The 61,845-nt window shown below is 33.4% G+C and overlaps 4 protein-coding genes across 8 annotated transcripts; 1 reads left to right on the top strand and 3 right to left on the bottom strand.

Moving 5' to 3' along the window:
* The first annotated feature begins 4,344 nt into the window (after positions 1-4,344).
* Positions 4,345-4,806, top strand: LOC118344698. The gene has a single exon (XM_035685812.1). The coding sequence runs from the start codon at positions 4,345-4,347 to the stop codon at positions 4,804-4,806; it is 462 nt and encodes a 153-aa protein (XP_035541705.1).
* Positions 4,807-5,291: 485 nt separating this feature from the next.
* Positions 5,292-10,316, bottom strand: LOC108980966 (putative disease resistance RPP13-like protein 1). 2 transcript variants are annotated; one of them, XR_004798475.1, is made up of 3 exons: positions 6,198-7,001; positions 5,956-6,020; positions 5,292-5,511 (listed from the first exon to the last, which is right to left on the bottom strand). XR_004798475.1 is itself a non-coding variant. In XM_035686032.1 (3 exons), exons 1-3 carry the CDS (start codon positions 10,235-10,237, stop codon positions 5,355-5,357), a joined length of 531 nt encoding a protein of 176 aa, XP_035541925.1. In that variant the 5' UTR covers positions 10,238-10,316; the 3' UTR covers positions 5,292-5,354. The 2 variants fall into 2 exon arrangements, 1 of the variants encoding a protein (XP_035541925.1); XM_035686032.1 differs by lacking the exon at positions 6,198-7,001 and adding an exon at positions 9,929-10,316.
* Positions 10,317-18,187: 7,871 nt separating this feature from the next.
* LOC108980962 (probable serine/threonine-protein kinase SIS8) lies at positions 18,188-30,359 on the bottom strand. 4 transcript variants are annotated; one of them, XM_018952027.2, is made up of 13 exons: positions 29,137-30,357; positions 27,569-28,006; positions 25,731-25,834; positions 24,107-25,365; positions 23,950-23,990; positions 22,570-22,638; positions 21,894-21,994; positions 21,071-21,149; positions 20,863-20,961; positions 20,701-20,769; positions 19,819-19,868; positions 19,563-19,739; positions 18,188-18,747 (listed from the first exon to the last, which is right to left on the bottom strand). In XM_018952027.2, the coding sequence occupies exons 1-13, from the start codon at positions 29,620-29,622 to the stop codon at positions 18,591-18,593; spliced, it is 3,129 nt and encodes a 1,042-aa protein (XP_018807572.1). In that variant the 5' UTR covers positions 29,623-30,357; the 3' UTR covers positions 18,188-18,590. The 4 variants fall into 4 exon arrangements, with proteins under 4 accessions (XP_018807572.1, XP_035541912.1, XP_018807574.1 ...); XM_035686019.1 differs by lacking the exon at positions 29,137-30,357 and having other exon boundaries at positions 27,569-27,702; positions 27,783-27,874; XM_018952029.2 differs by lacking the exon at positions 27,569-28,006 and having other exon boundaries at positions 29,137-30,356.
* Positions 30,360-47,021: 16,662 nt separating this feature from the next.
* LOC108980968 (wiskott-Aldrich syndrome protein homolog 1-like) lies at positions 47,022-52,905 on the bottom strand. The gene is made up of 4 exons (XM_018952038.2): positions 52,516-52,905; positions 51,625-52,431; positions 47,655-47,738; positions 47,022-47,533 (listed from the first exon to the last, which is right to left on the bottom strand). Exons 1-4 carry the CDS (start codon positions 52,723-52,725, stop codon positions 47,264-47,266), a joined length of 1,371 nt encoding a protein of 456 aa, XP_018807583.1. The 5' UTR covers positions 52,726-52,905; the 3' UTR covers positions 47,022-47,263.
* Positions 52,906-61,845: the final 8,940 nt, after the last annotated feature.

The raw sequence follows: 61,845 nt of genomic DNA, 5'->3' as shown, positions 1-61,845 counted from the left end.
TCAAAGACAAGTAATTGGTTTCTTCTACAAAAACTTTAGCACTAGTCTCAAATGTTCATATCACTTGAACAGTTTAATTTTGAAAAATTAAACAAAAAACTTCCATTTTCTATTGAATAATAGAATAGGTAAAGAATGCAAAAAGTCTTAGGGCTAGTTTGGATTTAGAGATGAGATGAGATGATTATAGATGAAAATTAAAAAAAAATATTGTTAGAATATTATTTTTTAATATTATTATTGCGTTGGGATTTAAAAAAGTTGAATTAGGATTTGAAAAAGTTGAATTGTTTATTATATTTTGTGTGAGAATTTGAAAAAGTTGTAATGATAAGATGAGATGAAACACTTTCTGAATCCAAACGGGACCTAAGAATTATAGCGGCCTACTCCATCCATAGAAAACTATTATGAAGGAAATTAAAGTCCACTTGTACAGTATTATCTCTCTTTATCTAGAGCAATTTCCTCGAAATTGTTTGATTTCTCTTTTTATTTGTCGAGGCAAGTATTTATATCAAGAATTTCAAGAGTCTCCTTCAAATTTGTGGAAAGTAGGGTACCTAGATGGCTCAGTTTTGATGGCATTAATACTTGACTCACTAGCCAGCTCTATAAATTTGTAGTCATACCAAACTCCAAAGACTTGTGCTCAAGTCTTTTTCCTCTCTGTTTTTTCTTTGATTTCTTTAGTTCAATCACATCTATGGAGTCCACCAAACTTTGGCCACATTAATTCAACTAACCTACGATCCTCCACGCTTGGAGCACGATCACACTTAAGGAGAGAAGCAAATCAAAGTGAAAATCTTCAAGTTGATTTTCCCTTCATAAGCACACGAAATATATCTCAATGATCCTTAATCGAACTCCTTAAAGAGTCATGGAACCAAATCCCTTTCTCATTATTAGTCGACAAAAATGAATCTTAAGGACAAAAGTGAAAACAGGGAAGCACATACACTCAATGACTTTGCACAAACGAAGGACTTTGATCTTAATGACAAAAATGAATCCAAAACAAGTGATTGTTCCAACTTCCTCCAAAATTCATTTCGCATGAATAGCAAGTAAATGAGCAGCTCCATTGCCTTCTCTACAAACATGGGATACTTCATAGAAATCAAAAGTCTGAAGCTGGTATTTGATCTTTGCTAGAACAAGGCCGTTTGTAGGCCTCGAAGTGCTGCACTGGCCTCCATATCTGCAACAGCCTCTTCCTTTCTGCTCATAGCCAGCTTTAAGTGAATCCTGACTAAGACTCCCATCAAAACTCAGCTTATCCTTCAGGAATCCAATCAGTGGCTTCATACAAACTAAGATTCCTGCATCGCCATATTCCCCACGCAATAGTTAAGAAAATTAATACAAACTCAACATCTTTATACGTCATCATATCCCACAGCATCAAACCAAAATTAGACTGATTTTGCATCCAAGCAGCCTCCATGTTAAATCTTTTATGCCAAACATGAAATTTTCCAAAACTAAATAGGCATACAAAGATGCTCATGCATTAATTAATTTGGGAGCTCATGTTTGCCAAATATTAATTAATGATTCCATCTATTCCTACTAATAGGCATACAGAGAAGGCCTTGGAACATGCACTTTTCTCTTACCAATTGCAACTTTCCCTTCGATCAAAACGTAGTGGTTTGTCAAGTTCAGCAATTTGCCAGTTTGAAAAGAAAAAATTGCATGTTCGAATAGTTAGACATTCAGCATACCAACCATAAAGGGTATTGCTTTAACCCGATCGAAAATGCCTTTTATTGGTACGGAGGTGGAAAAGCATACGCGTTCCCAAGTATGCACTTTAGCAGATCCAGGAAATCAATGGAAAAGGAATATATGGTGAAGCTTTCCATTTCACAATACGCACATCATTATTCTTCAATATCAAATTGGCAAAATACAAGGAAAAGAAAGACATAACAAAATACCCTGAGCCTTTTGTGCAGGATTTCCACAATTCTCGTATAATCAACACATCTATTTCAAAAGCAGCCCTTGAAATGGAACCCAAGGTAGGCATGTCTGGAGCCCATATATTTCCACTTGTAGCACAGCTTCTTCTGTCATTCTGCAAGTATTAAAAGCATCATCCGAAAGATACCCATATCAGAAACCAAAATAATAGCTAATTCCAATCCCACAAACAGACCGACAACTAGCCAAAACTTGAAAAACAAAACATAATCATAAACTGAGATAAACAACTTACAGTTGTGCAGGTGTGGCACCTGTGAGAACTAATCTCATGTGCAAGTTAAACATATTTTCAGAAGGTAAAATAAAATTTGCTAGAATTTCAATATATATGATGAATACAGACCCCCAGAAGATACAAACACCTTGTATTCCTTTTTTTTTTTTTTTTTTTTTTTGAGGGGAAGAAATCTTTTATCGATAAAAGACTCTTATAATGGAACTTCCTCTATGTCGATGATGACATCAGAGATAGATAATGCATTTTTTCCTAGAGCCTGAGCAACAACATTTGCTTCTCTCCTTAACATATTTAACAGCCCAGCTATCGTACTGAGAAAGCATTTTTTTAACATCACAAATGAGCATGCCTTTACTATCCAAAGTTGTTTCTGTGCTTTCAATAGCCTTGACAACAAGAAGAGCATCCCCTTCTAGTATGATCCTCTTGAAACCCAGCTCAATTCCCAGAATAGTTGCATGAAGGGCAGCATATGTTTCTGCTGACAATGGATCTGGAAAAAGGGATCTGTTCAACCTCATAGTAGCCAGTACATGTCCTTCCCAGTCCCTCGCAGCAGCTCCCACGCCAATTTTACAAGTGTTCTTGTCAACTGCAACATCCCAATTGATCTTGATGATATCCTTTGGAGGAGCAACCCATACACATCTATCCACTGGGGTAAGTGTCTGTTGAATTGGAAAAGACAGATTAATAGCTTTGAGGTCCTGCATTCTTTGAGAGATCTGTTTAAGTAGTCTATTAGGAGTAAGAAATCCTTTTTGCAAGATGAAATCGTTCTTCCTCTTCCAAAGACTCCATGTCACCACTGCAAACTCTATTAATTCTTCACTGTCCAAACTATGTAGCATAAAAGTCAATGTCCTTGAAAGTTTGGTTGATAATTTTGCCCTTTTGCAGCTTCAGCACTGAGACCAGACATCCCTGGCAGACTCACATGTCCACAGTGCATGCTCTTTTGTCTCTTTTTCTTGATCACAGATGGGGCACTTTGGGCTGTCAATAACCTTCTTTCTAAACAGCTTGTGGTTAATAGGCAAACCATCATGACATGCTTTCCATAGAAACAACTTCTCTGCACTGGGAGTCTTCCAAAACATGAAGACCCTAGGCTCCACATGAGCCGACCTATTTTTAAGCACCTTCTTGACAGATCTTATAAGCATTGGGCATCCACAACATGAAGAAAGACTTGGCATGCCAACAACAACTTGGTGTTGCAATTTTAGAAGAGTATGTTGAGGCAGAGAAGGAATCCATGATCCAACCATTGTGAGAATTAGAACCAATTATTTGTTATGAGAAATGCCATCCATCACTGCTTGCTTTAGAACTTCTTGTACTCCTTCAACCTGAGAACAAGAGTAGTAGTTCTTTTCTATTAATTTTCTGTTAGTATACCTAAAAAGCTCTTAAAAAAATTTGCCCATTAAGTCATTGTTTGGAGAAGCACAGTTTTTGCCCCTAATTGTAATCTCAGGATTACAAATATTGATTCTTCCATCTTAGAATACAAAGCAAATGGCTGATTCATTTGATGAAGATTGTGATTATCTAATCAAGACAGTTCTTACTGGAGACTCTGGGGTTGGGAAATAAAATCTTATCTCAAGGCATACTGGAATATAAAGTTTGCAATGCTTTCTATATCTGTGTTTTTTTATTTCTTTGTCACCCACCTTTCGTTTTGATTGATCAAACTTCTTCTATATAGATTGGTTCCAGATATATAGATTATGAAACACAAAATAAATCCAAAAACAGATATAAGAGTTATAGAACAACTAAGCTGAGGGATTTTTTTTTTTTTTTTTTTTAATATTGGAGAAACTCAGCTAAAGTTGCTTGTAAGGGTGGGTCTAGTTTAAACTTAGCCAGAGGACTTTCTCCATTGATATTTTCCCCAACGTTGTAATCATAGTTAAGAAGAGAAAGATAATATTAATCCAACTCAGATGGGAATGTTGTCCATTGCTCATCCTTGTACTAACAACTAATCCAGATTGCAGTCTGTGTTTGTATGAATTCAGTTAGAAAATCAAAATGATAGCCCAGTCCATAAGTGGGCTAGCACAGCAGGGGATTTTATGGAATTATAGAAACAATTGAATATGTGCTTGGAAGAAGAGGAGGTTGGCTTAGTGGCCTGCACAATGAGGAGAATCTGGCTGAGAAGAAACTCATTCATCTTTGAGAAGAAGTTTGAGTGCCCGAGGTCACTACTCCTTGCTGCTAAGCAAAACATGGATGATTTCAGAGCAGCAAACGTTAACCTCAAACCTAATCATGTGGACACGAGTTTGGTTAGGTGGGAGAAACCTGATACTATGGTTTGTAAAGTGAATTGGGATGCAGCTCTTGATGTGAAGAATAAGAAGGTGGGTATTGGGGTTATAATCAGAGACTCGGAAGGGGAGATTCTTGCTTGTCTTTGCTCAATGATGGATGCTCACTTGAAGCCTGTTATGGCTGAGGGACATGCTCTGAGAAGAGCCATGAACCTGTCTGGAGTTGCGTCTGTCCAATGTGATTTTGGAGGGAGACTCACTGGCAATTGTAAAGGACACAAATAGCAAGGAGGAAATTTTGGCAGATTATGGAGTCATAATTGAAGATACCAGAATAATGCTTGAGGACAATTTGAACTGGGTTATGAATTTTACCCATAGGGAAGCTAATAATGTAGCTCATTTACTGGCCAAATTGGCTCTTACTTGTACTAGAGAATACGTGTGGATAGAGGAGGGTCCCTTACAGATTATGAATTATGTGCTAAGGGAGAAATATTGTAATGACTGATTTTTTTATTGATAATGAAATAGACCATTTATACTTCAAAAAAAAGTTAGAAAATCAAAATGGAAGAACTCCAAAAAAAAAGAAAAATTTTCCAAACATTGATTACAACAATTTCAATGGATTTCTACAAACAAATATACAACCTTGAGGATAGCTGCACTGTGATGGGGAAAAAAGAATAGAATCACAATCTCAAATTGGATTGAAAGTAGGGAAATCAACCCCAACCACCACTTTCTCAGACTTGTTCAAGGCAATCTAGAACTTCACCCCATATTTTTGCAATCCAATGACAGAGAGTATGATGGTATAGTTCGCTCTTCTAGCCTGCTTCTTCTGCAATTTGTAATGGCAGAGGCTTCTGACGACCACTGCCTGTGAATGTGCTTGGCCTGGGAACTTGAGAACTGGTTATTGGCTTCTCCAACGGCTTCAAAGCAGCCATGATCTCAGCAAACGTGGGCCTCAATTTTGGGTCTCTAAAATGTTAAATTGAGTCTTTTGTCAGGAATGCAGAAATGAATCTGAGTATGCTTGCTACACTGTCACAACCATAATAAACACAAAAATAGAATTCCGATCCAACACTACTAATTCATAAGAGAATTTAACCATTTATGATCTTTTTCAATGGCACTATCATTATCTACTTGGGAAACAATTTATACTCAATTATTTTAAAGAGAGCACAGTGATCATTCTTTGTCCATCATCGGTAGGAATGAATTGGACAAGGAAGACAATTCTTTGGGTGAACAGAAGAGAAGAAGATAAGCCTTAACCAATTAGCAAGAAGTGGTAGTAGTTTATACATGGTATTAACGGTTGAAATTCAGTCATTCGTTGTAACATGAAAGGTAGCCAGACATTGATTATGTGGATAGGAATAGCAAAATTAATAGCAAGAGAAAACGCAATATTACTTGCACATCCAGTTTTCAGATGGCAGTCGGAAGTTGCAACAACTTGTGTCAGTCTTTTGAACAATCTGCAAGCATTGAACAAATAAATATTCATCAGCCTTCGGTAAAACAGAGGATTTTTTAGCAATCATATTCATAACCCAATGTCATGCAATCGACGATTTGACAAGAAGCAAATCCATAAATGAAAAAAATAATAAATCCATAAATGGAAATTTGGATCAGAGCCAGAACAAACTTACCTTTGGATTTATTCCTCCGTTTCTGTGTCATAAATGTATCTGCCATTAATTTCAACACAAGGGATGTCAGCTATCTTGCGCCACTCTCCTCTCTGATCTTTCTTGCAGCGTTCTTCAAGCAGAGGACATTCATCGATTAGAAGTCGTTGTAGTGAGGAAGGTAAGCCATTCGTTGGAAAACACGTGAGCTTCTTGCAGTCATCAATCATGAGTGTTTTAAGAGAGGTAAGTTTTCTGAAGCCCTCGGAAGACAGGCATTCCAGATTTGGGAATTTTGAGATGCCGAGGCTTGTTAGAGAGGCAGGCAACGTCATCTCTGGAAAGGACGCCAGATGCTGACATCCAACAATTCCAAGATGATTTAGGCAAGTGAGGTTGTCCAACCCCCAATCGAACAAGGCTTCAGTGATTTTAGGATGAGAGATGTCAAGTGCTGTTAGGTTTGTGGGAAAACCTTCTTTGAGAAATGATAAAATGCTCGGACAATTAAATATTTTCTCACAGTCAGATATAGAAAGCTCTCTCAGGTTGGAAGGGAGTAGCAACTCTCCACCATTCAACAATTGAAGATTTTCACAATAGCAGATCTCGATATTTGTAAGAAATGAGTTATGATGAAAACTCTTGGCTACTGACTCCAGCTTCGGACATTTAGAAATAAAGAAGCCTTGAAGTGTGGTAGGTAATTCCCCACTTGATGTTAAGGATTCAAGGGATCGACAATTCCAAATGCTCAAGTCCTCAAGAAGTGATGTGATGCCACTACTGCAAGTAGTACTGTTGTTGTTTGTATCATAATCATCATCCTCCACCAAATTTCTCATATTCTCACAGTCGCTTATAGTTAGCTTCTTTAAAGTTGGAGGCAGATGGCTTCTTGCAAAATGCGTTAGAGAATCACAGTTAGAGATCCTAACAAACAGAAGACACGTGTTGTTGTACATCAATGCCTTGGGTAATGATTCCAAGGCTATGCAATTGTCGATAACAATATTTGTGATTCTGAGTTGGAGACGCTCTTGATCAACTTCTTCAGCCACCAAAGAGACTAGTTTGGGACACTTATAAATGTGGAGATAATTCAGAGATGGGAGATGATGTGGCAGTGATCCCACCTTGTCTGACCACAAAGTCGTCAACTCCTCACAGTTGTCAATGGCTAACATTTCCAACCCTTCCATATCAAGCCCTTCATCTGAAATTGGTGAAAGTGATTTGTTGAATTGTATTGATTTGAATGTAACCTTGCTTCCACACACCACCCCTTCCATATCAAGCACTTCGGATTCCTCAATGTTAAATTTGCATTTATCTGGAAAGCATGAAAGTGAGACCACCAACTGCGCACAATCAATTATCTCAACTTCTTTTAGTGAAGGAAGGTTGTTTGGTAACTTCCCTAATAGCTTCGGACACTTACAAAGGGAAAGCTGACGCAGATTTGGGAATTTTTCACAAGGACTCCAATTCTCCCACTCCTCCATGTCTTTGAAATCCAAAGTCTCTAAATTACAGCCACAAAATTCAGAACCAACACTCTTCACGTTAGCCATGCCCTTGATCCAAATATTTTTGAGTGATGGTAAATATTGCCCCAATGGAGGTAATGATGTGCAGTTGTAACAATTTTCTAATCTCAAGGAGACCATACGAGGACTTGAAGGTGATGTTAACCAATTAGGAAATTTTGTACCACCATAGTTAATTATAACCAACTCCATCAAAGCATCATGAGGCCGTAGCCCATTTAGTACCTCTAGTTCACTTGTCGTGTCTTTCGACTCATCAATGTCCCTATTCCATTTCAGCCCCAAGACATCAATTTTCGTCTTTTCAATTAATTTTGCATCTTTTGCATCCTTCGATTTAGTCACATTCTCTAATCTTGAAATGCAGAGGTTCCCTCGAAGATGCTTCAAAGGTCCAAGCTCCTTTATTCCAGAGCAACTGTCTTTTCCCAGAACTAGATTAGACAGTGTTTGAAGACAAGTTAGTTTACCTATTTGCATAGGCATTCCTTCCAAACTTTTTGTACCGTCAATGTTGAGGTGGCGCAGGTTGACCAAGTTGCGTAACATTGAAGGTAATTTCTTTAGACGATTACAGTACTTCAACAACAATGTTTGCAAGTTGTAGAGAGTAGCTACTGATTCTGGCAGGAGTCTAATTCGAGTGTGTGAAAGGTTAAGGTACCTCAGATGCTTTAAATCACCAATAGAATTAGGTAGCTCCGTTATGTAGTATCCGTTGAAAGATAACACCCTTAAACAACGTAATGTTGGAACCAATTCAAAAGGAACAGAATGAGCCAAATAGCAATCACCTGGATATGGTAGCATGAGAGGTAAGAATGTACGTGAACTTCTGAATTTAAAAAAAATCTCAAACTTTTTAGTTACATCATATTGGCTTCCCAAGTAAGATGAGTGGCGTGGCTTTATAGGAATATCCTTATCCTGACTACTCCCAATTCTATCTTCCATTCTATAACATGTATCGCCTGCAACCGATTGAGCTAAATCATTGATGAGGTCATGCATCACAAATTTTGATTCATTAATACGTGACTTTTGGAAAAATGACCTTGACAACAGATCGTGAAAATATTCGGAACCCAAATCTTCCATTTTCTCTTCAGGGGGATGAATCAGACCTTCTGCCATCCATAATAAAACTACCTCCTTCTCCTCAAATTCATAGTCCTTTGGTAGTATTGAGCAGTATGCAAAGCACCTCTTTAAATGTGAAGGGAGATTGTCATAGCTTACCATAAGAGAGGATGGAATTCCACTTTCTTCCACTGAAATATCCCATATTTTATTCTTCAAAACTTTTCCCCACTCATTACGGTCTTCATGTTTACTGCGTAAGACTCCTCCAATAGTTTTTACTGCCAATGGCAAGCCTTTGCACCTCCTAACAATTTCCTCACCAATATCTTTAAGGTTTGGATGGGCACTAAAGTCTCTTGCATCCAATGCATGTCGGGTAAATATGGGCAAACAAGCTTCATCTGACAACTCCTCCAACTGAAAAGGATCAACTTCCTTGTTTTGCATTAGTGACGAGACTTTCTGGTCACGAGTTGTGACAATAATACTACTTCTCGGAGCCCCTACTTCAAAAGGAGCACGTAGGAGAGTCCAATCATGGTAGTTCTTGTTCCAAACATCATCAAGAATTACTAGAAACCTTTTCCCACGTAGTTTCTCCTTCAATTTTTCTTGCAACCAATTTAGATCTTTGCCATCACAGTTTTCTGAGGTCCAAGATTGTAAAATTGTTTTTGTAACTACAGTAACATTAAAATCTTCTGAAACACAAGCCCATGCTTTCAGATTGAAAAAGTTCTCCACTTTTTTGTCATTGTATACAAGCTGGGCCAGTGTTGTTTTTCCGATACCCCCCATACCAACTATTGGAATCACATTGGGTACTTTATTTGAAGCATCACTATGTTTTTCACTGACCAATAATTGAAGTATAGCCCCTCTGACTTCCTCCCTACCATATATGTGATCTTCGGTCACCAAGGAAGTTGAGGGAGATCTGATCGCTCTTCTTTTGCTTGGTCCCATACTAGAATTTTCTTTCAAATTCAGTTGATCTTTTTTTGCCACGAGATCATTAAATCTAGCAGTGATTTCTTTTATCTCTAAACACAACCTAAACTTGACTCTAACAGCACTTGGAGTTAAACTAGTACAACAAACAGGGATGAGATTTCGTACCATACTAGCGCTAGCCTGACTTTCAGAGGCCATCAACTTGCTTTGCAAAGCTTCTGTGGTGAACTCATCTAGTATATCTTCCACGTCGTAGGCCAAGTCTCTAAGATCATCAAGCCAAGCTTTCACTGTCTTTTGAGTCTGTTGCTTCTCCTCTGCATCATCAAGCACCTCTCGAATTCTTTGCATGGTTTTGCCCCACTTGTCCAGCTGTTTTCGAAGTCCCTCTCGACGAGCAAATTTCAGCAACTCGGGAGACGCTAGTCGGTCAAACAACACTTGAAGGAATGCAGAAAGAAAGAGCTCTGCCATTGTTTTCGTCGGAGAAAGGAATTGAATTAAGGAGAAAGTATGCAAAGATCAGCAAAACGTACGTTCAGAAGAAAGAAGTCTCTGGTTTCTTCTGCGGCTTCTGCCAAAAAGCCAAGAGCAGTCTGATCACAAATTTATGTCTTCTTTCTCATGTGTTCTTCTAGACGCCATGGAAGAAAAGTATCGAGTGCTTCTGAACTACAAGCCATGGAAGGAAAGTATCATGTGCTTAATTCTCTACACGCCATGAAAAGAAAGTATCATATTCTTCTGGACGATAGGGGACGAAAGTATCATCATGTGCTTTTTTTCTTTCTGTGATGATTCTTCTTATTTTTTCTTAGAGTTAGAATCAATCGATATTTTAAGAATTATAAAACAAAAATGACACTTTTAAAAGTCTTGAGTCTGTATTAATTTGATGTAAAATATATTAAAATCTATATGTTCTTGATCTAGACGCCATGCATGGAAGAAAAGTATTATGTTCTTCTGATCTACAAGTCATGGCCGAATGAAAGTATCATTTGCGTAATTCTCTGAACGCTATGAAAGGAAAGTATGATCATATGCTTAATTCTCTGCAGGCCATGAAAGGAAAGTATCATGTTCTTCTAGACGATAGGGAAGAAAAGTGTCATGTGCTTTTCCCCACCATTGAAGGAAAGTATCAAAACCCAAAACTTGTAAAAAAATTTGCTAGACGAGATGGAGTCATGTCTTCTACAAAAACTCTAATGGTGCATTTAGATGGTTATTTGGGGATCCACGAGGATTTGGATTTGGGTCAGTAAAATCGAAATTCTTGTTTATGCCATGTATTAAAATTTGGATTTGGATCTGCATCAAAACTAAACAAGAATTTAAACTTTTCAAAACCTTCGGGTTGAAATCTAAATATAAAGTATTCTATCCAGACGTGACCTGGCATCTTTTAGTTATACAAACCATCTCAATTAATCTCATATCATCTCATCTAATCAATAATAATCACTTTGTTAATTATTAAGTTAAAAAAGATAAAATATGTGAGTGGTCAACTTGAGAGAACAATCTCATCAGGCAACATAATATCATTTTCCTTTACCAATTGCAGCCCACTCGTCGTATGGAATTTCCATCAAGACCAACTGAAAGCTTCAAATTAATGCAACTCTTTTGTAATTGGAAAGTATATATGTTAATTTCGGGGTTTTAAACTTATAAGTAATCATAAAAAATTTCAATTTTTATTTGTTGATAAATATATTTACTTTATTTTTATTCTTGAGGCCAGAGAGGCCAGGCCGAGCTCCCTCTGTCTCTATGTAGATCCACCGATGCTTCAGATGATTGATGAAGGTATGATGATTAAAAAATAACTTATGAATAATCTCTATTTAAAACATGTTATACAAAGAAAATTAAAAATTAAAAAATATATATATAAATGATATTGATCGCATTTTTTGCTGGCATTATTATTCTGATCTTTCTCTTGGATCTCGAATTTTGTCATACCCTGATCTCTCTAAGAGTAATAGTATTGGACTCAACAAAGTTTAGCCAAAATTTGGCTAGAAAATTTACTTTTGTAAATTTAGCTAGCCACTTTTCAACATGAATATCAAATAATAGAGTATCCAAATCTATCACTATTATATTAAAATATTGATTTTGACATTTTCATTTATTTTAATTATAATTGTAATTTGAATATTTATTTGTTATTAAAAAAATATACAACTAATCATAATCATAATATAATGTAATTTTTTAAGGTTGATATTAAATTTTACAAGAAAAAATTGGCATAAACTAATCATAATATTGCAGAACTAGAACTTGAAGAGCTCTAGCAAGATAATGTCACGTCATTGAAATGATAACTGATGGAGATTGGTCGCCTTCTATTTTTGAGTTTGGGATTTGGGCTCTTTGAGCTTTTGAGATAAAGAGGAATTTCTAAGAGTTGTGAACTGACTCGCGAAACGAATAGAATGCGGGAGAAAAAAAATTTTATGCCAAAATAATACTATAATTGAGTGAAATAATTTTTTTCTTGCTTATTATTTATCCTCCATCCAGTACACCAACACCCTTAGAAAGGTTTGGATTCAAAATTCACATCAACTCATCTCATCTCATCATTACAATTTTTTCAAATTCCACAAAAAATATAATAAACAATTCAACTTTTTCAAATCTCAAAACAACTTTTACAAATTTCCATACAAAATATAATAAATAATTTAACTTTTATTCTACTATTCACAAACCATCTCAACTCATTTCAACTCATTTCTGAATCCAATCCTCTACTTAGTATACGTGTTTCACCGTAATACTTAGTCGAAAAAACCTGTTCGAAGACAAGAAATAGCCTCTACGCCGACAGGAAAGTTACGCGAGAAATTTTGATTCGATGTACATTTTGGCGCTTCTAATCTATTTGAATTTTGGAATTGTAATAGTTCTTAGATTTTTTATATTTTTTTATAATTGACGTTTATTTTTGTTTCACACCATTGAAGGAAAGTATCAAGTGCTTCTGATCTACAAGCCATGGAAGGAAAGTATCATGTGCTATGTTCTTGATCTAGACGCCATGCATGGAAGAAAAGAATTATGTGCTTCAGATCTACAAGTCATGGCCAAATGAAAGTATCACGTGCGTAATTCTTTGCACGCCATGGAAGGAAAGTATGATCATATATGCTTAATTCTCTGCACGCCAGGAAAGGAAAGTATCATGTTCTTCTTGACGATAGGGGAGAAAAGTATCATGTGCTTTTTCACACCATTGAAGGAAAGTATCAAAACCCAAAACTTGTAAAAAAATTTGCTAGACGAGATGGAGTCATGTCTTCTAAAAAACTCTAATGGTGCATTTAGATGGTTATTTGGGGATCCAGGAGAATTTGGATTTGGGTCTGTAAAATCGAAATTCTTGTTTATGCCATGTATTAAAATTTGGATTTGGATCTGGATTAAAATTAAACAAGAATTTGAACTTTTCAAAATCTTCGAGTCGAAATCTAAATATAAAGTATTCTATCTAGACGTGACCTGACATCGTTTAGTTATACAAATCATTTTAACTAATCTCACGTTATCTCATTTAATCAATAATAGTCACTTTCTTAATCATTAAGTTAAAAAAATAAAATATGTGAGCGGTCAACTTGAAGGGACAAACTCAGGCAATATAGGGCTTGTTTGTTTTCCAAAAACATCTCATCTCATCTCATCTCATCTCACCTCATCATTACAACTTTTCTAAATCCCCACACAAAATAAAATAAACAATTTAATTTTTTCAAATCCCAAAACAACAATAATATTAAAAAATATATTCTAACAATATTTTATTCAACTTTTTAACTTTAATCTCAACTTATCTCATCTCATCTCATCTCATCTCTGAAAACAAACGAGCCCATAGTATCATTTTTCTTTATCAATTTTTGCGCACTCATCGTATGGAATTACCATCAAGAGTCAAGACCAACTGAAAGCTTCAAATTAATGCAACTCTTTTGTAATTGGAAAGTATATATGTTAATTAGATCGTAAGATGGTAAATCATGTTCATCCGTTCATCATTTTTTATAGGACATAAATGATTGACATGTAAATTATAAATAATAAATAATTATTAGGTAATTTGATGTCACTTCAAATCATGGCGGAACCGAAAAACATATATAGCTTTGGGGGGCCAAACTTATATAATGATGATTATTTGAGTGTACATGTAATTAATTTGTGTGTATATATTTTGCATTTTTTTATTTATAATTATAAAAAATATATAATTATAGATGTAATTTCATTTCATATTTACTCAATATATGGATACCAACGAATTAATTATTATCAACTTTGACAATTGGTCATATTAAAATTTTCATTTTAAATAGATATAAAAAACTTTCATCCTTTTTCTCATTCATGTATTTTTTTTCATTGAGAAAAAAAAAAAACTAATTCATAAATAATTAGAAGAATATATATATATAAGAATAATAAATATTAATACTTTAAAAATTACATTTTAAATTTAGAAAAATGAAGACTGTTGATTTTTTTTTTTTTTTTTTTTTTGTTCGAATTATGCACATGTATAGATATTCATATAATTACGTATAGGATAAAATTTTGGGGTTTTTAAACTTATAAGTTCAATTTTTATAGATTTTTGGGACCTATTTTTTAGTTTTTTAATATATATAATTCAATTCCTCTTTGGACCGGCAATGCCTATATTTAGAGTCTATCAGCACCTAATAGAAAATTGATATGTCAGAAAATCCCATAAGAAGATGGTGCACCTCATCACACAAGATCTAAATCACAAAATTCATCCTCCCTCTCGTGAATATCTATTTCACTTGGTGAAGAGAGAAGTACCAACATACTAACACGATTTTGCCTCCGACGTGGACCAATTTTTGCACCCACCTCACCGCCGCACGCTGTACACACCGACGGAGAAGCTCCAGACTTGTGTGGCGCAACCCATGTCCAAGCAAAGTGATAGATGTGACAATGTTTTTATTTGAAAATGATATTGCTAGGATGGTATTTTCAAAGTGATAGATGTAACATCGATTTTATTTAAACAAAAAATTGACCTATGTTCTAGCCCCCGTGTCCAAGCAAATATTGAGGCAATGAGTGGAGTTTGTTTGAATGTGATTTTAGCTTGTGGCTCTTTGAAACCTTTCATCAAACACCTTTCCCACATCTCTCATTTCCATTCTTGTAGCTACCATTCATAACTCCACCGAATCCTTATTACATCACAATACTCACAGCATCAATTGCAACAGGTTTCTATCAAAATCATAAACATAGTCTCAAACAAACAAGACCAAATTCTTGAAATTAATTTTTCAAACACGGATTCAAAAATGAGGATAATAATACTTGAACTGGAAATTCCACGACCCACAACTACGGCGACTTACGGTGGAAAGGAGAGAGAGAGAGAGAGAGGGAGAGAGAGAGAGGATGCTGCAAATCACCCATATATTTTTTTTTCTTCCTCTGAATCGTGGTTTACCATTGGGTTTATGTAGAGTCTACGTGGTAGGCTACCATTCGACGCTGTTGATAGAAGAGTATAAGATGTGCCTGCAAGAAGATTAACTCTATATAATTTTATAGATTATGGAGGTAAAGTTTTGGATTTTTTAAAGAAACTCTCTGCATATTGTTATGGAACTCAATAATTTTAGATGGAAATGAAAGAGAGTTTTATATTTTTATTTTAAGAATTTTTTGAGATTTTTAAACTTTTCTAAGTAATCATAAAAAATTTCAATTTGTATTTGTTGATAAATATATTTACTTTACTTTTATTCTTGAGGCTAGATCTGAGGCTAGATCAGAGGCCATGGCCTGGCTCCTCTGTCTCTATGTAGATCCACCAATGCTTCAAATGATTGATGAAAGTATGATGATTAAAAAATAACTTATGAATAATATTTCTCTTTAAAACATCTTATGCAAAGAAAATTAAAAATTTTAAAAAATATAAATGATATTGATCGCTTTTTTTGCTGGCATTATTATTCTGATCTTTCTCTTGGATCTCGAATTTTGTCATACCCTTATCTCTCTAGGATGAACAAAAATTGCTTGCTAAATATGCTTCAAGCAGTACTAGAACATATTGGAACGAAAAAATCTACTCATCATCCTAACTTTCATCATCCTCTCATTATCTCATGATATGACATTAAATGATAGTTCACAAATAAAATATAATAAATAATCTCCAATCATTTAATGACACATCATAGGATGATGGGAGGATGATGGAGTTGAGATGATGAGTAGCATTACTCAGAACGAAAAAATCTATTCATCATCCCATTCAACATGAGAGTACTATTCCATGAGTATCATATGATATACGCTACATGATAAGCGAACATTTGTGACAGATTATTTACGATGATAATGACTATTTAAGACGAAAACAAACTCATTTTGACATGAAATAGTCATTTTTACAAATAAATAGTTTTTTTATAATATTATATATATATATATCGAAAACATGTGCATGTCCATTGAATAAGTATATCGTGTATTCTTAAATAGCAATGCTACCCATAAGCCCTACACCCTACACACCCATTTAAAAACATGTTATTTTACCGTTTTATCCTATTTTACTTGCAAACATGTCTAGAATCATTTTCATTATATAGATAAAAAAATAAAATCACATATTTTTAAGTGGGTGTACAGGATGTGAGACTTATGTCTAGAATTTTTCATTCTTAAAAGCACATATGTTAGTCATCAAATTACTTGTTAAAAATAAAGAAGAAAAGGAAGATAAACCACTGTAATAGTAGCGAATGCACCTGACTAGGCGTACTAAAACGAGTCAGACTCTGATGAGATTTTGATATTTGGTGATTCATCATCCTCTTATTCACCATCAACTTATATATGCAATGGTGGAACCAGATATTTTTACGTGGAGGGGCTAATTTTTATAATGTATAATGTTTATGTAAAATAAAAAGAAATAAATCTTATATTTAGCTCCACAGTAAACCGTAATATAATAACTATATATGAAAGTTACATATCAATAAAATTATCCAATTTAATGGACCTTTTTTTTCGCAGAGAAAATATATAATTTGTCATATACATGTAAAAATAAAAATTTAAAAAGCACAACTTATCACCCTCTTTAGATTTCTTATGACATTCTTTCATAGAATAATATTAATCTATTATCGATTTTTGTAATTATTTTAGAAATTTGTTCTCGATAAAAATTAACAGACAAATTTTTATAACTCATCTTTCATTCTAGTACGTAAGCTAATTTATACAAGTTTCATGTTAAATCTGAATATTTGGGTGTCAGCTAAGTATATAATACTATAATTGAGATATTAAATAATTTTTTTCTTGCTTATTAATATTTTTTTCTTAGATTTTTTATTTTTTTTATAATTGACGTTTATTTTTGTTTCTTTTGCTGACATAAAAATGTTTTTCATTTTGCCACATTTTCTTATAAGAAATTATGCACTTAAAAAATATTTTTTTCAGATGATCACTAATACACAACTTTAAGAGCAACCAAAATTAATTAATTGCTTCTAAAATAAGATAATTATAAAAAGTGGGCTTTGCTTTATAATTCTAGTGGGGAGAGGATTATCCAAAGATGCCTTTGAAGGAGAATTCCTCTTGCTTCGGGCCTTTTTGGGCACCCATTCAGCCCATTTACCCAAGAATAATATATGTAAAGAAAAATTCAATTCATCGTTCCCACGCCACATACCACACGTGATTTTTTAATTTTTTAACTTTTTAATTTTTTTAATTTTTTTTTCACACGTGATTTTTTAATTTTTTAACTTTTTAATTTTTTTAATTTTTTTTTCCCTTGACAAATGTGTGGTATATGAATTGTGAGTAGATGAACTTAATTAGTTTAGGAGGAATAAAATCAAAATAAATAAAAATAAATGTGGTGTCCAGTGTGTAGAATGATGAGTAACAAAGCTCATATGTAAATGTATTTCTATAAACACAACAATGTTTAGGAAAATTTCAGATTTGTTATACAACAATGTATTTCTATAAACACAACAATGTACTACCGGGGAGCAGCACTAGGTGCGTTGCTAGCATATGACATAACCAGGAGAGGAACCTTTGAAAATGTGAACAAAATGGTTGATGGAGTTCAGACATGGTGGTTGTTCTCGTGGGTAACAAATCGGATGATTTTGGTAACTCTAGAGAAATCAGTGAGGAAGAAGGAAACACGTAATAAATGGGATTTAAAGGAGAGAACTCCCTCCTATTATATTCTGTTGTTTGTTGTTTGAATTAGTAGATTACTATGTCCTGATTAGATAACCAAATTAGCCACATGCAAACTAAGTATTGGATAATTACCATATCCTGAAAGAGACAGAAAGATACGATTAAAATATGCAAATTTCAGCATCTTCCCACTTGAATAATTCATCAAATTCACCCTGTACATGTCAGTTTCCATCCTTCCATGGTCACTACTCCACAGACATCCTATAAAGCTTTCGCAACCATTTGATACAACTCCACAAAAACAAAAAGAAAAAATTTCAAAACTTTGATTACAACAATTTCAATGGATTTGTATAAACAAATATACAATCTTGAGGATAGCTGCACTGTGATGGGGGAAAAAAGGGAATTGAGAAAAAAGAATCACAATCTCAAATTTGTTTGAATGTAGGGAAATCAACCCGTCACTTTCTCAGACTAGTCCAAGGCAATCTAGAACTTCACCCCATATTTTTGCAGTCCAATGACACAGAGAATGATGGTATAGTTTGCTCTTCTAGCCTGCTTCTTCTGCATTTTGTGATGGCAGAGCCTTCTGACGGCCACTGCCTGCAGATGTGCTTGGCCTGGGAACTTGAGAACTGGTTATTGGCTTCTGCAACGGCTTCAAAGCAGCCATGATCTCAGCAAACGTGGGTCTCAATTTTGGGTCTCTAAAATGTTAAATTGGATCTTTTGTCAGGAAGGCAGAAATGAATTTGGAGTATACTCCATACATTGTAACAACCATGATAAACACAAAAATAAAATTCCCATCCACCACTACTAATTCACAAGAGAATTTAACCTTGTATGATCTTTCCCAATGGCATTATCGTTATCTGCTTGGGCAATAGTTATAATCAATTTTTTTTAAGAGAGCACAGAGATCATGTCACGCATGGGAAATCGAGTCCATCCTAAGTAGGAATGAATTGGACAAGATATTTCTTTTGTAGAAAAGAAGATTAGAGGATAAGCATTAACTAATTGGTAGCAAGAAGTGGTACAAACAGGGATTAAATGGAATCACATTGGCAATGTTCAAGGCGTGTAGGTATATGGGAATCACATCGGAATCACATACAGCGAGAAGTGGTAGTAGTTACTGTAGTGTAAACATGGGAATAACAGTTGAAATTCAATCATTCGCCATGTAACATAAAAGGTAGTGTTCTGAAGAATTTGTATGACCTTGATTATGTTAGCATTAGAAGAATTTGTATATGGCCTTGACATGGCTCGCTGTCTCTCTCTCAGAGAGAGAGAGAGAGAGAGAGAGAGAGGTGGGTTTCCCAGGGTTTTGACAGGGTTCAAGTGACAACCTGGGCTGCACTCCAGTCAACGTGTTACTGGAGCAAGCATGTATTAATAGCTATGGTTAAAGTGTAAGGTAAGGCAACAAAAGCGTTGGTGCATTGGACTTCTCGAATCAGCATAACAATCTTAATGAGTGGATGGAAGAGAGAATAACCAAAACAATACTTACGTCTGCCAGCACTTTTGAATAATATCTGCAACAGCAGGATCCATATCATCTGGAATGTCAAGACGCCGATGTTGAAATCCAACAGCACCAACAACTTGCATTGGATTCATTCCCCCCCATGGTTGTTGCAACGTAGAGAGTTCCCACAGTATGACCCCAAAGCTATAAATGTCACACCTGCATATTGTATTACATGATGTAATTAAAAGCATCTGTCCAGGGTGAGAAACAAGATACTGCATCGGAAAAGGCGTACTTTTCATTTGCAGGTTCATTTCTTAGCACTTCTGGGGCCATCCACTCAGCCTGAAGGAGTGCAATACAAATATTAACTTATCAATACCAGTTTCAAGGGTTGCATACTTGCAATCCAAGACACATAGAAACAAGTAAATTATCAAGAAAGCAAAGCATAGTGCAGGATGCATTAATAACCAACAGGCATGACAGATGACCGCGATATTTCAATTTTCCCAGATAAGTCAGTTCATTTAATGGAGATAAACCACAAGTTCCAGAGCAATATCACCAACCACCTATTGCATTGCCTTCCCTTTAACATTTCTTAGGGGAAAAAAATAACTTTTTAACATTATTATATAAATTATATGGTAGTATCAACTAACCACCAAATGCAGCCACCAAGAGTATACATGCTGTTCAAACCTTTGGTGAGAAGCGAATAAACCTTTCCATTTACTCGTGAATATAATTTGGTGTAAACAGTAAGTCCACTCGGTAGAGTTCTCTTGTAGGAAAGTTGAGAGAACGTCTGACTTTGCTGTAATGCAATGATCAATATTTGTTCAGAGCATTCGCCACATCAAAAAAAAGATGTTAATTTTTTCTTTTGTTCTTTCTTAACCACCACAAGATCTACCAAGTTTCTGTGCACCGGCAGCAAAAAGAACAGATAGTTCACAATAAATACAAGAAATGATGTAATATGAAGTATAGTACAAAACAGAGTGTTTCACCATTGCTGGAAACATATCGAAGGTGTGTAGAAACAAGATGTAGTCAGAAGAATATATCCAGCACTGAGACATGAATGTGATGCATCCGTCCCATCATATATGAATTACCCCAAAAAACAGAACGAAAAAGAAAAAAAGGATGAAAAGTGTAAGCAGCTTACTGTCCCTGCAGTTGACCTTGAAGAAAGAAATGTGCTATTCTTTATCCGTGACAAGCCAAAATCGCACACCTAAACACGCAGGAAAGTTCACGTCATGCTGGATTAGGCATGGAAGATACATGAAATAAATTGAGCAAGCTCAATAAAGAGAAAAGACACCACCTTCACAACCCAATTCTTATCAACTAGTAAATTTGGAGACTTCAAATCACGGTGCACTATTATGGGAGAGCAGTTGTGCAAATAATTCATTCCACGGGCCTGAAATTTCAATCATCCAAAACAGACATTATTTCCTGCAAAGTTACAAAGTATAGCAAATAGCTGATGACTGGAACTGGAATAAAGAGCAAGAATGACAGAATCGTACAGCATCAAGGGCCATCCTCAAGCGCCTTCTTTCATCTAATTGATTGTTAGGCCGGTGAATCAACCTATACAAACTACCTCTGCAATAAATAAAATTAAAAATAAAATAAAAATAAAAGAGAGGAAAAAACTAGTTCTTTAACATACCAATTGGCATAAATAATAAGATACAAGAATTAACTTGTCAAGTCATAATCAAATAGTATCATACTGGCAGAGCAAGTTTTTAGCTCTAATTTGATTTTAGAAGTTATTGACTAATTTGGTAAGCCATGTTGATTTTCTAGAGTTCCTAAGGGTAAGGCCATGAGTGGGGAGTGTTCTTTCTGCCATAGAAAGTATTCTTTATGGGATTTTCCTGCCACATTCTGTGTAGGCATTCTCTGTTCATCAATATTTCGTTTTCCAAAACATAGATGATTTTTTATTTGTCTACTATGATAAAACAAACTTGAAACAGCAACATGAATATACTTCTCAGGAAAATTTTCCATTAATAGAAACTGAACTTTCTTAGATCTGTTTTCATGAAAGCATTTTCTTCTAGTTTCCAAAAGCCCTACATTCAAGAGCCTCTTTTGAAGCCATTTCATTGGTTGTACGTGTCCGTGTGCGTGTGCGTGTGCGTGCTCGCACGTGTGTACTAGTGGGTGCTGTGTTACTTTCAAGTAAATCAATGCCTGAGAAGAAAAAGGAATATTCGTCTACTATGCAGCTAGAGCATACTGATAAGTCATGTTACTAATAAGGGCTTTTGTTCGTAAGTTTAAATATGGAACACGTTGTCTTCCATAAATATGGTCAGAACAAGAGCATTTGCATACCTGGGAAGAAATTCAGTGACAATTGAAAGATTTGGGGGACGTGTTACAGCTCCCATGAAGAGCACAACATTGGGATGCCTGAGTCTTTTCATTAACAGCACCTTGAAATTCAAACCACAAGTAGAACAAACGGTTTCAACAAAAATCTCCAGAGACTTAGAGATAACAATGACAGCTAGCAAAAGTCTAAGTTGAGAGGAAGAAATCACAGGTACACTTTCCAAAATCCTGATCAAAATCCAAACAAATGTGTCCAGGCCTCTCATCCCTTATTTTTATGAGTCAATCATACGCTCAATTAAAATAAGGCAATGAGGGCATGGAAAGTTTTGACAGCACAAGCAGGCTTTTAACTGAAGAGACCAAAGAAATAACTCCAATTCTGTATTGCACTATAACTACATCTCCCATGTGTCAATCAGCAAAGAATAATATATTCGCCACAGTTAATGTGAGGGGTCAAGAATGGCAGTAAATCAGATCTAATCCAGGAGATCTATTTCTTGAAGTGACATCTTGCTAGCAATATTAAGCAGAAAAATAATATCAATTAAGGTGCAAACACAAAGCATTTAAAACAAATGAAACTAAGTCTTATTTTCTTGTGAAACAGGAGCTAAGAACCCAAAAAACTGTAAATGCAAAGAAATATTTAAAAGGGAAAAGCAGATTGTACCTCACTTTTGAATTCCTCAAGTGATTGACCATAAATATCCTGGTCTAGGAATCTCTTCACAGCCACTTCCTATAAAACCAAACACTGACAATAGGATCCAAACATCGAGTTTCCCAGAGCATGAATTTGGCACAAATGCAAGCAAGAAATCTCAAAACAAACAAAAGACAGTGACATAGGGCTGGACAATTTATGTTTCTATTCCAACCTATACAACTGAAGTAACATCCCAAAACAAGGCAGATAATAAGGTTATAATATGTAGCCATGACAGGGAAGAATGATAGTCTTCACAGTGACACCTTGTGGAAAATGATCCTGATTTGGTTGATGTGGTGCATATGGAGGGAAATAAATGACCAAAGCTTTGAAGATAGTATAAGGACTGCAGAAAACCCAAGGTTTTCTTTTTCAATACACTTTGCCATTGAATGGCAACCCACCAATGATTTTCTAGCTTAAGCTTCCAGGATTTTCCGATGTTTTTCTCTCTCTCTCATTAGTTGTCTGATATATACTCCCTATGTACATCAATATAGCCTTGTTCCTATTTCTTGATCATCAATAAAACTTATCTTTTCAAAAACAATATGCACTCTGGAATAGGAAGATGGGGATGATGCTTTGGACTTCAAATACATACAAAGGGAAAAAGAACACCTCAAATGAATAAATCACAGAGAGACCTTCCAAAGACTTAATTCAGATAAATAAACACAATGGAAGAAAATAAAATAAGTAAAGCTCAGTGTATCGTATACGCTGAAACTTGACCTATATGGGCATCATTCAATAACCTGTGGAACTTTTCATCTCCTCCTACAAAACCATGCCTGTCATTGTAGGTTTTACCTAACATCTGAAAGAAACAATGACCCTTATTCTTTGATAAATATCAAAGAATGTGTTTACAATCTTCAGCAAAAATCTGTTTTGGTTAGTTTATTAACTTTGAAAAATAAATACTCATGGAATTTAAGCTGTACTGCCATCAATTTTTATATCCGGTTCTTTAATGCCAAGTTTAGTAGGTAGAGGCTTTAGCCCACCTATGTTGATCGTATAGAACCCTAAACACTAAATCAATAGACAAGTCTACATCATTCACATTGTATACAGTACTGTTTTCTCTGATCACGTGCTGTGACAGTATTCTTTTCAGGGTGCCTTTTTGGCCACATTTTGCATGTTGGGCAATTCCATATTTTTAAAAGGTAACTATTTCCATACTGAAGCTTTATAACCCACACACAGACAATTACAGCACAAAATACTCAACATGTCTGAAACCAAGGCGAAAGGAAAGGATTAGACCCATAGTAGACACCAGTATTATAAAAGATGCACCAGATTCATTCAGGGTCAGCATGGAAAACTCACAGTTCCATGCCAGTCTCCACGATATACCTCCCCATATGATCCTGCAGAAAAAGGATTAACCCAAAAGGATGAAATTACACACGTGGAAAACCATATGATATTATTATTCTTTAGGACAAAGTACAAGAACTTGATGGCTTAATGCACAGGTAAGTACCAAGTCCGATACGCTCACCCAAGGTGATTTCTTCCCATGGGATCTCACATTCTGCAACTTCATCAAGTGCGCCATCAGATTTTGTGCTTTCATTACCTGCCGATCTATCTGATATTCTCTCGCCTTCTGAAATGGCTCCAGAAGCATCCTGATGATGGTCACCCCAACCACATGGATCATAACAAGCTACATCTGCATCTCCATCACTTCTTGCACCCTGCTCATACTGCTTACTGACAGCTGCAGATGTTGCTACCACAGCTGCAGCAGTAGCAGTGGCAGCAGCTGCTACAGGAAGTTCAAGATTGGATTCAGTGCTCGACTTTGCTGCAGCGACTACCATTGAAGATGCAACAACAGCTGCTGCTGCTGCAGCAGCAGCAGCAACAGGCACTCTCTTAGTAAATTTCACAGGATTCAATATTTCAGGTTGTGATGAGATAAGCTGTCCAGTTACATCTCCTATATCATCCTCAACACCTTTAAGATGCTCCAGTTGACCAGAGGATACATTTTCTTTAGATTGCACTCTCTGGGGAGGTAAAGGTGGCAAAAAGCGAACAGGGCCATGATCATCTTGACCTTTGAGCTCTTGTGTTCCAATCCCCAGCTTATTTTCATCCTTATCTTCAGTTGGGGGCCTTGCCTCAACTACCAACACCTCCAACTGCTCAGGATAAATTTCAGTGAACAAGTTTGGTGGAGCAACAACACCACTCTCAAGCAGCACATCATGAAGTTTCTGAGCTAATTGTGGATTCTCTTTGGCAGCATCAATCATGTATTTTGAAACATCTTTAACTTTCATTCTACGGACAGCAGGGGAGCTAACCCCTTCAGTCCAAGAAGGAGATCTTGCATGCATGTAAGGATGACTTGGTCTGCCAGGATTCTCCTGCACTGGCACCTTATCTACATTGGAGGGAGATCCAAAATCATCTGAGGATGACCTGTGCTCTTCCTCACTTTGAGTTAGCCTGATTATGCTTGCAGAAGTAGTGAAATCACCTTTGTCATCAGATTCTTTTCCTAAAGCAACTGAATTGCTGAGCCTAGACCTCTTGTCCAATATCCCAAAGTCTGAATGTTCCTCAAATGAACTTCCAACCCCACTGCTTGAAGAGGCCACATAAGAGGAGTCAACATCTCTAGACAAGGGACTTGCAGAATAGAAAGATCCATCATATTCTATATGCGACCCGGCAGCATCAGATGGAATAAGTGTACCAGGATCTGACATTAGATCAACAATATACTCCCTGTATTTCACATTATCAACGTCTCACAAATGTTAATGGCTTTGCAAATCCAAATGAAAGGAAAAAAATCATAGAGCTAAATGAGGGAATTTTCTGCTCTGAGATCATTTGCAGCAGCAATTGACATTAAAAGAAAAAAAATGCAAGTAAATGACATCTTAAAACACCAATGGGCACGGAATTATCTTCTAACTATTATATAAAATCATCAATGCCTTACTAAGACCATGAGTGAGAAAGAAAGAATAGAGCAACTCATATGCATGGCAAAATCATGTTTCAGCGAACAGAAAATAGATTAAAAAATCCTGAATAATCCAACTGACTTGAATCCACCACAAAAATAAACTAATAACAACAGTTACCTTCCATCATCAATCTTCACAAAGTTCATTGCCACATTGTCAGAACCCGTGTATTGCTGTCCTTTCACCAACCGGCATGGGAAGCCCACGCTATCAGCCAAAACCTACATATCCACAGAAAAGTCTGAAGATGAGAGCTACTAGTGGATGACCATGATTCCATACAAGAAGGGAAACTAAGAGTTAAGCCCCGTTTGGATACAGAAACACTCTCAACCCATCTCATCTCATCACATCTCATCATTACAACTTTCCCAAATTCCAATACAAAATATAATAAACAATTCAATTTTTTCAAATGCCAAAACAATAATAATATTAAAAAATAATATTCTAACAATATTTTATTCAACTCATCTAAAACCATCTCATCTCACTATCCAAACTAGTGAAGGACAGAGTCATATAACACAAGATGATCAAATGACCGAAGGATAATGACAAAAGTTTTTTTTATCTATAAAGCTATCAAAACAATATAAAAAGAAATAAAATCTAATGAAGACAGCTGACTTGCAGGAGACAGAACAGCTCCTAACAAATATACAGATGCCTTGATAGCAGGATAATCACAGAACTTGTCATAATGCAGTTGTTGATAACTGTTAGTACACAGAGGAACTACCCTTCAACATCATGGTAATAAATATTTGGCCAAACAAACTCTTAACATATCAGAAATCATAAAAGGGCACCAATCCTAATTCTGCCATCAAACTATTCACCTTACCCTCTGGTAGAAGTGATTTAAATTTCAACTAGAACTGAGAACAAAAACTACCCAAGACAATTTTTCTGCCTTCCATGCATCCAGCATAGAAATGACAGACCAGGTAGGGGGGCTGAGAGCTATAAATAATGTTTTATATGGAAAAGGTCCAAATGTTAGTGGGAGCTTTCATGAGTCTCACCCTGGAACCAGCACAGAATGTACCATATTATCTTCCAGAGACATAAAGAGGGCTTAGGCTAGGCTGCCTTTCTACTGATCTTGCCCCATTTAAAAAGAAGATTAAAACAAGAACAACAAATTATCTAGAAAACAGACCGAAATACATTGAACAATATTGCTTTTCTTGTGACCACCTAAACAGAGCTGACTGAGATTTTGATAGAGGCTCTTCAATACACAAACTAGGCAAGCACAGTGTCAAAGAAATTAAGATTTCATACGAATTCAACCAGAGGACGCAAACAGAAAAAACTCGCAATGGACACACTTGAGCATTCTGAATATTTGGAGCTAAAGACCATGGGCTCCATCCTGCTCCAACTTTGGAGGACAGACTGACATCCTATCAGATGAGTTCATGCACAATTTCTAAAACAAGGTGTTTATTGGAGGAGTTTGATCTGATCTACATTTCTCAACATAAGTTGACTTCGCAAAAGCAGGCCCAAACTTGTCGACCAGTTAACATAGTCATTCAAAGTTATCTTACGTCTGATGCAGAACCTAGCTCAAGAAGAGCGTTTACAACATGGAGCAAGAAGTTAATCATAGTCCAGGATAGCTAATAACGTGTTATAAGAACAGGAGGCAGAAGAGTGAGCTATTAAATGCATCAATAACTCAGATAAGATGTTCCATAAGTTGTATGAAGGTGGTATAATTGCAAAGCTCTGGACAAGCCTAAAATGGGAGATAGTGCCTGTTGTGACAAGCATCAAATTTTAGAAAAACAAGGCATATCCCATTGTATGCCGAATGCATATTCAGATAGCTTAAAATAATCTTAGAAAAATAAAATAATTCTAAGAAACAAGCACAGGTAGTTGTCAGGGTCTTAGAATTATGCTGAATGAATATTAGGGTTAAAAAAAAGCCAGGGATGCACCTTAAACAACAATGCACGGTGACGAGCCAATCCAATTGTCAAAGAACCCAGTGGCAAAACCATGCTACCAAGGGTTGCTTTCAAACTGTAACTGAGACTTCGCCATGCTCTCAACATGTTGTCAGGATCCCCAACTGGTCCACCCATATAGTCAGCAACTAAAATAGCAAGCGTTCGCACCAAATTACTACCTACGAAAACGAGAGAATTGGACCTTGATTTAACAGCTAGCTCTAGAGCTCTCTGCTCAAGTTTCAACAAATTAGCGTCAGCGGCCCTATTGACCAAAACTGCTTCCCAGGTGACTCTGTCTGACACTGGTGTTCCCTGTAGATCAACAAGGGAAGGCATTCTTTCTGAGGTTGACTCAGTCATAACTCCATACAGGTCATAGAAGCCATCTGAGATCTTGTCATCATAGCTAAGAGAATTGTAATTCTGTGAAGCATGAATAAATCTACGATATGAGATAGGTTAGAAAAGACTATACACATTCAGATATGAGAAAATGAAGGTTTTTACAGATATAAGAAAAGAATAATCCTGTATAGTTATTAAGTTTCCAGTTTATCCACAAATAGATAAATCAAGCACTCAGGAAATATAATAATAACTTATCAAATCAAATAAAAATAGATTTCAAGAGATTTACTTCCCATTTTATGCTGAGATATGGCCCAGCAAGTATGCTGAGATATGACCAACACAAGTTGGTAAACCCTCAATAGAACTATCTGTTTTTTTTTCAATTTTACAACAAAAGCAAGATGCAGGACTACTGTCTTGTTGATCTCCAATAACAATGGACCATTTATTAAAGAAATAGGAGTGTGACATAGATTTCCTGATTCATTTATTGTCATATGCATTGCATTGGCATGAGAGAAACCTTGGAACAAAAATGTGAAGCTAGAATTTCAAAACAAAAGAACTGAAAAAAAAAAAAAAAAAAGTGAACTAGAAAAGAAGATATACTTGTAGACAAGACTATGCCAAAGATATTAGGTCTTAAATTCTGAAAACTTTACCGAGAAGGACAAGAACATCCTATACATACAGCTAAATAATTAGTAGAATTACTCTAAATTGGAGATAACTAGTTCTGCTGGTCCTGCCTTCGCCAACACACTATCACTGCAAAGCAGCTTTGACCGTGACTCTCAACAACATTGCTTACATATGGGAATGCGACTAACATTAATCCAGTTGAAGTGTCACTTTCATTACATTAATAGGATTAAAGTACAAGGATCACAGGACCTACGAGGGTGACAATGACGTTTTCCCAAATTTTTTCCCCATTTCCCTACACAACTCTTTAACTCGCATGCCTAAACCATCCAGTTCATCAAAAAGCATTTTTCAACTTAATAGAAACATCATCTGCATCTATGAACAGGAGCAGAATTAAACTTGCTTTAGCCATAAATATGTTTTGGTAACATATCATTTTATACACTACAAGTGGACTACGAGTTCTTATAACGATTGTGATCGTACGAAAGATAGCTAACAGTAGCAAGTCAACGAAACTGAAATTAGGAAGCAAAAGAAAGGGCGAAACTTACCCAGTATCGATAGGCAACAACTTCAGCCGGAGTATTATCAAGAGCACAAGAGCCCAAACTGATCTGCTTTACAGCCTCGATCTGAACTGCCTCGGGATCCTCCCTGGCACTCAACTCCAAAGCCAGTTGTATCTGATACTCCTCCTCTATATCAGGATCCCTCGAGTTGCTAGAAACTGAATCACGCCTAGCTGCATCCATAACATCTAAATTACCAGTACCAGCCAAATCAGAGGGTTCCGTTTGTTCTTCCCCTGTCACATTCGAAGAAGACGGATGACTGGGGCTACCTATATTAGCAACTGAATTCAACCAACCCGAGAGCCCCAAAAGGGGTCTATTCTCAGAATTATGATGGAACCGAGAGTGCACAATCCTATCAGGGGACGACCCTTCATTAGACGTATTCACCTTGGATGAAGTAGACCCTTCTGCATCTTCCGATTGATTGGACACGATATGAAGCTTCTTAAGAAGATTCTTCATATTATTTCACAAAGATAAGGTTGTATTTGCTAAAGAAGTGAAAATCTGGCCATAAACCTCTCCATTGTCTTGGGGAAAGCATGAAATGATAGTCACTATTCCACCGCAAAAGTAGAGTTCACACTAATTCAAAAGGCCTCTTTTGTCCGACATCCCTTGCACTCCACAAGTGACCCCAAACCAAACTCTCAAATCCAAAATCCGAAACACAGATCATAGGCAATATCCAGAAAAGCTTGCACAATCCCAGATGCTTGAATTGAAAGCTAACACCCTCCTTCTCGAAGAACGGGAAAGAACGCGTCTTAAAGACAAGGCATAAACAAGTATAAAGCAAAGAACGAAGAGAACACAAACTACACCAAAATTAGAACTTTGATGTATCATGACCCGCGAGAAGCAGGAACGATAAGAAAAGGAGAATACCCAGATTGAGAAAACTACATCTTACTCGGATATAGAAAAGAAGAGCACATACAAAACAGAGAAGCGTCTCTAGGGAAAGTATGAAAAGGGGGCAGGTAAGGTAACACAGGCTGAGACAGCAAAGACCGGCAAGTGGGAGAGTAGGACCTCGTATAAAAGAATGACCCACTTGAGTTTCGAGGCTGAAGGATTTCACGGTCCCAGGAAAAGGTTAACTGGTGGCAAACACAACCAACTGGCTCCCTGTCTCTCTCTCTCCCTCTCTCTGTCTCTAACTCCGAAGTGTGGGTGACAAGAGTTGGAAACTTTGGTGGGTGATCTGCACAAAATTGGAATATTAAAGAGCAGCTTGGGCAACGGGCATTATCATTCTTTGCAACAACTCAACTTTTGCTATTTCGAGCAAACCTTGGATTTTGTCATTATATGGCAAATGTCTGAAAATTTTCTAAGAGCCGTTTGGATTGATATCAATTCTTCTCATTATTATAATTTTTTAAAATATTTACATAAAATATAATAATCTTATATAATAAATAATTAAGATTTTTTAAATCTTAATTAAATTTTTTTAAATTTTAAAATAATAATAATAATATTAAAAAATAATATTTTATTTAATTTTTAACTTTTATTTAAAATAATCTCATCTCAGTACGTAAATGTATACCTTTAAAAAATTCTTTAGATATATGTTTTTAAGAGATCTTGTGAGAATGGGGACCCGATAAAATATACCGATGTGCATTTATGTGATTTTTCTTTTTCTATGAAAAATGATATATTTCTCGTTGGGGTTTATCGCGGGTAGTTCCCGCTCTCATTTTTTATTGTTACTTAATGATTAAGAATGTAATTTTTAATAATATTATAATATTTTTATTTTTTTAAATAATATTTAAAAATGCTAAAAAAAAAATCCTATTAACGGTGGCTGGAAGGTGGGAGGGGTGCCGTAGAGCCACCCTTTTTTTTATATATAAAAACAAGAGAGAAATGCACAAAATGTTGCCGTAGCACCTTCCTTTTCCTTTTGTTAATTAAATTTAAAATGACGTAAACTAATATAAAATTATAAATTGTTAAATAAAATATATTTTTAGGAGATGAAAATCTGTCCTACCATACAATGTCCAAACAGAAGCTTATATGCAAAGCGCTTATATCAATCTTTACCATCTACACGACAAACCTCTCTTCTTTTCAATTTCTCAAATTACTACCAATTGCTGTTTTTTTTTTCACCATCTTACTGGTTCTCTTAATCAAAGGGTGGAAAGTGAATTGATCTATATAATTTTAAGTATGTAAATCTAGCATATATTAGTCTAAAATTTATATAAAAAAACTATTTTTTTTTTATAGTGGATTCAACTTTTTTAAAAATGGTAAGTGAGGCTTGCACTTCTTAATATTGTATTTAGTATTATTTGTGTGAAGAGTATCAAAATTTTAAAATGACTAATAAATTTTGATAATTTAATGAAAAAATTAATAAATTGAGGTAATTGAGGCCCCTTTTGGATGTTGAGATCGTCTCATCTCAACTTATCTTATTTCTTCTTATCTCAACATCCAAACATCACTCAACACAAATACTTTTCAATTTTAATATTAATTTTTTCATTTAATTATTACAATTTTTTCAAATAAAAGATAAAAATAATTCAACTTTTTTAAATTTCAAAATAAAAATTATATTAAAAAATTATATTATAATAATATTTTAATTTTATAATATTTTTATTCAAATTTTCTATCTTCTTTTCCAAAATCCCATAAAATATTTTAACTCAAACCATTTCACAAATTATTTTACTATTATTCACAGATTTCTTATCTTATATGATCTCAACATCCACACAAGACATGAGTGTAAAATGAAGTTTCCTCTTTGCTTTTTGTTTATAATCATTTCACTTAAAAAGTGAGCAAATATTCAATTTCACAATTAAAATGTCTTTTATACCAATAGATGGAACTTTGTTTTCAAGGTGATTCAAAGAACTAAGATTTTCTTAATTACATAAAAAAGCATAGAGTATATATGTCATAGGAAAAAGTTCAGAGAATTCAAATACCATGATCACCAAGTTTTAAATCCTAAGTTTAATAAGGAAGAACCCAATAGATCAATCTTTGCATTAAAAAAATATATATATAAAAGTTTCATATCCCTTAAGATTTTATGACCATAGTGATTTCTATAATTTCAAGAATAAATACAATTTGTATATAGATATCACAATATTAAATACAGGAAGGTTTACTTCTTATGTATATATAAGAAGTGCTATAGCCAAAAAGGGATCTCATAAAAATAAATCTACAAACTGACACAACTTCTTATAATACTAATTTGATAATCTAACGTACGTACAACATCATAATTTATAGATTGACTTGATAAATATCGTTGTGAAGAATTATGATTATTCGATAAAAACAAGTTATAATTAACGTTATTTTATTGTTGACAATTGGTTGGATTTATTGCATCTAGCAAGTTTCTATCAGGAAACATGAATCCTTCCAAACGAATGAAAATGACTTCTTCTTCTTTTTTTTTTTTTTTTTTTTTTTTGCTATTTTCATTAAACTGACAATGACATAAGATACACTTTTTCAAAGCCTTACTTGTTTTCATTCAACTTAAAATGATTACTTTGAGCATATTTTCATCAAATATATATTGAATCCTTAAAAACAGTTTAGGTTAATTAGGTGGATATCTAATGTTTATCCAAATTAAGATAATAAGAGGAAAACACCTTCTTTTTTTTTATCTTTTTTCCTATATATTATGATATTGCCCTAATAATTAATTGGGATCACAAGGAGCTTTCTCTAGCTACCTCTCGAAGCTACTTCGTTTTATAATCACAATATTTTTGTGCTTTCCAAATTGAAAGTGATGGTAGAAAATTTGTATACCTGTTAAAAAAAAATATTAATTAATTTTTCGGAATTTAAGATCGATCATTTGATCGTCAAGATTATATAACGTAGCTTATTAATTATTTTCCATTTATTATAAATAGTCACATATGGAGGATATATGGTATGTGGACTATTTATCAATTTCCAATAATAGTTTGGAAAATATAATTTTTTATTTTATATTCTATATTTTTGTGAAAAATAAACATCATGTCTCATATTTTCAACCATCTATTTTTTCTTTTTCCTTTTTTCTGTTTTTTTTTTCCTTTGTGCCATTAGATTTATTTAATTTTATTTTTTAATTGGGAGGAAGGGTTAGGTTTGACCCCTTTTTGTTATTCAAAAGAGGTTTATGTCGGTTGTCTATCAGTTTATTTGTGTGAATATTTTGAAATTTAACAACTATCTATCACTTTCTTCTTTCTTTCAAGTTTTTGTCATTTTTCTCACTTCAAAATCAATTTAGTTTATTAGTCACCCAAATTAATTGGAAACAGGAATAATGACTTGATTTATGTTAGTAATTATATATACACCACAAAATGTAGCTTTCTTTCGAGGGCGTAAGAGTATCGACCCTAATTAATTATTCAGAGCAACCCTAATTAATTAGTTTGCTTTCAATAGTCACATCAAAAGGGAAGCAAGCATGCAATATTTGTAAGCAAAGCAGTAACTATATTTATGCATGCTTTTGGGAACTTGCAGAAAATAGAAAGGAAGACTCTTAGAGCACTCTCATTGGAATGGCTAAATTAAAGTACATTTTTGATGAATGTAAGATGAATTTAACTTTTAGCTATTCCATTTTTATAAATCTCCACATTGGAATAGCTATTTTTTCATTATATGACAATAAAATAATATAAGATGAATTTAATTTTGACTATTCACATCAAATTTTCAAATTGAATTATCCATTTATTCATTATATAGTAATGAGTAATTAATAATTTTGAAAATTTTTTAATTTTTTTAATTATAAATTTATTTTATTTTATCATATTTTACTATTTATAATATTATATATTAATTTGTAATTGTATTCAAATTATATTTTTTCAATTGTCATTTAAAATAGAGAGATAAATAATTAATATTAAAAGGAGAGAGAAATAAATAATATAAAAAGGATTTGATGAATGAATAGTGTGTTCCAAATTTAGAAATTAGTTTGGAATATAGCTAATTCAATGTGAGCAATTTATTGACCTAATAGCTAAATTCTCATTGGATTTAGCTTTTAGCTAATCCAATGAGAATGCTCTTAGATCCCATGGATGGACGTGCAACCTACTGATCCATGGGCTCCACTAACATTACACACACATATATATATATATAGAAAATCTTACGACCGGCCGTATAATAAACTCCAAACAACAGCCTTCCATGACAAATTGGCTTCTCATATTAGTTCCTATGTGCCTGCAGCTTAGATGAAACCCCACGAGAACAAAATAGGCTTCCCAGCGTCTCCCGTCTCCCATCCTCTCGCACGAAAGTCCCTCTCCAAATCATCTCTCACGAAACCACTCCCCTCCGCCCACCCTCTCCCTAGACTAGACCAGAAATCTCGTGACCATCCTCACTCGTGAGTCTCCTCACTCGAAATCGTCGAAGCCGCCATGACTAGGAGTGTAAACTCAAACTGGAAAATAGGTCTGGACCGGACCGAACCGGACTGGTTTTGAACCGGTCCGGTCCGGAATCGGTTTTTAAAATGTAAAAACCGGTCAGTTCCAGTCCGGTTCCGGTTCCGGGATTTTTTAGCCCGGACCGGACCGGTTGATTAAAAAAATAAAAAATAATATTTTTATATATAAGTTTTATACAAAATATTTTATATATATTAAATATTAATATATATAATGTATAATTATCAATTTTTATGTGAAATTTTATATATAATATATATATATATTCATATATAAAATAATTTCTTATTATAATTTATAAATTATTACATAAAATGTTAATACTAAATCACTAAAAGTTTATAACTAATACTAATATATAACTTATAATTATACCAATAGTCTAATATTAATACTATTATATAGTCTAATATATTAATAAAAATATAAAATAGTTTTTTTTAAATCAAAAATATTTTTTTTTATAAACAAATTTTTAATAACAAATTGTGAAATTTACATTTTAAAAAAATTGAAAAACCGGACCGGACCGGACAGGAAACCGGTAAAACCGGAAGTACCGGTTTAGGAGGGTAATCAGTGCGTAATCGGTTTTGAAAAATACAAAATCGGTACATACTGGTTCGGTCCTAGATTTTATCCAAAACCGGACCGGTTACACCACTAGCCATGACCCAGCCTTCCTCAACAAATTTCTTCATCTTTGAAAACATAACTCTGCTCTCACCCTCCGTTCGATAGCAAGGTTAGGACGACAGCGACTCCTTCAGCCTATCACAACCCATCACTCCAAGGCTAGGTCACTTGATGGAAAAATCTTGTGCATTTTTGGCTCCTTGGTTGGGATATATTTTTTTTCACTAAATGCACTATATAGCATAACTGTGGAAAATCAGTTGTTGACAAAAAAAAAAGGTGGGAAATAACCCCAAACAGCTAATCATCGAACCCCAGGCTGTGGTGGCTTTCCTCTCTTTGTTTACAACTTTGCAACAGTTAGATGAGTAAAAGCAACCCAAGCAACTCTTCCACTTTCAAATGGCCGCTCAACGGCTACTTTTCCAAATACCCACTCTCGGAGTCATCACATTCTTCTTCACAATACCACCATTCCACAGCCAAGCTCATGGGCAGTGGAACTTGGTGGGGGAGAAAGAGCTTGGTGGGGGTGACAGAGCTTAGTGGTGCGACGGCATTTTCCGGTTGTGGCGGCGATGAACTTGGTTTGGTGCGGCGGTGATCTGGGTTTAGTGTGGCGGTAGACTGGTTCGAAGAAGAAGATGAAGTTCGTATGTTCTGACTTCTCACATTCTCTTCTCAGAAATGAACTTTCCTTGTATAATCAGATGAGAACAATTTTAGTATGTGTAGTATAAAAATTAATACGTGTCTTATTTTCATTAGGGGCTGTTAAACGCCCAAATCATCCCAACCGATCAAAAGCGGAACTGATATATATATATATATGTTTCTCTCTTTCTTTCTCTCTCCTACCAATATTATTGGCATCATAGGGCATGTGCCTTTCTTCTTTCTTTAGTGTTTCTTTTTTCTTGTGTGTCTTGATTAATTAATAATAATTCCGGGAAATCAAAAGCTTATATATTCTAAGATTATGTTAACATTTCTTTAACATCATTGGTTGATTTGCTAGATTTTTTCAACGAATAAGAAATTGATTGATTAGTAAACCAATCATTGACTATGTTTGATGATCTTGCCAACCACAATATTTGATATTTAACTATATATTCAATCGCACCAAACCGTGGCCAATTTCTTTATTATTCCAAATAGATTGAAAGTGATGATCTTTTCTTTATTCAATCTTGGCCTAAATTATGGAGTTCCTTGAGCATCAAATGCCATTTTAGAATATTTCATAAGAATCAAAGGATAGAAATATACATATATATATATTTATATATATAAGTAGGCCGCTCTCGTCGGCCGACAGAGACAACTCCGACTCCATCGTTCTGATTTTCTTGATAAATCTCCAACCATCATCCCTTGACATGAAAGTTACTTATTTTAGTTTGTTTTGACCTAGAAGAAAACGAGATCAGAGTATTAATTTCAAGCTTGGTTATGGAGTACTAAATCAATAAATAAATAAATAAATGCTTTTGGATAAGTTCTCAAGCAAAACAAAAAAGTCAACCTTGCATGATGCATCACATTATTGAAAGAGAAAGCATGCATTCTACATATCATGACAATCGATGAATAAAGTACGTACAATAGAAAAAATGGCACATGCAGACGCAAAGTTACGTACATATTCTATAATCACGCATAAATAAAATAAAATAAAATAAAAAGGTGAAATAAATGTCATAAATATACTATATATATTATCCCAACCATTTTATCAATAATTGAAATAATATATATACAACACCATATCTCTTATTTATTCTATAGAGTACCAAAATTAATGATTTCTCATATAAGATATTTAATTTGATTCAACGAGAAAATTAAAAAATTAAATTTATGAGTCATTCTACTTGTAAGATCCAAAGTACACCGTTAACACGGGTACATGAGTGCCTCTCGTGTTAAGAAATTGGGAAAAAATAGTAAAATATCATACGCGTCAAAAATAGTACAAAATGTTTCATACTAATGATAAAAATTGTGTTCTTGTTTTGAGAGAATATGATAAAAGATTGAAATTATGAATCATATTCTTATCCGAAGATGTCAAATCTAGCATTTTAACCGATATAAAATAAATAATAAAATTTATCTCTTTCCATCAATTTAAATTTTTAGAATAAGTGATGATTTCACATAGTATCAGAGCAGAGGTCTTGAGTTCGAACCCTGACTCTACACTCTATCCTATTTAATTAAATATTTTACGTGTTGAGTCATTCATTAAGGAGGAGTTTGATCCACACGTAAGGGCCGAGAGTGTTAATATATAAAATAAATAATAAAATATATATCTACTTATCAGTTTTAACTTTTGGAATAAAGTGATAATTTTACAATCACCAATAGATTAGTACGCTTTATTTTTTAAAGAATAAATTTAAAAATTAAGAGCAATGTCACTTCATTGTAACGAGATAAGATGATCATTACCATTAGTAAAATTTTTCCTCATGAAAATCTTCACCAACCAGCATTGAAAACTTCTTGAATTATCATACCAAAAGGACGAGAAGAACTTCAATGAAAACAGAGATGAACGATGGAGCTCGAAGTCAAATTGAATGGTCTTTCAAATGCGACAATGCCACCAAAACTAATAGCATGAGTGCTCTTAAATTACCAACAACATAAGGATTTCAATATCAGAGCACAAACAGGTAGAGACCGAAAATGATCAATTAATGTCATATCTCCCTTATCAATTTAATTTCTTTTTTTAGAAAATTGAAAATAAATCTATTTTGTATTTTTATATATTTAATAACCATAAAATAAATTTTAGGTTTACAAAACATAATTTTATACTATAGATGTTAAAATAAATTTTATAATTTAATATACTATAAAAAAAAATACATCATTTTATAAATTTATTTGTTATTAAATATCTTCTTAGATTATATAGTAAATATTTGAATATAAAGTAGAAAGTTAAATTAATAAGAATAATAAAGGGAAAACGACAAGGTCGGCGGAAGTTAGTTGGCGTCCGAGTGCTGATACTGCATGGGCGGCTTTGTTTTGTCCTCAAGCTTTTATGGCAAAAAGTAAAAATGTTATTGCTCGAACACAGTGGCTACTCATTTCTTACTTTTCTCAACAGTTTCGTTGGGGAATTAATGTCATCCCCCACGCGCTTCTCATCCTCCAATCAAGGAATCCTTATTTAATGTCATGAGTACATGATTGGAGCGTGGAAAAGGCGCGTGAATCCGCAGTTAGTAGCTTTTTGGGTTAGGTCATGGGCACCAACGTGATCCTTGATTCTTTTATCCAACCAAAATGGGCGTACAAGTGGAATACCTCAGAGTGTCATTGCACCGTGAGGAAGCGCGTGCCCAAGTGAACCAATGGCCCGCACTATTGTTTATCCTCTTGAATTTTTTTTTTTTATTATTATTCTTTAGAGATTGAATTGAATTGAGATTAGTTATATATAAATAATAATAGATTGAGATGATAGAGTAAATTTTATAGAGTTTATTTAAGATGAATTTAAATATATTTAAACGTTAAAATGAGTTTAAATATATTTATAGAAAATTAAAAATGATTGTCTGTCTCACGTATAAAGAGGTATTAAGTTAAAAAAAGTTGTGAGTCTCACGTATAAAGAGATTTTAAGTTAAGATGCGTAACATGTATTTAGTAATTTGAGAATTGAATATTTGGATATTAAACTCAATTTAAAATTAAATTGAATTGAGATAAAAATTTGAATATTACGAATTAAATCTTATCATAACTTGATAATAGAAGAACTCTTAGATGAAATATGTCTTTCATCTCCAGGATCTAATTATTCCACAAGAATCGAATCTAAGTTTTGTCCATGTTAAAATACAAAATATGGTACTTAAAAGGGTAAATAGTTATGCAAAATTGAAACTATAGTTAGATGAAACGCGCACTTTTCATTCAATAGATCTAGTTCCGAAAGGAATTAGAGGTAAACCTTACTCCTATTGAGATACTATAAATACGAGACTTGCAACATATTGAAAATATCATGATAGTGAATCGATAAATATAGCATAAGCTCAAACCCTATTGAAAACATAAAAATGTTAAGCCATTAATGTGGTAAAAGGAAATAAACTCAAAGTTGGGGTGTACAGGAACTGCCGGAACCGGCCAGGAACCAATCAAACTGGTCATCGAAGCACGTAACCAGCAAGGAACCAGTCGGCGGGCGAGAGGAATTAAGGGAAAACCGATATCGGCAGTTCGGCGCTGGTTTGAACCCATGAAAAACCGCTAAACAAGCTTATCTGGTCTATTTATATTTTTTTTTTGAATATATGTATATAAAATGGAGTCATTTCACTTAAATGAGTGAAACGACGTCGTTTTAGGGATTGGAAGTTAAAAAAATAATAATAATAGAATAACGTCGTTTCAAAATGAACTAATAACCCCCCACTTCTTCTTCCTCGAGTCGTCTTCTTCCTCTCTGCAACTTTCTTCTTCTTCTATGATAGATAACGGCGCGATGCATCTTCTTCTTCTTTAGTTCCTCCTCTTTTATAGAAGATGTCGACGGTACCGAAGACCGCACCGACGCATGTCGAGACCGATATGATCGGTTTTCTCTTCCCAATCGATCGATTTCAGCTGGCTCAATAGACTCATAGTAGACGTCGGTGGAGTCTCTATTCTGCATCAAAATAGATGCCGAATCCATCGGTGTACGGTCCTAACTCAAAGAATAGGCCAAGAATGGTAGAAGAACTTAATTAGGAAGAATAAGTAACGTATGACTTGCTAGGAATGGGACGAATGGAAAGGAAAAAGGAGAAGTGAAAACTTAAAAAGATAAGAAGAGAACTTTTTCCTTTTCCTTTATTGAAACAAGAAACAGAGTGTTTAGAAAAGAAAAAGGGAAAGACAAGAAGTGCGATAAATGGAAAGAGTATCCATACAACCAATCAAAGTGGGGAAAAGATTGGAACCTAATTGGCTAAGGTTAGTTTGGATAATGAATTGAGATGGAATGAGTTGAAAAGAAAGTTAAAAATTGAATAAAATATTATTAAATTATTATTTTTTAATATTATTATTTTTTTTAAATTTAAAAAAATTGAATTGTTTATTATATTTTATATGTGAATTTATAATACTTAACAAAAAATAAAATGAGTTGAAAATATTTCTCAATCTAAACTAAGTCAACTCAAGTTTAAAAAGTTCACGAAATATGAAAGTGGAAAGCAGCATAAATCACAATTTCAACATCCTTGTCGAACCAATTGCAAGTGGGATGTAAACCTTTTTCAGTTTGATACTTTTACAGAAAATAGAGAAATATTTTAGTCGTAAAGATATAAATTTACAAATTGATATATTTTGATGTGATATATTAGATTGTAAATTTTTTTTTTTTAAATAAAAACAAACAGTATCTAAAGAGTAAAAAGTCTACACATTTTCATGAAAAACTCGCGAAATATTCTTCAAGAGTCATTCATAATAAACAGCTGAATATTTGGCTACAATACTCTTTGATAAAACTTTAATGAGGTTTTTGTTTAATGGCTAATGCACTTGTATTAATCTAAGCTATGGTTGTGCTTAATTGTACATAGTGGCTAAGGCATATTTTTTTCTTTTGAGAAAATATACTTTGTAGTTTGTGTGGAGAATATTTGCAGAGGATCCCACTTTAAGGTAATTGCTTCTGGTAGCTGAGACACCCCAAACAAGCTTTGCACCCTTTATATGCTGACAAAGTTTGGAGATTAGTACAAGAAAAAGAAGAGACTGAAAAAACCAACATCAAACTCAGTAGAGCTTCTAATATAAACATGCATCTTCTTTAGAGGGTTAGTTGGAGATTCGACCTCAGTTTTCTTAATCTTTACTTGCATTGTAACCAAGAGAACCACGAAGATTAAGGGGATGTTTGGGAACACAAGTCATGTTCTCAGTTATTTTCATATATTTTCTTCTCAGGATTACTCAAACACAAAATATTTTTCAATTTCAAATTTTCAACCTTTTTTTTATCTAATTATTACCTAATTATTATAATTTTTCCAAACTCTAAAAACAAAATACAAAAGATAATATAATTTTTTCAAGTTTCAAAACAAAAGTTATATTTAAATAATTTTTAACTTTATAATACTTTTATTCAGTTTTTTCTCTCTTATTTTCCAGAATCCAATAAAATATTTTTACTCAAATAATTTTACTATTATTTACAGAATTCTGAAATAGTCAAACAAGCATGTCATGTAATTTGAACATTTAAAGAGAATTTCTCCTCCTAACTAAAAGAAAAGACGACAAATGGAGATCTAGGAGCAAGTCTCATTCATATATATTGTGTCTCTACAAGTGGGAGTTATATGAATTCAAGTGTAGTACAAAACAAATCCCATGAATTATGCAAGCAAGTTGATAACAAAATCTTTGGCGTGAGTCTTGATGTGAACGAGACGTTATGTTGAAGATATACTATACTCATCACTTAGATCATGTGTTGATTTTAGTTGTACATGTTTTTATTTGTAGCGGAGTAATACAACGTGTCATAAAATGCAACACTTATTCATCTTTAGATTATTCTTTATTTTTTCAAATTAAAAATGATCAAAAATTTGATGGACCATGTCAACCCATTGTAATATGATAAAAATAAAATAATAGTGTAGTATATAAAATTTTTCATTTTGTTTTTTCCTTGCATTTATTGCTTGTTTGCTTTTATCTTTTACACTTACTATTAGGGGTGTAAACCGGTCGGTCCGGATCGGAGAAACTGACCGGACCAATCGGTTCGATCCGGACTGGACCGGACCGACTAAATGCATGGTCGGTTTGGGTCCAATAAATAGGAAAATTTTGATCTTCGATCAGGTCCTGGGGTAGAGATTTCTCGGACCGGACCGACAGAATAAAAAATAAAAATAAATAAAATATTATATATATTATTTATATAATAATTATACAATTAACAATATAAAATTTTAAATATGTTATTAATACTTGTTAATATTCTATAAATTAATAATATTTTATATATATCTTCATCTAATCTATCACTATTAACAATATAAAATTTTAAATATGTTATTAACACTTGTTAATATTCTATGAATTAACTAATATATAATATCAATTAATTAATTATATAGTAATTATATAAATTAATAATGTAATTTTCATTTGATTTATTATCATTGATCATATAAAATATTTTTTTATTAAATTTGTTACATAATTCACATTAATAAATCACTTAATTTAATTTACTATTTTAAATAAATTTTTTTATTAATTGATTTTAAAAAAAAAAATGTCGGACCGACTGGACCGAACTGAACCGACCGGTTTACACCCCTACTTACCATGCCATGCAAATCTTAATGTCAAACTATATAGATCCATACATTTCATTTATTTTCTATAATTTTTCTTGATTTATCATGTTCACAACTTATAGTTTCCTTAATTGGTGACTGTCAAGTCCAAAATTTGGCATCAAACACTTTTAGGTTACGTTTGGATATTAAAGTGATCTCAAATGATTTGTAAATAATTTATAAATAATAGTGAATTACTTCACTTACCAAACACAGCTGGTCTCAAACACACACACACTCTCTCTCTCTATATATATATATATTTTTTTTTTTCATAAAAATCAGAATATTAAGATACTCTTATAAAAAAGAATAATAATTTATAATATATAAAAAAGAAAAGGAAGAGAATAATATATAAGAAAATCAATCACATTTATTAATATTCAAAACGAAAATTCTGGAAGTCAATGAGAACAAAATATTCTAAAACAATAATATAATTTATTAATTACTTAAATATTACATGTTAGCATCGAAAGTCATGTGATTTAACGTACGTAGTATGACCAACAATAAAATTTGAATATTTGCCTTTCCTTCAAACGTCAAGATTGTATTTTTAATTCAATGAAACTTGGATTATGATTGGGATGATCATCGAATATATGTCAATTGCGCGCGATGGGTATTTATTTATATGTTAAATTAATTTTCCTTAATTAATATAAATTAAACCACTATTAGCGACTAATAAAGAAATTAGTTGCTAATTAACTATTTATTGTGCATATATAGGATGTTCATCCTTAAAAAGGTTAATATGTTTGCAACCGACGTGGATGTTGTTTTTTTGAGAAAATTTATTCATAAGCCTTGTTGTATATCCATCTAATATATCGCTGAAGTAAAAATTTTCTACTTCAATTATGCTAAAAAATTATTAATATTTTAATTTTTTTAAATTATAAATGGGTCTTACTATAAATAGTGTGTTAACAGACTGACTTATGTCTAGCAAAATTTTAATTTCTTTTGTTATAAAATATGGGGCCCTAAAGGTTGGACCTTCTAATTTTATTGTCGCTGATAAACTTAATTATTTTGTAGTGTCTAATTACCGGTATTATCTTGTTATTAATTTAATTTTATCAAGATGATATGATCATCTCTGTGAGAATAATCTCATTGGCATTCATATGCTTAGGATTTTTTAGGGTTAGCATTTTGAATGAAATAGCTCCATCATCTCATGTAGTTTTTCAATCTCAAGGCATATATGTTACATCGATACGTAAAATTCACACTTCTTCAATCTTCAGAACAATTCACACTTCTTCAATTTTCTCAATTTTCTATATCTTTAGAATCGCGAAGAATTTAGAGAATGAGAAATGTTATACATCAACTATTATTCACTCTCACACCTTACATCTATAGTTTTTGAAATTTTTTTACATATAAGCCTTACACTCTTGCACACCACTTAAAAACATGTGATTGTATCCTTTTATCCTCATATTTCATTAAATATGTTTCATGAAATATAAAGATAGAAGAATAAAATTACATATTTTTAAGTGGTATGCAGGATGTGAGACTTCTGTGTAGCACGACTCTTAGAGAATATCCTTAAAAATCAGGACAATTTTCCCATCTAACTTCTTGTTAGTTTCCTTAGATTAAGTAAGACTTACATTTTTTTCTTGAAATGTAACATATTCTTGCTCCCAAATTCAGTTGTATTTATTGAATCCTTTCAAACGTAGGGCCACTAAAGAAAGTAAAAACAAAAAATGCTATAGACCAACACTCCTTTGGAAGCTAATTAGCTGATCATCAGCTTCATAGGTGCCAGTCTTTATCGCTATTTATTTATTTTTTCTTTACACATATTCTTTTCTATAGAGTAGGATGCTATTCTTTTCTATAGAGTAGGATGCAGATTGAGTTGATAATCTTACAGATTAACCTTTTTTCTTGGTAAATTCTTTGACGTTTTGGCGAAGTCAGGAAACAGATTACATGTCAGTGTTCAGATTAGGTATGTTTTTAGTGAGTCCAACCAGATTGCAATTTTTGAGAGGTAAATCATTTTTGTACATATAGCTAGTGTGGTAGAGGGCTTTTTGCACATTGCTTTTGGATGTTTTATGGTACTCACAAAGGTAGGTGGGGTGTTGTAATTATGGTATAAATAATGCTGCTATGTCGTCTCAATTTATTTCTTTATTTTGATCGTTCATATATTTTATTTTTATTTTTTATATTTTTTTTCTTTTACTAATTAATTAAGAAAATGACTATTAGTATATTGATATTTTTTTATATTTTAAAAATATTTAAAAATATTAAAAAATATGAATAAAAAAAATTAAAAATGAAGTTTTGCTTGGAGACATGCCTTAACGGTCACTACTAGGCGGCATCCTAGAAGCACTCTTACGGTATTCTTCCGTCATAAGTAAAATTTATTGATTTCTTTATTAAAGAAAAGCTAAATTGACATATTAAAAAGAAAAAAATTATTTTACAAATTTAATACAAAAAGAAAAAATGCAAAGTCAATATAATACATCAAATCTATTTTACAATAAAAATAATTTAATAATTTAATAAATCAAATTAAACTATATTCAACGTGTAAACTTTCGTCTAAGTTTTCTACGAAGAGAAGCCTCCAACAGCAGGAAAAAAGTTGAATTAGTAGAGAGGTAGCCAAGAAGTTCGATAACAAAAAAGACTGGTTTTATATTTTTGTTTTTACAAGAAAAAAGTTGAAAAAACCAAAGAGGCTGTCGAGAGCAATCATAAGAAAAGACTGGTTTTATATTTTTATTTATAAGAAATTCTTGAGGATCTTAGGGCATGTTTGGGAGGTGAAATGAGAATTTTATGTTTTATTTTAGTGTTTAAAATATTATATTTTAGTATTATTATTATTTTGAAATTAAAAAAAATTGAATTGAGATTTGAAAAAGTTAAATTGTTTATTATATTTTGTATGAGAATTTAAAAAAAATATAATGATGAGATAAAATGAGATGAGAAATCTCACCCCCCAAACCTGCCCTTACTCTGACGAACGGAGAAAATAACCCATAAAAATGTCCCCCGTTGCACGTAAAAATTGATAATTTCTTTATAAGAAATGTGAAATGATAAAAATAATCACATATTTTATACCAAATGGATATTACCCATTTTATGTGTAGTATAGAGGACTTTGGTTTTGACGATTTCCTCTGTGATTTCGTTTGGGAAGAGCTATACAGAAATTTCATACTCTTGCATACTATATAAAAATATGATTTTATTTTTTTACCCTCATATTTCATATTTCATATGTTAAGAAATATGAAATATAAAATATAAAATATGATGGTAAAAAAATAAAATCGCATATTTTTAAGTGGTATGTAGGAATATGAGATTTATATCTAGAAATTTTCAAAATAAAATCACATATGAGATTTTTTCGCATACCATATATTTTTTTTAATTTTTCTTTTATTTTATTCTTCTTAAACTAATTAAATTCTTCTACTTATCATTCATTTACCATACATTTGATAAGGGGAAAAATTAAAAAATCATACATAATATGTGATATAAAGATAATTAGTAGAATTTTTTCAGAAAGATTACTCCCACAAGTGCAAACAAATGAAAATGCCTCACAATTTGACTAACTATCAGTACACTCTCAGCTTCTTTCTTTTCCCAGGCAAGCAAAACCATTAATGCCTCGATGAGATGAAAAAATTACATCCTATCTAAACATTACTCAAACACAAATAATTTTCAATTTTAAATATTAACATTTTTATTTAATCACTACAAATTTCTCAAACTTCCAAATAAAATACAAAAAACAATTCGAACTTTTCAAATCTCAAAACAAAATAATATTAAAAAGTTATAGTCTAACAATATTTTTATTTAATTTTTTCTTTTTTATTTTTTCAAATCCAATAAAACATAACTCAAATCATTTCACTATTATTCACAAATCATTTTACTTTTTCATAAACTTATAATCTGAACCTCTAAACGAGTCGCTAAACAAAAGCTGGGTGGACCGGAGACCCAGCACAAACTCCACAATTTGTGCATTGAACAGACTGCTGCTTGTCATCGTTGACTTCACTCCAACAATTACAGTTGGAGGAGCACTATGATAAGGCCAAAAACTGAAGATCTGACGCATGAAATGGCCGCGCAGACAGATTTTGCACACAATAACTCTATTCAAGGCCTCTACACTAATAATTTGATTAGAGATAAATTTTAAAAATTTAAACCTAACAAATTAAATTATACCATCTAAATAGTCTGTAGTGTAAAGGCCTTAGAATAGTAGCACTCTTCATGCACACAAGATGATGAAAAAGGGAAAAGGAAAAAAAATGATAAGCTTAATGGTCGCATTAAAGTTAATTAAACAACAAACTTCATGAACATGGTCCATCTCTACCATCAATGACAAATTAGTTTCTCTACTTAACTATTCCCTTTACAGATCATTTCCCTCTAGTGCTATGTTAACACATTTAGAAGACAACTTATTGATCCTCACAATCAGACTCATTCTAGATCCCTGAAAACAGGGTCATTTTTTTTTGCACAAATTCTTACTAATTATGGAGCAAAAGGCAGGTGTGACTGTAGCAGCTCTTGCTGATGGGGCAGCCATTGTGGCTGTTGTGGCTGTGGCAGCTCTGGCGGATGCAGCAGCTGTTGAAACTGTTGTGGCGGTGGCGGCTGTTCCGGCTGTTGGGTTTCAACTTGTAATGGTGCCGAAATAATGTCCATTGCTGCAAGCCCTTCCAACTCTTGGATTGCCGCCACAGCGCTTTCGTTAGTTATCTGACGCTTCAGCACGGCAACAGCTTCACTCACTTTAGATTGCTACAAAGATAAGGAAAAAAAAAAAATTATTCATTGGAGTAAATACAGCTCATTTGAAATGAAAATATCAGTGAAGCAATGAGGATGATTTAACTAGCCAAAACTAAACAAAGGAACTTACTATATATTCAAGTTTCCTCTTAAGATCTACGTAGGCGATTGGTTGTGTGTCGGGCACTGCAGATATAGCCAATCCTGCTGCGTTCTTTGTTTTCTCAAAGATGGTAAAGGCAAAGTGAGGATACATAAAGAAATTGAACAGGGACCAAAAAACCAAATAAAGAAATTGCAAGTCCTATTCCAAACTACATACTTGACAATGCGTAATAGTTGAACCAAAAATTACTTTTAAACACTTAGAAGCTTTCATTCTCCACAAACTTTGCAAGAAGTAATTGTTGAACTAAAAATTACTTTTATAGACAACTTACACCTCGTTTGGATTGTAAGATAAGATGAGATGATCTGTGAACAATGGTAAAATTATTTGTGAATAGTAATAAAATAGTTTGAGATGAGATGTTTTATGAAGTTTTGAAAAATGAAAGAGAAAAAATTTATTATAAATATTATAAATTTCAAATATCGTTAGAATATAATTTTTTAATATAATTTTTGTTTTGAAATTTGAAAAAATTCAATTGTTTTTTGTGTTTTGTTTGAAAGTTTGAAAAAATTATAATTATTAGATAATGATTAAATGAAAAAAATAAAAGTTTAATTTGAAATTGAAAATGTTTGTAGTGTTTAAATATTGTGATAAGATGGGATGAAACAAGATGAGATGAGATGGAAGGCTATAGCCATCCAAACCAAGATTTTTTGCAGTTTCTTCTAGGTGCAATATCATGGTCCTCAATGAGAAGTAACCGTTTATATCATTTCCAATTTCTCTAACATACACTTTTTTTTTAGTAAAAAATTATATATATGAATAGGAAAAATCAAGTAAACTGGACGTATACAAGAAAATACCTAGCCCATACTAGCTAGCCCCAAATGACCCAAAAAGCCCATGAAAATGAGAAATCTATCCAAAATACATCAAGCTCGAATTGGAATAGAATACACCTCCCCAACCCCGACCCTTGTAAAACTAATACATACTCCACCTGAAACTCTCTCTGCGAGGATGTCTTTATAATACCCTACCTTTCGTCTACCCTCAACTTAAGCTACCTCCATCAGCGTTGTAGTTAATTGCCCAAGAAAGACGCTTTAACTCCCTACTTTTCTTAAAACTTGATTTGGTTTCAAGCGAATGGCCCCTCTCTATCACAGTGAGTAGTGTTTTAAATTGGTCTTTACATCCTCCATATGAAAGCCCCACAATATGCTAAATCTCGTTAACCTTATGCTGAACCCAATCTGATGGTGAACCCGCTATGTTGTTTGTCAAAGGAAGAGAAACTAAGGGAACAACATTATCCCCAGACACAGTTCTCAACTACTCTCCCGACCTTAGACGTTCCTCCTCACAAGGCACCAACGATAAACCCGTAAATTCGTCCCCCCAATATCCTGCATTCAAATCCCGAACCTCCTCAACAACTATATTGTTGTTGTCCATTGTTGTTGTCACCATTAGAGATTCCTCCACCTCAACATAGGTGTTGTCGTTCCATCAACGAGAACATTGCTTATAGGTGTTCCACCCCCCAATGACCCTTTCTGTGCCACTTTGTCAGACCCTACTACCCCTTCAAGAGGCATATAACAGGTAAGGGAAGCACTACCTTCTGTTACCCCATTTTCATCTTCTAAAAGAAGCTTGTCTGTTTCTTTCAATGTACTCAAAACCCTTGAAGGACCCCTATCTTCAACTAGAAGTGAACCATGAAAAAAGGTACCAACCTCAATTGCAACTATTGACTGAGGGCAATCAGACGACAAACTGGTGTCAACAGTGATGCCAACGTCCAACGACCCAATATGTGACGGCATCGAAGTGCTCTTTGCCGACGCACTTGAGGCATTCAAACCCGTAGGATCTACCCCCCCCCCCCCCCCCCCCCAAAAAAAACTGCGTGTCCATTTTTAACCTACCACCCAAACCCATGACCAGGTCCAACCCCTTGTCCAAATTAATTATAAGATCTCTCAATACTCCATGACTCCCATCAATTGAGCTTTAACAGCCCACAAGACCTCGTCCACTTCTCTCATACTCAAACACTTGACCGAGGTAGCCATTCCACCTTGCACCACATGGTGCTTACCCCCCACTTCTTCAAATTTCACCTGACAGCCTTTGTCTCCTACGACTATCTTAGCTATTCCTTCCACCGTGGAGCTATTCTCGACAGGACTACCCGCCAGAGACCACAACACCGAGGCGTACAAGGCACCTTTGATCGAGGAAGGCCTTCCCACTGTCTTTCCATCAACGAACTCCCCTCTGTCTACATGCTTAGAACAGTGCCTTTGGACCCAGTGACGCTTCGAATGGAATTCATAAAACTTTTTCTCCTCCCGTTTCGGAATTCTGAAAGTTGCAAAAAATTGCCCATTGCTTTAATATGATGTTGAATGATGAGAACTCAATTACCCATCCTTAACTCATTGAAGAATCCATCATGACAGATGAGTTCTAAACAATCCCCCAATCCCTTTACCAACCCATGAAGTTGCCGTCCCACATAGGCACATGAACTTAGTTATCCTTTTACTACGTTTAGAGATGCGAAAGCTATTTCCTCCCTCTTTCGTAAAAATGAAAGTTTTTTATTCCACCTTCAACCATCTCTCACTTTCCATCTGAAACTAATCCGCGTCGTGCGTCATCATCCTATGGTCCCAAACCATAGCATCATCTCCTAAAACATCAAACTTCCTCTCACTTCGACATCACTAGCATCATCTCCCAAAAACATACAGATCTGATGTAGGTTTGCGCAAGAGAAATCAAAGGAGTGGTTTCCTGAGAAAATCAGACCTGAGCCTGACGGTATTGTCTGTGGTGGTGGAGGCATAGATCCGACAAACGACGGTCCTAGAGATCTCCTTGACGATTCTGAATCTCGTCGCCAGAGGGAGGACCGACGTCGAAGTGCCCTCAGAGGAGTCGCCAGAGCCAGTTGGTCTTGTCTTTGTTGGGGAGGCACAAGTACGATGGTCGACGATGCCTCCAAGAAATCTCCTCAACGTCTTCGAGAAATTTGAGAAATTCCAGGTCGTCAAAGGGTGGACTGACGTCGGAAGTGCCCTCAATAGAGATGCCAGAGTCTGTCGGCCTTGTCTATGGCGGTGGTGGGGTGTCTTAGGTGAAGGGTGATGAGCGGGGTTAGAGCACTAACAATGGCTTATTCATCTTTATCTTCATCTTCATATTTACATAATGTCTTTAAATTCATCTACATTAGCTTATGCATCTCTAAATTTTTACATAGCTATGAATAGTTTTTCAAGTTTGAATAAGCACTATTCACTCTCCAAACATTATTTTTAATGTTTTTTCTCTCTCCTACCCATTAAAATCAACTTTGTAGAATTTGTATTACGATGATTTTGATATATAAAATTTTCATTAAGTTGATGATACAAAGTATTTTTTAGTACATATTAATATTTATTGATAAAATTATTCATTTTGATATATGAAATTGATAATATTTAGATATATGGAATTTGTATTTTTGAGCCCATAGTGTTAATTGTAAAATATATAAAAAATAATAATTTTAAGAAAAAAAAATTAAAAATAATAATATTTTATTATTATTTGATTCAAAGATGCATAATCCAATGTAGAATTTTTTCTTGATATGCAAAATCAATATTTAAAAGATGTGATTTTGAAGATGCATATAGAGAAACCAATGTCTCTTGGCCTTAGGATTTTCTCTCCCACTCAGTTAGGCAGAGGGAAAGTACTCTGCTTCTCCAACATACACAACACAAGAAGTTAAAATAATCCAGAATTCAATATGGATAGCTTTTCCTTTCTTACTACAAATTTCTTTTTTTCAATATAAATAAAGGATCGAAACACCGAACAAAGCCCAAGCACGCACCATTCACGGAGGAAGGAATAACACTCGCAATAAAATGCCAAATGTACCAAAAACTACAGTGAAGAGAACAGGAATTACCTTCTTCGGCCGGCCAACAGGCCTCCCAGTTGTCTTTTTCGGCTTCCGGACCTTGCCAACATTTGCCGGTCCGCCGGAAAACTTTCCAACGACACCATCAGCAGCATACACCGGTAACACTGGTGCAGCTGCATCCTTCTTCGGTCGACCTCTAGGCCTCGGCATATTTACCACCGGTGCTACTGCTGGGACATTGTTCGGGGCGAAAGGAATAACCATGGTCTTGAGCTGGGACTTGGGTGGGCGTCCGCGGCCTCTTTTGAGCCCATTAGGGCCCAACACTGCCGTCACAGACTTGGGCTTTGGAGTCTTCTTCATCAACCTGGGCTTCACTCCGACTCTAGGCCCAGGTGGTCGGCCTCTACCCCTCTTGGCAGGACCACCATCCTGGCCCACCAGCCCAGTTTTACGTGGACGACCAGGACCACGCTTGACCGCTACTGGTTCAGCATTGGGATCGTCCACGAGCCCAAGAGCGACAAGAACGGGCTGCGCGTTGGGCTCGAGAATGGGACCGGGAGCAATCTTGGGCTTTGGAGGACGGCCACGACCACGGCCCGGGCTCTTTGGGGCCCCAGAAAGAGGAGGAGCTGGAGGAGCCGAAGAAGAAGCATCAGATCTAGGAAGCTTGTACGATTTCTTGACCATGACAAGGTGACCGGTGTTCTTCAAGCGCTTGAGGTTGTGAGTCAACAAGGCCGAGTGACTGGGCGGGAGGCCCGAGTAGGCTTGCTCTATGTACTTGGCTATGGCTCTCTTGCTCGACCCGTTCCTCTCATTCAGAGCAGCAATCGCCGCGTATATCATCTGAGAGCCACAGAGCAGATGAATAACTAAATAAACCACACAAAAAAGAAATTAATCTTGGTAAAAAAGAGTAAAAAAAGGTACCTCGGCGTAGGGCGGGTGGCTATGGTTGAGCGGTGGGGCAGGATTGGCGGCAGGGGGAAGGTTGGGGTTAAGGGTAGGGTTGGCTGCATGAGCAAGGTGGTTCTGAGCTTCGGTGGTGGCGGGGACTACGGCGGGGATGGCTGTGGGGTCGGAAAAGGAGGGTGTGGCGTTGGGCGGCTGAGGAAACGGCAGCGGTAGCGTCGGGTCCATGGATTATGCAGAGAGAGAGAGAGAGATGGAGTTGATTCTAAAAGAGAGAAAAGGGGGGATTTTCGAGATCGAGAGAGAGAGAAAGAGAGAGAGGAAGTGCTGAGGTGGGGATTGTGAATGGGGAATTGGGGGAGGAAATGGGGAACAGTAGTGTCCTCTTTTCTTACCAAAATGCTTATGATTGGATTGACGTTTAATCCGACCGCTGAGGGCCTCTGATGACATGGCTTCCTTTTATGTATATATAAATTTTTTGAAAAAATATTGGCATCAGCCGTATCCGCTGCACACTTAAGTTTCGTTTGGTTATCAAATATTTTTTAATTTATATTAATTTATTATTATAATTTTTTTAAATTTTAATATAAAATATAATAAAAATTTAACTTTTTTAAATTTCAAAATAATAATAATATTAAAAAATAATATTCTAACAATATTTTATCATCTCAACTCAACTTACTTCAACATCTAAAAACAACCTTAATGTATTGAGTGTAAAAAAAAAAAAAAAAATTATGCGAGGTGTGCAGCGGATATGGGCTGATGCCCAGCAAATCTCTAATTTTTTTTATCGGTTATTATTTATTATTTTATGTTTTATTAAAAAAATTATATATTTATTATTTTTAATATTTTATATTTTATGAAAAATATTTCTATGTTTTATAAAAAAATTATAACTATGAGATGTAAGAGTGAATATTGATTAACACATAATAAATTCTTATATATATACATATATGAACTTTTTAGATTGTGTTTCTTTAAACAAAATTATGTTAACATTTTAAATTGAGAAGTGAGTTTTTTTTTTCTTAATTTTTAGTTTGAAAAAATAATAGAATAAGTGGATATTAACTTTTTCTAATTATTGCGTTTAATAAGCAAGATAAAAGAAAATTGGAAAATAAAATATAAAATTTATGTTTCTAGTACTAAACATGTTCCTTGAATTCTTATAACTATAGTTATTGATATATGTATATAAAAACTTTGAAAATATTAAAAATGTTGAACTTTGTCAAAAAAAACTTGAGTCACCTAAGCAACTTTGATTTTATTTTCAAAGCAACTTTATAAGATTCTATTGAGTCACCTAAGCATTTTCTTAATTAACTTCATTTGCAACCATTTTATTATTTTTCGTTTTAATTTATTTGGAAAAAGATTTTTACAGTTTTAAGATATACAAGCGATGTGCATTCACTTTTAAAAAAATAAGTAAATTTGAGACATACATAACAAATCATTTTTTAATAATGGACCGTACTTTTTTTAAAAAATAAATACACGGACAAGCGTAATATTTTATCTAGCATTACTCAATTTATTTATCCCCATTCAATGTCAAGCCTAGTTAATTTTCAACTCCATTAATCTCCAACTTATTCACATCAAATACTTTCAATATGCCATGAGTCCTTTATACTCATCAATTATAAAAGATTAATGCTAAAAAATTATTTTTTAACGACAGATTCTCCTTTTTTTTTAAAAAGAATCACCGAAAGATTTTATCTAACATTACTTAATTTATTTACCCATATTCAATGTCAAGCCTAATTAACTTCCAACTCCATTAATCTCCACCTTATTCACATCAAATAACTTCATTATCCCACGATTCAGCCGTATTTATTGTTTCCACTCATTAATTGATTCAACTATAAAAGAGTAATAATATTATGCCGTTTTAATTATATAGCTTACTTTATCTCATTAACATGGCACCACCACATGGTTGAAAATACAAACATAAAATAGGTAGAGGGAATTTAAGGTTTCAATCTTTATCTTTTAATGTTTTCAGACATCATTTTATTTTAAATCTTCATCCAGCCTCATTACTAGCTTCCTCTCTTCAATTATAAAATTTAATTTTCTATTATTAACGATTTTACCAAGTATTAATTACTTTTAATATTGACATCTTTTCTGTTAGTAAAGGGATTGATAGGTCAAAAGTAAAAGAGAAATGTTAGGTTTGGTTACACATTTCAAATAATCTCAACTCATTTCATTTCATCTCATATAATCATTACAATTTTTTCAAATCTTCATACAAAATATAATAAATAATTCAACTTTTTCAAATTTTAAAATAAAAATAATATTAATAAATTATATTCTAATAATTTTTTATTTAACTTTCAACTTTTATTTTATCTTATCTCATTTCATTTGTGTAACCAAACGAGGCCTAATCATAAAAAAAAAATTATAAAATTAAACTAACAAACTGACATAGTTTGATGTTGTATATTAGATTATAAAGTATATCTAACATATTATAAAAAAATCTTGTCAATTTATAAATTTACTTTTATGAGATTTTTAAAGAACAATAATAGGGTCGATTTTCATTTCAAGCCAATTATGCTACCAATGAAAAGGAAGGGGAGGTTAAAAGGTCTTGAAAAATTAAATATGATATTAAATAGTTTATTAATTTTTGTTTGTAGGAAATAAATTGTTGGGTTTCAACTTGATTTAGGTTTGGATAGTGAGTTGATATGAGATGAGTTGAGAAGAAAGTTAAGAATTAAATAAAATATTATTTTTTAATATTATTATTGCTATGAGATTTGAAAAATTTATAATGATAAGATAGATTGAGAGTGTTTCTCAATCCAAATTGAGCGTAATGTTTTTGCAATGTCTCAAGCTTCCGGTCACTTTAAACTTCCAAACATAAAGACAAGAGCTCTTTGGTCATTAAACCATCAACTCTTATGTGTTGATTTTTCTTTTCTTTTTCTCAGTTTTATTATAATAAATATATGTCTACATGCACAATATCCTTATGTACAATCTTCAAGAAAAATGCGCACGTGTAATACATTTACAAAAGGAAATTTATTACAGTAGTCCTTAGCCTTAGGATTTGATTATTTTTTTAATTGGTGGCTTTAGGTAGAAAAAGTTTCAAAATGAAATGAATATCCTAGAGTTCCTTACCAAACTTTAGGGTTTAGGTAAAAAGATAGACATGTCAAATAGACACCAAAACATTTAGGCTCCGTTTAGTTGTAAAACTTAACTGAGATTAACTCAGTTCAATCTAATTTTAAGTTGAGTCTAATATTTAAATACCTAATTTTTAAATTACTAAACTTATCTAAACTCAAAATTTCCTTACAAATATGACCCACAATCTTTTTCAATTAACACATATTTATAAGTGGAACCAACAACTTTTTTCAATTTCTCATAAATAAACTCATCTTAACATCCAAGCACGTCTAGACTCATTTTAGATGAGCCTCACATAACTCATTCCACCTACTTAACTCACTACCATTCATAATGAATCCAGATCAGGTCAAGTCAGGTCAGCTCAATATCCAAACACAGCCTTATAGTTACCTGAATAAATTTTTCGTATAGCATTAAATATCTAATATATATTATAAAACTTATTTTATGTATCTATCTTTCTCACTCTAAGTCTTAAAGGTCCGTCAATATCTCTATCCGTACTCATATCAAAATGGTCTCTTTAACCAAATACTCTTCTCATCATTGCTACATACCATGATCAATAATGTGTATATGCATGAAATAATTACACAATTGACTTTTTTAAAAATAAATAGACATTTTAATAACATGCATACATGTGAACTATATGTAACATGCAATCTTGTGTTCCATTGATTGATAAAAACTTTTTCATTGAACAAATGGTTCGATTGCAATTGGAAATCCACCATTAATTACGTTATGGGAAATAAATTTTGGATAGGAACTCCACCGGACCTTCATTTGTGACACGTGCCAAGCATATCTAGTAAGTTATGAGCCACTTGATCATTTCCAATACATCCTGTTATGAACGTGTTTCACCGCCACCACTTTATGATCACTTGCAACCAAAGAGTAAAGGGTTTAGAGGTTTGAGGGAACGCCTGCGATGCCTAAATCAGTTACTGAAGATAATAATAATAATAATAATAATAATAATAATAATAATAATAATAATAATAATAATAATAATACCAATAAATCTGATCCCTTGTACCTACTTGAGTTTTCCTCTTATATAGAGTTTCTAACTATTTTGTTGCTTAAGTGATGAGGGTTCTTACTCTAATGAATTGTTATAATAATTTTCCTTCATTTATTGCCGCAGAGTGGTTACTTAGTCGGCAATGAGAAGTGGGTTGGGTCCTTCTCTGCTTTAATGGACCCCTTCGATATTGTGACTCAAATCATTAGTAGGTGAAGACCCAGACCCATACTATATGGGCAAGAGGAATGTCCTCTCCACATCCAAATTCCAATGTAATCACCTCCTGTGAATTGAACCTCTTGAGCATTGATCTAACTCGATCCTTACACTATATAATATATTCCCAAGCTGCGAGGAACTAGGTCTATTTGAGCCTCCATCTAGATGTTGGTCTCAACTTATTTCATTTCATTTCATTTCATCTCAACATTCAAATATCACTCAAATACAAACATTTTTAATTTTTAAATTTTTAAATTTTCAACTTTTTCATCAAATCATTACAACTTTTCCAAACTTTCAAACAAAACACAAAAAATAATTCAACTTTTTTAAATATCAAAATAAAAATTATATTAATAAATTATATTCTGACAATATTTTAAAATTATAATATTTTTATTCAATTTTCTCTCTCTCATTTTCTAAAATCCCATGAAACATCTTAACTCAAAACATTTCACTACTATTCATAAACTATTTCACAAATTTTCACAAATTTCTCATATCATCTCATTTCATCTCAATATTTTAACTTAAAACATTTTACTATTATTCATAAACTATGTTCCACCACCTATGATTCTACCTTCACTTATTGCCCATAAAAAAGAATCATAAAGGACAATCCTTCACACCACTGAGATAACATGATCTAATTTGCAATAGAAGTTTAAAATTAAGTTCAAATCAAACCCTATCAAGTCAGCAACTCTCCACACTCACTTACACAAATAGAATATTAAGTGTGGTTATAAATGAAAAAATCTGAGATGAAGAACATTATTTTTCTTTCTACATGTATAAGTTTGAACTTTTATTATAATTTTATGTTTTTTTTTTTTGTTTTTTGCTTGTTTTAATAGTATGAAAAACTTCTTGATTTCTTAATTTGGACTTTATTATAAATTTGAATGAATGAAATAGATAAATTGTTTAGGTCTACCATATTTTAAATATTGTCTAAAACATTTAATACAAGTTCGGGCATGATTTTGATGATGTACGAATATTGCTTTAAAGCATACTACAATTAATCGGATTTTTTTATCCTTGACTTAATTTATTGCTTGTGTACTAGAAGTTCTCTAGGCAAATTTGGCTTTGTTTTAGGGTTAAGCTATATGCTTGCTATTTGTCGTCCCATGATGTTTGGCATGCACTAGCTCCCATAATGACTACTAAAGACAACCTTAGTCACCCTACAATATAATGTTTTACCCATTCATGGGATGATTGATGAACAACTCTCATGGATTCGGGCATTCTACACTCACTCCTCACACGTACACTGATTGCAAGATTCATTGGCCGGGCACAAGGGCAAGACATTACAAAAAAAACGCTTTTTATCACGTGGTTAGTTATTTGCTCTGATAATAATTATTTCTTACGAAAATAAGTATGATCTCATTATAAATAATTATTTTCGTCTTAAATAATTCATAACAAATAATCATTTTTGTTATAATGAGGGAAAAATAAGTGATCTAGATTATCAACCTTAATCTCACATAGGGTGTAATTCACATCGTCGACAATGCTCATCAAATTCTCAATCTATCCTACGTGGAAAATTTGCCACGTAGTTTTAAGCCAAAGAATCAAGGCACAAGGGTTTTCTTAGCTAAATCATACCAAAGGTTACCAATTAACCTAGCTTGTGTCCTCTATATCTAAGCTATTCGAAGTACCAATTGTCCCACCAAAACAGTATAGCCAATTCATCTCCCACAATATATCATTCTGAAAAAAAAAAAGAATGTTTGGTTTCTGCATTTATTATTTACTTTGGTCTTAACTAATAAATTTGTGTTTTTTTTTTTCTTTCAAATAAAGGGAGGCAAGGGCAACCAGCGTAGCAACCCTTCCTGGACATGATCATAGGAACCCCTTCTTGTTGCAAAATATCTGGCTTGAACTATAGCTACTCTCCTAAGGGCGAGCCCATTACCACAACACCTCCAAAGTATCCAGTTGGTTCAAAGCTCATCCCATGACTCAAAGGCCAGACTTTACTATTACAAGTAATTTCAACTTATGTCTTGACTCGAACTCTTGACTTCAAAACTATGAAATATCAACTCGTATCAAATGGACTACCACCTTGGTGGTTGAAATAAATTTGTGTTATTTGGCCTTTCTCTTTCCATTTGGGATTTGGTAAATTTGGCATGAGCTTATTCATTCATTGTCATTGAATAATATTCTTAGTTTAAGATAGCAATTTTGCCTTAAATCAAGCATGTTGTCAGTGTGATCTTATAATTTAGTAGGGTTGTAAATAAATAATAATGCTTAAGAAGCCCCTCGTCATCAATTCAATCAAATTCAAGTTCAACTCGATTCGTTTATTAAATGAAATTTTTATAAATACAAAATTATTATCAATTATTAAACGATACTACTCGTAAAAGACTCAGCTCAACTCGTATAAGTCCATATAAACTCGAAAACTTATAAATATAATTATTGATATTTATAGTACCGCGCATCTCTATATTTATAATGAGAACACTTTAAAGTTTATATATTTAAATAGATAAGTTGAACAAGTTCTTAATACTAAACATGTTACTTGAATACTTCTAAACATAATTATTGATATGTATGTATGTTAAACTTATAGAGATATTAACAAAAGGTCAAACCTTGTTTCTCAAAATTTTGTGGATAAACTTATAAAATATAATGTAAATAATATGTCTTATCAAAATAAAGCAGCTCGTGAACAAATTCGAAATATTAAATTAGGAGTTGTTTCTAAACAAAAAATACAACTTGGTTATAAGCTCGGACTTTACTCATATTTGAATAAAAATTAAATGAATAATGTTTGATAATATGATTTAGTGAATAAAAATTAAATCAAATTCAAGTACTACTTGCTCGAACTCGACTCGTTTACATGTAATTTAGTGACTTCAACCCCTACCATCTCTACATAATATGATTTTCAAATTAAGCATCTTTTCTTTTTTATTCTATTGAGCCATCTAAGTATTTTTCTAATTAATGTCATTTGAAACCACTTTATTATTTTTCATTTTAATTTATTTACCTCTCTTCAAATTCGACTACAATTAATTTCTAACTCCATTAATTAATCTCCAATATGCCACGGCCGCTATAATTTCCTGCCTCATTTATTGTTTCCACTCATCAATAATAAAATTCATTTCTCTTTTAATAACGGTTTTAACAAGTATTAATTTAATGTCATTTACAACTATTTTATTATTTTTCATTTTAATTTATTTGCCCGTTTTCATGAATCTCAAGCCCATTTAATTTCCCACCCCATTCATGTGATCAAACGCGCTCAATATGACATACCTGCATGCACCCTCATTTTATTGTTTGCAGTCATTAATTATAAAATTCATCTCTCTATTTATTAATACAAAAATTATATGTGCAGTTACTTTTGCATGCTTTTATGCTCTTTGTGCACTCCACTTATATGATTGGTTGCGTCACATTTTTTAAATATAAAATAACTGTTTTAATCAATCAAATCAGTAGAGTACGTAAAAATGATTGTATGTAACAGAAGTGATTGTTTACTGCTCTATGAGATCTCGAGCCCATTTAAACAAGTTTTCTTAAGAGAGATTTGAATTTAAGTTGAGATAAGATAAGATGAGAATTGAAAATTGAATAAAAAAAATTTTAATATTATTTTTGTTTTAAAAGTTGAATTGTTTATTATATTTTGTTTGAAAGTTTAGAAAAATTACAATGATTAAATGAATGAAATAAGATGAGTTAATATCAACTCATTATCCAAATAAGACCTTCAGCTACGACCCCTCTATTACTTAACTATATACCCTTCCACAAGAATAATCCTAGTGCTCAATCCGAAAGCTAAGTAATAATTAGTTGTTAGAATATAATTATACGATTAAATTTGTCCCTTTCTTTTGGTTTGGTACGTTTGAGGACTATTAGTAATTTAATAAGATATCAAAGCAGGAATATTGAGTTTGAAGTCTTACTGTTTATATTAAACTTAAACTTTTAGGACTTTTGTGCACGTATATAATAAATAAGGTAGCAACAAAATGGATAACTTCAATATACAGGAACCTCCGCGCATATGAAAAACAGTTAAAATTAGTGGTGAAAAGAAAAAACCAATGAATCGGTAAACCGGACCGGGTGGGTTTGGTCCGGTTCTGATTTTATTTTTTTTTAAATCGGTTGAAATCGGTCTAGTTCTATTTTTTATTTTTCTAACACTGGGCCAAACCGAACCGGACTGGTTCATATAAATATATTAATTTTTTATATTGTATAAAATATTTTTTATATGATTTTAATTTATATTATATATAATTTTTACAATTACATGTAAAATAATTTTTTATTATATCATAAATTACTTATTAATATAATATTAAATTTTAAAATCTTATATAAATAATTATATATTATCACTATAGTATATTGTATTAGTAGTTATACTAATTTTATATCACTGTATATTATAATATCCTATAATATAACACTATATTATATATTATAATATATCATTATAGTCTATAATACAATTATAATATATATTATAATATACTACAATATATGATAATATAGTATCGGTTCTTTAAATTTCAAAGTTGGTATATACTAGTTCGGTTATAAAATATGTCCAAAATCGAAGTGAACCAGACCAATTACACCCCTAGTTAAAATGTCCAGCTCCTTGCCTTGTTCATGGGTTTGGCGTGTTCATGCATTGTGTCATTTATGAGCCACTTCATTTCCCACACGTTTACTATGATTCACCTTGTATGAATTGAAACTCTTGAGCATCGATCTAATTTCTTCCCCTATGTTCCCAAGCTCTGAGAAAATTGGTCTGTTTAAATATGATTTGTGCT

Source organism: Juglans regia, chromosome 15, assembly GCF_001411555.2.
Source record: "Juglans regia cultivar Chandler chromosome 15, Walnut 2.0, whole genome shotgun sequence".
In the NCBI taxonomy this organism is placed as follows: Eukaryota; Viridiplantae; Streptophyta; class Magnoliopsida; order Fagales; family Juglandaceae; genus Juglans; species Juglans regia.
This window is presented reverse-complemented; position numbering and strand designations above follow the sequence as displayed.

Coding starts and splice junctions, on each gene's coding strand:
- LOC118344698 (XM_035685812.1), top strand. CDS start 4,345: ATGTGCTTGGAAGAAGAGGAGGTTGGCTTAGTGGCCTGCACAATGAGG.
- LOC108980966 (XM_035686032.1), bottom strand. CDS start 10,237: ATGGCAGAGCTCTTTCTTTCTGCATTCCTTCAAGTGTTGTTTGACCGA. Junction 6,021..9,928: donor GTCAGGCTAGCGCTAGTATG/GTACGAAATCTC, acceptor CAATGCTTGCAG/ATTGTTCAAAAGACTGACAC. Junction 5,512..5,955: donor TCTGAAAACTGGATGTGCAA/GTAATATTGCGT, acceptor TTAACATTTTAG/AGACCCAAAATTGAGGCCCA.
- LOC108980962 (XM_018952027.2), bottom strand. CDS start 29,622: ATGAAGAATCTTCTTAAGAAGCTTCATATCGTGTCCAATCAATCGGAA. Junction 25,366..25,730: donor GTGAAGATTGATGATGGAAG/GTAACTGTTGTT, acceptor TGTGAAATACAG/GGAGTATATTGTTGATCTAA. Junction 21,995..22,569: donor TTGAGGAATTCAAAAGTGAG/GTACAATCTGCT, acceptor TTGAATTTCAAG/GTGCTGTTAATGAAAAGACT.
- LOC108980968 (XM_018952038.2), bottom strand. CDS start 52,725: ATGGACCCGACGCTACCGCTGCCGTTTCCTCAGCCGCCCAACGCCACA. Junction 52,432..52,515: donor GCCACCCGCCCTACGCCGAG/GTACCTTTTTTT, acceptor TGTGGCTCTCAG/ATGATATACGCGGCGATTGC. Junction 47,534..47,654: donor AGAGGAAACTTGAATATATA/GTAAGTTCCTTT, acceptor TTATCTTTGTAG/CAATCTAAAGTGAGTGAAGC.